Below are 72,089 nucleotides of genomic sequence, written 5' to 3'. Positions count from 1 at the left end.
AACCTGCCACTTTATCTTGGATCCCATGGGCTCTTACTTTCTTGACCAGTCTGCCATGAGGGACCTTATCAAAAGCCTTGCTGAAGTCCATGTAGACCACATCAAATACATTACCCTCAGCAACACTCCTGGTTACCTCCTCGAAAAATTCAATCAAATTTGTCAAACACGACGTTCCCGTAACAAATCCATGCTGACTATCCCTGATTAATCCGTGTCTCTCCAAGTGCAGATACATTCTGTCCCTCAGAATTCTTTCTAGTAACTTCCTCACGACAGAGGTTAGACTGACTGGCCTGTAATTTCCTGGTCTATTCCTTCCTCCCTTTTTTAATAATGGGACAACGTTAGCAGTCCTCCAGTCCTCTGGCACCTCACCTGTGGCCAGAAAGGATTTGAAAATTACTGCCGGGGCCACTGATATCTCTCCCCTTTCCTCCCTCAACAGCCTGGGATATATGTCACCCTGGCCTGTGGATTTATCCACTTTTAAGGCCGCTAAACCCGCTAGTGCCTCCTCTCTCTCTATGTTAATTTCCTCTAAGATTTCACACTCCTCCACCCTGATGTCTATACCTGCGTGGTCCTTTGCCATTGTGAAGACGGACGCAAAGTATTCATTGAGGACTGTACCCACGTCTTCCAGGTCCACACCCAGATTACCTCTATGTTCCCTAATTGGCCCTACTCTTTCCCTAGTTATTCTCTTGCTCTTTATATAGTTAAAAAACCCTTTGGGTTTTCCTTTATTCTACCCACCAATGCTTTCTCATGCACTCTCTTAGCTTTCCTAATTTCCTTTTTAAGTTCCCCTCTGCACTTTTTATACTCCTCTAGGGACTCTGCCGTATTGAGCCCTCGGTATCTGCCATAAGCTTTTCTTTTTTTCACTTAATCCTAACCTTTATGTCCCTTGACATCCAGGGTTCTCCGGACTTGGTCGCCCCCCCTTTGTCTTTACAAGAACTTATTGTCCCTGTACTCTCGCTGTTTCCTCATTGAATGCCTCCCACTGCTCTGACAGAGTTTTATCTGCAAGTAGCTGCTCCCAGTCCACTTGGGCCAAATTTTAGCAAAATTTCATTTCTCATCTTAGTAAAATTAGCCTTTCCCCAGTTTCGAACTTTTATTCCCGGCCCAACCTTATTCTTTTCCAAAACTATCCTAAATCTACATGAGTTATGGTCACTATCTCCAAAATGCTCCCCTGCTGATATGCCTTCCACCTGCCCGGACTCATTTCCACATATTAGGTCCAGAACCGCCCCCTCCCTTGTTGGGCTTTCTACGTACTGGCTAAAAGGTTCTCCTGGATGCAACTTAAGAATTTTACTCCCTCCCTACCTTGCACACTAAAACTATCCCAGTTAATATTTGGGTAGTTAAAATCCCCTACTATTACTGCCTTATTATTCTTACACTTCCCTGAAATTTAATTACATATTGGATCCTCTATCTCTCCCTGACTATAGTACACATCCAACAGCGTGTTTGCCCCTTTTGTGTTTTTTACTTCCACCCATATGGCTTCATTTGATGATCCTTCCAAGATATCATCCCCCCTCACTGCTATAATTGATTCCCTGATCAATACTGCAACCCCCCTCCTCTTCTATCCCCCTCTCTATCTCATCTAAATACCCTATAACTAGGAATGTTGAGCTGCCAATCTGCCCTTTTAGCCAAGTCTCAGTTATAGCTATAATATCATACTCCCATGTGCCTGTCTGTGCCCTCAGCTCGTCTGTCTTATTCCTCAGGCTCCTTGCAATAAAATATATTCCATTTAGCCTTGCTAAATTCACTTCTTTCTTACATAGCCAATGTTTCCTCTGCCTTCAAGACTCACTTGCTAGCATTTTAACTTCTAACGCCATCTCAGCTTCTCTCCCCTCTGAACTACTTTTCAGGATTCCATCTCCCTGCCAATTCAGTTTAAATCCACCCCAACAGCATTAGCAAACCTCCCCGCGAGGATGTTGGCCCTGTTCCTGTTTAGATGTAACCTGTCCAACTTGTACAGGTCCCAATGTCCCAGGAATTTAAAGCCCTCCCTCCTGCACCATCTCTCCAGCCACGCATTCATCTGCTCTACCCTTCTGTTCCTATACTTACTACTACTTGGCACCGGGAGTAATCTGGAGATTACTACCTTTGAATTCCTGCTTTTCAATTTCTTACCTAACTCCCTAAAGCCTGCTTGCAGGACCTCATTGCTCTTTCTTCCTATGTCATTGCTCCCAACATGGACCACAACCTCTGGCTGTTCACCCTCACCCTTCAGAGCGTCCTGCAGCTGTTCCGTGACATCCTTGACCCTGGCACCCGGGAGACAACATACCATCCTGGAGTCACGTCTACGGCCGCAGAAGCGCCTGTCTACTCAACTTGCTAACGAATCCCCTCCCACTATTGCCCTTCCACACCTCTTCCTCCCACCCTGAGCAGCTGGACCACCCACAGTGCCATGGCCTTTGCTCTGGTTGGCCTCCACAGAGGAACCACCACTTTCACCATTTTCCAAGGCCGTAAAAACGGTTTGTGAGCGAGACGCGCTCGGGGATTTTCCTCACTACCTGCCTGGTCCCCTTCTTCTGTCTGGCGGTCACTCAATTCCCTCTCTGCTTGCACTTCCTTAAGCTGCAGGGTGACCGCGTCCTGAAACGTGTTACCCACAAACCTCTCAGACTCGTGATTGTACCATATAGTGCCCTCAGCTGCCACTCAAGCTCCAAAACCCAGAGCTCAAGTTGCTCCAGTTGGAGGCACCTCCTGCACACATGATCATCCAGGCATCCAGAAGCGTCAAGGGTTTCCTACATAGCATAGGGTGTGCAAATCACGGGTCTGAGCTCCCCAGACATATCTTAACTAAATAGAATATGGACCCTTGCTTTTATTTTACCCATACTCCTACCTGAGTATAGCAGCTCTTTTCGAGTACAATCACAGTTCTTGGTTTCCGGGAGTGGGACATGAACCCACAACCCTCTGATTCAAAGGCGAGGGTGCTATGAACTGAGCCATAGACTAGATGCTGGATCCTCTAGATAGGCTAGATCCTCTAGGAGCTGCTGACTGCCAATCCCAGGGTCCTCCTCTCACACTCTCCTTTAGGTGCAGCTGACTGCCTGTCCCAGGGTCCTTCTCTCACACTCATCTCAGTCCTAAATGGTCTACCCTGTACCCTGTGACTGTGACCCCTTGTTCTAGACCCCCCCAGCCAGAGGAAACATCATACCTGCATCCAGTCTGTCCAGCCCTGTCAGAATTTTACACGTTTCAATGAGATCCCCTCTCATTCTTCTAAACTCCAGTGAATACTGGCCTAGTCGGCCCAATCTCTCCTCATACGACAATCCTGCCATCCCAGGAATCAGTCTGGAGAATCTTCGCTGCACTCCCTCTATGGCAGTATATCCTTTCTTAGGTAAGGAGACCAAATCTGCACACAATACTCCAGATGTGGTCTCACTATAAGCTCCCCAAGCTCCCAAGTAATTCAAACAAGGGACAAGGCGTGAGCATATTCCTTTTGTTTGCAGAGTATAGATCCCTGCGTATGAATGTACATTGCTTCTAGCAAGCTAGCCACGGTACAAGATCAACCCAATTCATCTTAAATTGCACCCAATCGCAGAACCATGCCTGACAGTGGACATCTCGGCAACATGCCCCTTTTTTCAGCAATATTAGAAGGGATCCCAGCTAGGGAAAGATCATGGGCGGATGCAAAGGCAAGATGGTTGGATTTTGTGTATGGGCAGGCCTTGAATGATGATCAATAATGGTGGGCAGCTTTTGGAACTTGCAGCATGATCAGCTTGATGGGCTGATCTTATATAAGTCCCGGTCAGCTGAACTGTAAAGACTAAATGACTATAAAGGCTCAGCACTTAACTGTCTCTTGGCCAAAAACAGTGCGGACTAAAACGAACAATGCTACATAGTGTAGTTGGGGGAATCTTTAAATTAGTAAATCATAAAAGATAATAATTTTAGAGCCAGACCTTTCAGCAGTAAAATCAGAGAAAGCTTTTATACACATAGGGGGTCGGAAGCTGGGAACTCTCTTCCGCAAACGGCAATTGATACTAAATCAATTGTAAATTTTGAATCTGATTTTTGTTATCCAAAGGGGATAATGGGGCAAAGGTGTTTAAATGGAGATAGGTTGAAGATCAGCCATCATCTCGTTGAATGTTGGAACAGGCTCTAGAGGCTAAATGGCCCACACGTGTTCCCATTAGATTCCCCTGCGAAAAGTCAGTGAGCCCTTGGAAAAATAATAAGCATAACTTTGTTCAGCTGTGTAGGGAAATTTAAGCCATTTCAGCATTAGGCAGGCTTTCTTACACAAAGGTGAATTGTGAAGTGGTTCATTTTGATTGGGGGCCTTTAATTCCTTGGAAGATAATACACTCAATGGAGTAGAGGAGCAAAAAGATCTCAGAATACCAATGTACAAATCGCAAAACAACACAAATTGATAAGGCCACAATGAGTGTAACAAAATATTGGGGTTCATTTCCAGAACAGAATACAAGAGCAGGGAGATAACGTTAATTGCATATAGAAATTGGTGCACCACACCTTGAGCACTGCTGCATAGTTTTATTTTAGAAAAGTATACTGAAGCATTGGAGAAAGTGCTGAAAAATGGACCAGGATTGTTGCATACCAGAACTGAGAGGATATGCAATTGGCCTAACATCAGTAGTAGTAGCCTAATATCAATAGTAGAGAAAATGCTAAAGTCCATTCTAAAGGATGTGGTAAGAGGACACTTAGAAAAGATCAACGGGATTATGCAAAGTCAACATGGATTTATGATAGGGAAATAAAGTTTGACAAACCTACTGGAGTTTTTTTGAGGATGTAACTAGCAGAGTAGATAAGGGAGAACCAGGGATGTGATGTATTTTGATTTTCAGAAAGCTTTTGATAAAAGGTTAATGTGCAAAACTAAAGCACATGGGATTAGGGGTAATATATTGGCATGAATTGAGAATTGGTTAGCAGACAGGAAAAGGAAAGTAGGAATAAATGGGCCTTTTCATAGTGGCAGGCGGTGACTAGTGGGGTACCACAGGGATCAGTGCTTGGGCCCCAGCTCTTCGCAATATATATCAATGATTTGGATGAGGGAACCAAATGTAATATTTCCAAGTTTGCTGACAACACGAAACTTGGTGGGAATGTGAATGATAAGGAGGATGTTAAAAGGCTTCAAGGTGGTTTAGGCAGGTTGAGTGCATGGGAAAATACATGGCAGATGCAGTATAATATGGATAAGTGTGAAGCCTTGAAGCCTCTTAGCATCCTCCTTACCACTCACTTCCTCCTTACCACTGGTTCTCCCTTATCTATTCTGCTAGTTACATCCTCAAAAAACTTCAGTAGGTTTGTCAAACTTTATTTCCCTTTCATAAATCCATGTCGATTTTGTCTAATCCCATTGATCTTTTCTGTTTCCAGGCGAGCGACACTGCAAAGGAGGAGAAGAGGTGTGCAACCCTTCTGTCCGTGTGTGGGAGTGAGGCATATGCATTCATTCAAAACCTGTTGGTGCCCAGTGCCCCAGGCTCGAAAAGTTTTGATGACTTAGTGAACCTGGTAAAAAATCATTACCAGCCCAAACCACCGGTGACAATGCAACCGTTCAAATGTAACTCAAGAAATAGAGCTGCGGGGGAGACAGTCGCTTGTTATGTGGCAAGTCTGAAGCAATTAACTGAATATTACAAGTTTGGTACATCTATAAATGATATGCTGAGAGAAAGTTTGGTGTGTGGTATAAACGAAAACGCGATTCAAAAGAGATTACTGGCTAAAGCAAATTTAGATTTTCAGAAGGCATTGTAAATCACTCTGGCAATGGAAGGTGCAGTGCCAGACTCAGAAGCCACATGAGAAGCGCAAAATGTGGCTGTCCTTGGGCGGGGAGTCCCAACCAAAAAGAGCGCGAAAGTACAGAGCTTTACTCAAAAGCAGATAGCAGACACCACTAGCAGACAAATCAAAAGAGATAACTTAGCAGAAAAAACATAGAATAATAGTAACAGAGCTGGAAGCAGACAACCCTGTAATGATTCACAGGTTTAAAAAGAAGAAATGTTTCTTCTGCCATCGAAATGGACACCTCATGAGACACTGTAAAGACAAAAGCAAAAACCAATTGAGATCAACAGCATTGAAAAACCTAAAGTAATGGATTCTGATATCTATTCATTATATAATTTAAAGGTAGGATAAACAGAACCTGTGTAACCATAAGAGTGAACGAGAAGCCTATCAGATTGGAGGTGGATACGGGAGCAGCCACTATGGTGATTGGTGAGCTATTAAATACTGGGGAGGTGGTGGCACAGTGGTACTGTCACTGGACTAGTATTCCAGAGACCCAAAGTTGGGGACCTGGATTCAAATCCCACCAGATGGTGAAAGTTGAATCCAATAAAAAATTTGGAATTAAAAGTCTAATGATAACCTTGAAACTATTGTTGTAAAAACCCATCTAGTTCACAAGTGCCCTTTAGGGAAGGAAATCTGCCATCCTTACCTGGTCTGGCCTACATGTGACTGGTTTACTCTTTAAAAAGAAATGCCCTCTGATCATGGCAAGGCAATTAGGGGTGGGTAATAAATGCTGGTCTAGCCTGCGACGCCCACATCCCACGAATGAATTAAAAAACACTTGAATCATGGAGGATGTAAGCTGAATGTGGAAGAAACTAATGCCAAATTTAAAACTTACAGGGGAGAAGACATACAAGCCAAGGGGTATGTAAAGACACAGCACAATACATAGAAACTAGGAGCAGGAGTAGGCCATTCGGCCCTTCGAGCCTGCTCCGCCATTCATTATGATCATGGCTGATCATCCAACTCAATAGCCTGCTCCCGCTTTCTCCCCATACCCTTTGATCCCTTTTGATCCCTTTCACCGCAACAGCTATATCTAACACCTTCTTGAAAGCATACAATGTTTTTGTCTCAACTATTTTCTGTGGTAGTGAATTCCACAGGCTCACCACTGTCTGGGTGAAGAAATTTCTCCTCATCTCAGTCCTAAATGGTCTACCCCATATCCTCAGACTATGACCCCTGGTTCTGGACTCCCCCACCATCGGAAACATCCTTCCTGCATCTACCCTGTCTAGTCCTGTTAGAATTTTATAGGCTTCTATGAGATCCCCCCTCATTCTTCTGAACTCCAGCATATATAATCCTAATCAACTCAATCTCTCCTCATATGTTAGTCCCGCCATCCCAGGAATCAGTCTGGTAAACCTTTGCTGCACTCCCTCTATAGCAAGTACATCCTTCCTCAGATAAGGAGTCCAAAACTGCACACAATATTCCAGATGTGGTCTCACCAAGGTCCTGTACAATTGCAGCAAGACATCCCTGCTCCTGTACTCGAATCCTCTTGCTTTGAAGGCCAACATACCATTTGCCTCCTTTACTGCCCGCAGCACCTGCATGCTTACCTTCAGCCACTGGTGTACGAGGACACCCAGGTCCCGTAGCACATTCCCCTCTCTCAATTTATAGCCATTCAGATAATAATCTGCCTTCCTGTTTTTGCTACCAAAATGGATAACCTCACATTTATCCACATTATACTGCATCTGCCATGCATTTGCCCACTCACTCAGCTTGTCCAAATCACACTGAAGCATCTCTGCATCCTCCTCACAGCTCACCCTCCCACCCAGCTTTGTTTCATCTGCAAATTTGGAGATATTACATTTAATTCCCTCATCTAAATCATTTATATATATTGTGAATAACTGGGGTTCCGGCACCAATCCCTGCAGTACCCCACTAGTCACTGCCTGCCATTCGTAAAAAGACCCGTTTATTCCTACTCTTTGTATCCTGTCTGCCAACCAGTTTTCTATCCATCCCAATACACTACCCCCAATCCCATGCGCTTTAATTTTACACACCAATCTCTTATGTAGGACTTTGTCGAAAGCCTTCTGAAAGTCTAAATAAACCACATCCACTGGCTCCCCCTCATCAACTCTACTAGTTACATCCTCGAAAAATTCCAGTAGATTTGTCAAGCATGATTTCCCTTTCATAAATCCGATTCTGCCACTGTTTTCCACGTGCTCAGCTATTAAATCTTTTATAATGGACTCTAGAATTTTCCCCACTACCAGCGTCAGGCTGACTGGCCTACAATTCCCTGTTTTCTCTCTGCCTCCCTTTTTAAATAGTGGGGTTACATTAGCTACTCTCCAATCTGTAGGAACTGTTCCAGAGTCTATAAAATCTCGGAAGATGATCACCAATGCATCCACTATTTCTAGGGCCACTTCTTTAATTACTCTGGGATGTAGATTATCAGGCCCCGGGGGTTTATCGGCCTTCAATCCCATCAATTTCCCCAACACCATTTCCCTACTAATACTGATTTCTTTCAGTTCCTCCCTCTCACTAAACCCTGTGTTCCCCAACATTTCTGGTATGTTATTAGTGTCCTTCTTTGTGAAGACAGAACCAAAGTATGTATTTAGTTGGTCAGCCATTTCTTTGCTCCCCATTATAAATTCCCCTGTTTCTGACTGTAAGGGACCTACATTTGTCTTCACCAATCTTCTTCTCTTCACATACCTATAGAAACTTTTACAGTCAGATTTTATGTGCCCTGCAAGCTTACTCTCATACTCCATTTTCCCCTTCTTAATCAATCCCTTGGTCCTGCTTTGCTGAATTCTAAACTGCTCCCAATCCTCAGGTCTGTTGTTTTTTCTGGCCAATTTGTATGCCTCTTCCTTGCATCTAATGCTATCTCTAATTTCCCTTGTAAGCCATGGTTTAGCCACCTTTCCTGTTTTACTTCTGCACCATACAGGAATAAACAATTGTTGCAATTCACCCATGAGCTCAAACAGTGAGATTACCCTTGATGGTAGTGGCAGGCGAGGGACTCAGTCTCCTCATATGAAACTGGCTGAAAGAAATTAAATTGGAACAAAATGAAATCTTCCAACTGAGAACTAATGGACTATTACAGCTACTACAAAAATATGCCTCAGTTTTCAAGGAAGAACTTGGAAACATTGAGGGGCTACAAGCAAAAATTCATGTAGATCCAGAGGCAACACCAAGATTCATGAAGGCAAGACCAGTACCTTATGCAATGCAGGATAAGGTAGATGCCGAACTGGACAGATTAGAAAAGCTGGGAGTGATACAACCAGCGCAGTTTTCAGAGTGGGCAGCTCCAATTGTACCTGTTCTCAAACCTGACCAAAGCATTCGAATATGTGGGGACTATAACAGTTAATAATGTGGCAAAATTGGATAGACACCCCATACCTAAAATTGAAGATCTATACACTAAACTGGCAGGTGGAACAGTCTACACAAAGTTAGATGTGAGTCACGCCGACCGACAATTAGAATTAGAGAAGGCAGCCCGAAAATTTGTCATCATAAATACACAGAAGGGATTGTACCAATACACCCGCTTACCTTTTGGCGTAGCTTCTGCTTGCGCCATATTCCAAAGGACCATGGAAAGCCTACGACAGGGGCTGCCCCATGTTGTTGTTTATTTGGATGACGTTCTTGTGACTGGACTCACTGAAAAGGAACATTTGATGAACTTGGAAAAAGCTCTGAAATGCTTTTTGCAGGTTGGTGTGAGATTGAAAAAGGACAAGTGCACATTCCAGGTGAAAGAGTTAACTTTCCTAGGTCACAAGGTAGATTCACAAGGCTTACATCTATTTGAAGGAAAAGAAGGCCTGGCAATCATTTTTGGTGTTAAGCAGTTGCATCAATATGTACATGATCATCATTTTACTATTATAATGGGCCACAAGCCATTATTAGGACTATTCGGTGAAGACAAGGCTATACTTCCTATTGCCTGGACAAGAGTACAAAGATGGCATTGATCTTGGCAGCGTATGAGGATACTTTCATTCATAGACCCAGAAGTCAAATTGCAAATGCAGATGCACTCAGTCATTTACCCTTGCAAGTAAAAGATGAGGATGAATGTAATTTGGGAATTGATTCAAGTCATAAACAAAGAGATTTGGAGTTATATTTACCACCAATCTTAGAAGATGGCAGGACAAGTTGAGAGGGCTGTTGGAAAAGCAATTTTTGCAATCTTTGGCTTTATTAATAGAGGCATACAAAAACAAATAAGTTATGTTTATAAAACATTGATTAGGCCTCAGCTGGAGTTCAATTCTAGGCAGATTTTAGGAAGAATGTCAATGCATTACAGAGGGTGTAAAAGAGATTTACTAGAACAGTACCAGGGATGAGGGACTTCTGTTATGTGGAGACTGGAGAAGCTGGGGTTATCTCCTTAGAGCAGAAAAGGTGAAGAGGAGATTCAATAGGACTGTTCAAAATCATGAATAGCAGAAGGGTCGATAACCAGAGGGCAACGATTCAAGATGGTTGGCGAAAGAACCGGAGGCAACATGATTTATTATTACGCAGTGAGTTCTTGTGATCTGGATTGCGCTGCCAGAAAGATTCAATAGCAACTTTCAAAGGAGAATTGGGTTAGTTGTCATGAACACTTTAATCACAGAAAATGGTTCATCTTCAAGGACTTAGGACATCCTGGAAGAATTTGTGTTTTAAAAGACATTGTCCCTTAAAGGGTTAATGCAGGACTCTGATTGCTATTCCTAGAAAAAGAATGTTTTATAAGAAAGGGTAATTGAGCAGTTGAAAAAAAATCCGTCAACCTCTTGACCCGGGTGAACTGTGTACAAAGGAGGTCACATGGGTTCTATGGCTCTGAAAAAAAACCATGCCTGGAAGACCTTTTTTTAAAAAGTGGGTTTTGGTTTTGCTTTGAGAAGGGAAGGACCAACTGCTTGAGAAGGAAGATAGCAGCCTTTTTGCAGTCCAGAGCCAGTCCACAGCCGGAATAGAATACTCATAGGTGGCAGATGAGTTTCAATGAGGAGAGGCGTGAGGTGATGCATTTTGGTAGGAAGAACATGGACAGACAATATACAATAAGGGGTGAAATTTTGAAGAGGGTGCAGGAGCAGAAAGACCTGGGTGTATATGTGCATAGATCATTGAAGGTGGCAGAACAGGTGGAGAGAGCAGTTAATAAAGCATATAGTATCCTGGGCTTTATTATTAGGGGCATAGAGTACAAAAACAGGGAGGTTATGTTGAACTTATATAAGACACTCGTTAGACCTCAGCTGGAGTATTGTGTACAGTTCTGGGTGCCACATTATAGGAAGGATGTGAACACATTGGAGAGAGTGCAGAATAGGTTTACAAGAAGGGTTCAAGGGTGAGAAACTTCAGCTATGAGGATAGATTGGAGAGGTTGGGTCTGCTCTCCTTGGAGAGAAGAAGGCTAAAAGGAGATTTGATAGAGATGTTCAAAATCATGAGGGGGCTGGACAGAGTAGATAGGGAGAAGCTGTTCCCACTCGTAAAAGGATCAAGAATGAGGGGGCAAAGGTTTAAAATGACTTGCAAAAGAAGCAAGCGTGACATGAGAAAAAACTTTTTCACATGAGTGGTCAGGTCTGAAATGCACTGCCTGGAAGTGTGGTGGAGGCAGGTTCAATCGAGGCATTCAAAAAGACATTAGATGATTATTTGAATAGAAACAATGTACAAGGGTGCAGGGGAAAGGCAGGGCAATGGCACTAGTTCATAATGCTCATCTGGAGAGCAGGTACAGACATGATGGGCCAAACAGCCTCCTTCTGTGCCATTAAGATTCTGTGATTAGCTGATCCTGAGATACTCTACATGCTGGAATAGAGTACCCTCGAGTATTCCTTGAGTCTGCCTGAAAAGCCGTGCCAGAATTATTGATTGTTTTGCCGATCAATGCTGGAAGACAAGCCGCATAACCCGAATGCCATTTCAAGAACTCTACCATCCATCCTTTGCCAGAATTCCTCCATTTCCATTTTGTGTTTGGGGTGTGCACAAGGGGGTGTGCATGCATGGGGTGGGGTGCGCGAATGGGGGGTGCATCCGCGGGGTGGGGTGTGCGAATGGGGGGTGCGTGAGGGGGGGGTGCATGCACAGGGGGATGCACACAGGACATTCACGCACAGAGGGTGCGCGCGCGGGGTGATGTGTACGCGGGTGCACGGGGTGTGTATGCAGGGTGTATCTCTGAAGAGTAATTAGTATAATTTCATTTTCCATACTGTAGGCTGATAAGCTTTGCCTTTCTATTCAACAAGGCTGGTTTTATAATAAACTAAACAGTTTGTTGTTTATTGAAAGAAGCCTGGAAATCTCTTTTATTCTGGGCAACAGTAGTTAGGGTAAATAATTGGCCATTTTGGTGAGTGAATTGAACATTTAGACTAATATTGCGACCTGTGGAGTAGAGGGGCTAGGTCAACTGCGCATTCCTCCCATCCCAGTCGTAACGTAGCAAGTATTTGAAGAGGGAAAAGGTGCAAGATAATAGGGAAAAGAGAAGCAGAGTGGGATAATTGGATAGTTCTATCAAAGAGCTGACATGCATGATGGGCAGAAAAGCCTTCTTCTGCGCTGTATTGTTCTATGATTCTATGAAAGGCAAATTAATGGACATGGAGTTTCATTTCCTTATCATTAGAAAGGTTTGTTGTGTTGGATTTTAGTGTATGCACTGCACTATCATACCTCACTGGACTCAGGCCTATTTGAGACAAAAACAGAAAATGCTGGAAAAACCCAGCAGGTCTGACAGCATCTGTGGAGAGTTGACGTTTCGAGTCCATATAATTCTTCTTCAGATCTACAGAGAAGTAGAAATGTGATGAAATTTATACTGTTTAAGGGGAGGTGGAGCATGTGAAGCTGGATAGAAGGCCAGCGATAGGTGGGGGCAAAGGAGAGATTGACAAAGATGTCATGAACAAAAGGACCAATGTGGTCCAATGGTACTACCTAATGGTAGTGGTAACAGCTAAAAAAGGTGCTGATAGTGGCATAAAGGTAAGAATGTGATAACAGGACAAGGGTAAGCACTCTGAAAAAAACAGCATGAACAAGCAACGCTTAGCCCTTGTGAGGGTGGGGTGGGGGTGGAAAAAAGGGGATTGAAAATGGGATAAAAAGGGGGGATAAAAAGAGGTGGAATAAAACAATGAATAAATGAATGAAAATAAAAATTAATAAAAATAAGTGGATAAAAAATAAAAATGAATTTTTAAAAAAGGGATAAAAAAGGGGTATAGATAGAGGAGCGAGTTCATGGTCTGACGTTGTTGAACTCAATGTTCAGTCCGGAAGGCTGTAAAGCGCCTAATTGGAAGATGAGGTGCTGTTCCTCCAGTTTGCGTTGAGCTTCACTGGAACATTGCAGCAGGCCAAGGACAGACATGTGGGCAAGAGAGCAGGGTAGAGTGTTGAAATGGCAAGCGACAGGGAGGTCTGGGTCATGCTTGCAGACAGACCGAAGGTGTTCCGCAAAGCGGTCACCCAGTCTGCGTTTGGTCTCCCCAATGTAGAGGAGAACATTTTATGAGATTGTGCATTTTAACCCAGCAATAAAAGTTATCAAGATGATGTTTGGGAACAGAGAGGCTGCTACAGGGCTTCACTATTGAACTGGTTCAAGATTCTGAATACACTGTCACGTTGGGCCAAACACTGAAGCAGCCTTTCATCATCCGAGCAGCAGTAAGTGGATACTCACTGGAGCCTAAACTTAGGTCTGCGCTGTGTAGGAAGCATTCCATTTAGATCTAAATTTGGGTTTGTACTGCTGAAAGGGATAAACAGATGCCTGGGACAGGATACTGTATCCAAACGTACAGCAATTTAATAAGTTCCTGCTTTGAACACCCGAGGCAGACAACATGGAGGCAAGAGACCAATGTTGGAACTGAAATAGCCATAATCTCCAAAATGCTAAACACATAACTGCTGAATTATAAGTCTATCGCCACTGCCTCGTTCAACAATACGTCACACAGGTCACTAATGTTCACTCCATGGATTTATCCTTCTGATTTGGACACATGCAACCCTAGAGTTAGCTCAATCAATCACCTGATTGAGTCAACCAATTGGCCAAAAGAGACAAAGGGCTGAACTTTCAATTTTGGGGGGCAGGAAACAGGGGTCAGGATGGTTTCTAACATGCCCCTGGGGAATAAACAATCATTCATTGGGATTTTAACCAGAGCATCCCATTAATTGGCATGGAGGCAGCTCCCCTGTCCAGTTAAGGACCACAGGCAGGCAGACTGTCAAAACTGGAGGTCCAATCAGAGGCCTTCCAGTTTCAGATGAGCTCCCGGCTGCGATGAATAGTAAGGAGGATCTTCAACATGAAGGTGCCCTCTCAGCCACTTCTTAAAAAAAATTTAAATTAAAAAAAAAGAGAAAGCAGCCACAACACCACATGTGGAAGTCGGGCCCCTATCCTTTGACTGTACCTCCACCCAGGCAGGCAGTGGGTGAGGGCCTGTAGGCCTCCCTGGAATGCTGGTACCCAACCTGGTGCTGGGTGTCTGACTCCACTGAGTCGACCTACCCTGTCCCCCCCATTTTCAATGGGAAACTGGAAGCTGACTAGAAAATCCCTTAACTTACCTTTAACGAGGCTCTTAACTGAGCCTATTTGGCTGCCTGCCTCATGGGTGCAGCCCTGAGCACACCACGTCGGTCTCTGTGGTGCAATTGTTTAACACGTTCGGCTGTTAACCGAAAAGTTGGTGGTTCGAGACCACCCAGGAATAAAACTTCCCACAGACAATTGTTAGTTCCTTTTTAATTCACTAAATTGGCCCTAATTCAACACAAGTTGACCGCTTTACTCAGGGGATCGAATAGTTCAGTTGGGGCGGCGGGGATGTGGGGGGTAGAACTAAATCTCAAAGTTGAGGCAGTGGACCGAGAACCTGAACTCTACCTCACCTCAGAGTAGAGCTCTATTTAATCCAACCAACCCACGTTTCCAATATTTATCACATGTATTTTAGTTTCATTATAGACTGTGTATTAAAAATAACAAAGCATAAGTACATATCATTTTTAATATAACCTTAGAAATTCAAATTTGAAAGCAGACAATATATTAAATATCAAACTTGTAATGGTGACATAGTTAGATCTATTACAAATGGGACTGTAGGCAACTTCCATTATAAATTCAATGTAAACTTGTCACAATAGACTTGTGCCCTCCCATCGGTGCAGGCATTGCAGCACCACCACTGGTTTGGAGGGTGTAATTACAGCAAGCTTGCAAAGGGGGTTACCGTTTTAAACGTGCAGTGGTAGCTGGCAACCTTTATCCATAGTGGATTGAGTCACTTTACTTCTCCACCGATGCTGCCAGACCTGCTGAGTTTTTCCAGGTAATTCTGTTTTTGTTTTGGATTTCCAGCATCCGCAGTAGCTTTTTGTTTGTTTTAATCACAGTTATACCTGCCTAACCAAACCAGCATGTTACCAGGACAACAAACCTTCCAACTCTCTGAACACACACAAAGCATATTTTATTTTCTTGCCCATAGTTATCTTTCATTGTAAGGAAGCTCCATCAAAGAAAGGAGGGGAACCAGTAAACAGGTCGGACAAGGGAAAGCTAATAATCACAAATTGGCAAAGCCAGCCACTTATCTTGAATTCGCTCATTCTCATATAGGCACACTGTAAACATCCAATCCTCCTCAAGATCCAAAAGCCTACCATTCCCAATTTACCACTTTCCCCTGCTCTTGTTTCATTTACTCACCTTAATTCTATGAAAATCACAATGTTACAGCACAGAAAGAGACCACTCTGCCCCCTAAAGTTTTTCTCCACATTGTCTAACCCTTGTGGACTTTGGCTAATTATTTATTTACTTACTCTCCTGATCACTCTCCATATCCTTTGATGTTCCTCTTTGTCAAGCAACTCGCTAGTTTTTCTTTGAAAAGAATTGATGGACTCCACCTCAACAGTTACCACCAGCAAAGAATTCTACATTCCAACCAACCTCTATGTAAGGACTCCCTTTAATTCTACCATTGTTTTTAACTGTGCTCTGTCATTACCATCTCTCTCACCACTCTCTCTCTCTCACTATTTACCTTTAAAATGTCAATCTTTGTCAGTTTATCACTTAGCTCTCTCAGCTCCAGTGAAAAGAAGCTCTAACTGCTCAAGTCTCACTTCACAACAGCAATTCCCGATAATGTCTTCATTTCACCTTCTTCATTGCTTTTCATATCCTATTATGTGCCCAAAGTTAACTGGGGCCTAATTAAGACCTTGCATAAGGTTAACATTATCTTCTTGTATCCTATACTTCTAGATACAAAACTAAAAATGTACCTAAAGAAAAGATTACCTAATTGTTTTTTTTCTCTCTCTACTTTTTCTGATGTCCTTTTTTTACTCAACTCTACCATTTCCCTCCTCCACAGCAATACCTGTTGGGGGAGATGGTGGCATTGTGGTAATGTCATTGGACTAGTAACCCAGAGGCCCAGACTAGATTATGTCACTGGACTGGTAATCCAGAGGCCCAGGCTAATGCTCTGGGACATGGGTACAAATCCCACCATGGCAGCTTGTGGAATTTAAATTTAATTAGTAAAATCCAGAATTTAAAAAGCTGGTTTCAGTAAAAGTGACCATGAGACCGTTGTCAATCGTTGTAAAAACCCATCTGGTTCACTAACGTCCTTTAGGGAAGGAAAATTTGTTGTCCTTACCTGGTCTGGCCTGCATGTGACTCCAGACCCATGACTCTGAAATGGCCTAGTAAGCCATACAGCTCAAGGGCAATTAGGGATGGACAACAAATGCTGGCCTTGCCAGCAACATTCACATCCCATGAATTCTTAAAAAACTCTGGCCTATTGTGCAACCCCCATGAACTGTTGCCCATCATTGGCAGAAACCAATCATGGAAGATTTATGTCAGGGTGTTCATAGAGGATAACCATCTCACAAGCAAACAGAAAAATGACCACAAAACTCCAATGAAAAACAAATATATTGATAAATGACATAAAGCACCACTACACCTACCTCCAGGCAGCATTTCACAGGGTCCAGAGAAAAATTTGAGACAAGTTTACTTAAAATCACTAATAAAAACCAGCTGTCTGCTTAAAGTACAAACTAATTTTTAAAAGTCAATAATAGATTGCAGGCGATAAAGATATCCCCCAAACTATTTAGTTTTCCCAAAGGGTAAATTAAAAAGGTAAAAAATGTGGAAAGGGAAAGAAAGAAAGAAAAACCTGCATTTATGTAGCTCCTTTCATAACCTCAGGGTATTCCAAACACTTAAAAACAAATGGATTTATTTTTCAAGTGTTGCAGTGTAGGATAAAGCTAATTTGTGCATAGCAAGCTCCCACAAGCAGCAATGTGCTAATGCCCAGATAATCCATTTTTTTAGTGGTTTTGGTTGAGGACTGTATATTGGCCAGGGTATTGGAGAGAACTCTTCTTTGAAATAGGGCCATGGGGATCTTTTACATCCAACTGAGAGGGCAGACAGGACCTCAGTTTATTGCCTGATCTGAGAAATAGGCCCTCCAACAGTGCAGCACTCTCTCAGTATTGCATCCTGTGCTGATAATCTAGGTGAACTGTTTAGTGCAGAACCGAGAGGATGCTGCACTATCGGAGATGCCATCTTTTCACTGGGACAACAGAAGCCTATTCTACCCTCATGAAGGGTTTTGATGGAGTAGGTAAGAAGAAACTCTCTTCAGCAGCTGAAGGGTTGGGAATCAGACACACATCTAAGGTAATTGGCCAGAAGAACCAGAGACAAGATGAGGAGAATCTTTTTCATATATGCGGTGAGTTGTCATAATCTGGAAGGCACTGCCTGAAAGGGTGGCACAAGCGGACCCAATAATCAGCAGGGGATTGGATGAGTGCTTTGAGGCGGAACATTTGCAGGGCTAAGAGGAAAGAGCAGAGGAGTGGGACTAATTGGATATCTCTTTCAAGGAGCTGGCACGGGCATGATGGGCAGAATGGCCTCTTCCTGCGCTGTACCATTCCATGATTCTTCAATGATCCTAAGAACAGGGGCGTTCTCCCTGGTGTCCTGTCCAATATTTATTTCTCCATCAACATCACAAAAAACAGGTTATTTGGGTCATCATTACCTGGCTCTTTGCAGGACCTGTGAGTGTGCAAGTAATACCCAGAAATCCCTGAATGAACGATTCCCCTCAATACCCTGTGGGAGATGATAAAAAGACAAACATGTTGCACAATTCAGCACCGTTAGAACGAAGAGGGATTTGGAAAGAGATTTGAGCAACATCTTTTTTATGCTAATCCAGAGAACAGGAAGTGATAAATAAGACAATGTGAATAAGGTTGGCGATCGCACTTGAGCTGTAAGAAGGGTAATCGTTTACTACTATATCCTTGTTAATGATGAGTTCTCCACAAGACAAGGCAAAAAGGCCAAGATTAGACTGTGTTCTCCTTTAATATAACAATCCTCCTAGAGTTTGAAATAAACTGCGTCCTTCAATTCCTGATTGCAAATCCTTTGAAGTTGGCTTGTTTGCCTCCTGCTTTTAAAAATTATATTTTTAACAATTCATGTTGCGCTTTTCGAGGTCAATTGATACGGAAAAGCATTTCTGGCACGTGCAAGGTTGATACAGACCACTTCTACATCAGGAACAGCAGGGGATAGATGCAAAAATAAAACTTTCTCTACACTGCCGCATCAATGGGGGTGGGGTGTGGGGGTTGGTTTTTTCGGGGGGGGGGTGGCGGTGGGCGAGTCTCTCCCCGTGCTATTTGTAGAAAAATCATAACTTGTATGAAGCTGGATAGGATCATAGAACGTTTACGGCACAGAAAGAGGCCACTTGGCCCATCGTGTGTGCACTGGATGAAAAGCCTTATCCCACTTTCCAGCATTTGGTCCATAGCCCTGCAGGTTACAGCACTTGAAATGCACATCTGGACACCTTTTAAATGAGTTGAGGGTTTTTGGCTCCACTATCCTTTCAGGCAGTGAGCTCCAGAATCCCACCCTACCCCTACAACCCTCTGGGTGAAAAACCTTTTCCTCATCTCCCCTCCAATCTTCTTTCTACCAATCATTTGAAATCTATGCCCCCTGGTCACTGACCTCTTTGCTGAAGTAAATAGGCTCTTCCCCATCCGCTCTATCCAGGCCCCTCAGAATTTTGTACATCTCAATCAAATCTCCCCTCAGCCTCCTCTGGCCCAAGGAGAACAACCCCAGTCTATCCCATCTTTCCTCATTGCTGCAATTTTCCAGTCCTGGCACCATCCTCGTAATCTCCTCTGTACTCTCTCTAGTGCCATTACACCTTTCTGTAATGAGTTGACCAGAACTGTACATGGTATTCAAGTTGCGGCTTAACTAATGATTTATATAGTTCCTTGCTCTTATATTCTATGCCTCGGCTAATAAGGAAAGGATTCCATATGCTTTCTTAACCACTTTATCAGCCTGTCCTACTACTTTCAGGTATCTGTGGACATTCACTCCAAGGTCTCTCACTTCCTCTACAGCTCTCAGTATCCTCCCATTTATTGTGTAATCCTTTGCCTTGTTTGACTTCCCCAAATTCATCACCTCACACTTCTCTGGGTTGAATTCCATTTGCCACTTTTCTGCCCACCAGATAGTGATGAATCTCCCCACTTCCACTTCGCACCCCCCCCCCCACCAACCCCTGTGTTGCTTAGCTGCAAACACAGTTAATTTCCTGCTCCATTATTAGGATATTTTAGTTCCTTCCACTCTTGATGCCAGATCTGGCTCGAGGCTGTATTCTATTGCTGGAGTGCAGATACTGGCAGCCATCAGAGTCTCACTCTGTTGGCTGCACTCTAACTGAATCAATGTCTCCATGCTTAGGGAACCATGAAAAGGTAGGTCTATGAATTGTATGGGCTCTATTACAGGAACTGCTTTTATGAAAGTAAACATAGGGAACCTATCCCTTTCTTCTCTCCACAACAACACTCAACACTTGGCCTTCCCTAACTTTTAAAGTTAACTAGTGGAGTGCAATGCACTGGAACAGCAAATGTAGGTAATGAAAGTGCCAATAACTTTAAGCAACCTTTGCACTGGGGATTCATTCGTTACATGCTCAGCGCTATTCACAATTCGACTCACTTCAGCTAACAGAGGTACTTTCATTCCATCTGTCCCCCTTTATTTCATTGATACCAACTTGCCCGTCACTTAAAGGCACACCAGGTAGCTGGTGTGAAAATGGAAACCATACTGAGTGAGCAAGCAGTGGTTTTCTGAGTTAGGGGGTCAGAGTAGTGTGGGGAGCTCTACTCCACAGCTTTGAACTTCCATATATCCATAATCAAAGATTAGGAAATTTAATCTGCTCTGAGTCTCTACTAAGGATATTTTATGTAGACACCTGGTGTGGAAAAGGGCTTCATTCCCTAACCCTTGCACTTCTTACCCTGGGACAACATCATTTTTGTTTGTAAGCAGCTCAATATTGTCTCATTGTTAGCACAGGACTTCAGACACTCCGATATGTTCATACTTTGCTCTCAGTGCCAAAACTCTGCACAATTTGTTAGCACAGTGCTTTATCTCTTCAATCACACGTTTTATCCCCATTCTTCAATCATCAGTACTGAATAATGACAGGATTATTCTAATTATCACTGCTGACTTCCACCCACCAGTAAGTCAGACCCACTTCATGAATACTAATAAAGACCACAGGCAATAATCAAACTTTCACCTATTAGCACTTTGAATCTACATATGGAATCACAAAACAAGCATTCACAATGACACCATTCCTCATTGATACCTAAAGGGATGGATCAATGAATCCATTTTAATTGTAAGTTTGACGGGCTACTGAAATGTATGAACTGTGAGCATTCACAGCAGAGTTTATTACAATATTATTCCACCAAATTGTGAAGAGAAGGAACTTTGTGTTTATTTTTCTTCCTCTTTATTTTCAACTCAAGTTTGTCCTCCAGGGAGGGGTTGGGATGGATGCAGCTGTGTTCTTAAAATGCCCTCCTCTTTATTCCCTTATTCTCCTACAAGCGGTGATTTGTGTTAGAATATTAATTCCCCCAGCATGGCTCACATTTCAGTATCTCGTCCATTCCTCATGAGTAAGTGCATGTGCCGATGGAACATCACAGCTGACTCCAACACCTCCCCACCACCCCCCCCTCACCCCCACCACCCAATCCACGCAATCCCATTTTCACCCAATGTTCATCAAGTGCACTTTGACATTGAGGGGGGGTGGTCACGAGATAATGATCAGGAGCATGAAGCTGGTTTATTTTCCTCTTACTTCCCACAGGCCTTGAATGCTCCGGTAGTTACCTGGGCTCAGAGTAGCTAAAACAGCATAGGGCAAAAACTAAACCTGGAAGGTATCCTGATTTCTGTAACTTAGTAACACAACAGATAATGTATTTTAAGCCATCAGAGACCCATGAAAGATACCTTTTATTGTTAGGAGAGATTTCATGACTGATTTTTATCCATAGCCATTTCTCTTTATGTGGGCATCACTGGCAAGGGCAACACATGCCCCCCCACCCCTAATTGCCCTTGAACTGAATGGCTTAGACCATTTCAGAGGGCAGTTAAGAGTCACCCATGTTGCTCTGGGGGGTCTGGAATCAGGTGTAGTCAGACTGGGTAAGGATGGCAGATTTCCATCCCCTAAGGAACACTAGTGAACCAGATGGGTTTTTACAACAATCAATGATAATTTCATGGCCATCATTACTGAGACTAGCTTTCAATTCCAGATTTATTAATTAAATTTTAAATCCACTAGTTGCTGTGGTAGGATTTGAACCCATCCCCCAGAGTATTAGCCTGAGCCTCTGGATTACTACTCTAGTGACAATAGCACTTCACCACTGTTTTCCCCAATAGCCTGGCTAATATACATTACTCAACCAGCACAGTTAAGTGAGGTCAAAGTTCATGATTAGAGAGTTAGCATGTTTGACTATCAATCTTAGTGCCATATTGTGTCCTTCCCTTAACTGTCTTCAAGACAATTAGAAGGTCAGTTAGAGGTGCTCAAAACTATGAGGAGGTTTGCTAAGTTATATCAGAAAAAAACTATTTCCACCAGTGTGTGGATCAGGGACCAGCAGGTGACATCAAAAGAATGGTGAGAGAGGGTAGGCACATTCTCATATAGAAGAAAGTTATATGCAAATTATTGATGCTTCCGATTGGAATTTTTGCTGCAATGTTTTCAGATACCAAGTGCTGGTAACAGTTGTGCTGTTGCCATTGTCACCGCCTCTGAACCCATCTTTTGTTTCTTTCCTTAATTAGCATCACTTTTCACTTTCCTTCACCATGCCTTTCTCATTTAATCACTCCTGACTTCCACCCTAACACAGTCTGACCATTTTGTTCTTTCCCCCCCTCCTCCCTACTTTCCCTCTCTCTTCAATTGCTTAAAAACCATTACACTCATAACTTCTTCCAGTTCTGATGAAAAGTCACTGACCTGCAACAGTAACTCTGTTTCTCCCTCCACAGATGCTGCCTGGCCTGCTGAGTGTTTCTAAAATTTTTATTTCAGATTTTCCAGCCTCCATGTTATTCTTCTTTTGTGTTCGGACTTGGAATACGCCTCCAGCAACAGTTGAGCACATTTAAAGCTTTTAAATAGCTGAATACCTTTTAAACTGATGTGGACAAACGTCTGAAAAATATTTTGTTTAAAGAATATAGGGGAAAGCGCATGGGAATGGAGCTAAGTAGAGAGCTCTTTCAGGGAGTTGGCAAGCACGATGGGCTGAATGGCCTCCATCTGTTATAAAATTCTGTCATTCAATGGCGTCTTGGATAGTATTTACTAAACTTGTTAATGATGCCAATACTGCTGTAGAACCTCATTTTTAAACACACTACCCGTACAATGCTGTTATGTTGCATCTTCACTGCACTAAAATGAAGACTTATGTACTGCCCCTAATCTAACTCGTTCTTTCAGTATTTCAAAGTATTTGGAACTCATCACCTTCCTCAAAAATTAAATTTGCGTTGATACAGAACCTTTCACAATCTCAGGGCTTCCCAAAGCACTTGGGACAAGATAGATGTCATAAAGGAAAAATGCATGAATGGATAAAAGAGACTCTGGCAGTGTGCTGAGAGGAAGGCCTGTTTGCATAGCTTTTGCCAGTTCTTAGCAGCTCACAATGCCATTTTCCTCTGCTCTATCGTTCAATACTGGTATACACGCATTGTTCTTGTCTGTCACAGGCAGGTTGGGAAGAGGAGGAGAGTACTGTAACTATGGTTTCCTTTAATAGCAGATGGCAATGCAGCTGCAGTCAGATCGTTGTGAAAAAGACTGGAAGCTCTTACCAAACTGAAGCCCTCAAACCCTTGAAATCAGCCCAACACTGAATTTAAATTTAATACTTAACTGTGCAGAGGATAGTTTCTTGTGAAGGCTGCAGCTGACATCTATCGACATGCCGAGTGGAGTTACAATCTGTTGCCACGGAGTGCCATGACCCTTCTGACTTCCTATTGTAGCTACAATATTTACGCTGCTGGTCCAGTTAAGTTTCTGGTTACTGGTAACCCCCAGTATGTTGATGGTGGGGGAATCAGCAATGGTAATGCCTTTTAATGTTAAGGGGAGGTGTTTAGACTCTTGTTTTTTTGTAGACGGTCATTCTCTGGCACTTGTGTGACACGAATGCTCACCTGTAGTTACTTAGCATGAAGCCACTCCCACCTTTAAAATGAGCAGGATTTGTTAAGGTGAACTTGCCATGTTGTTGACACAGCCAGCTGTCTTCCAGAAGGCTTTTTGGTCTTTATAGTTATTATCAGAACTTCCATTAGGAAGCATTGCAATGTGAGCTAAAAAGCCAAAGTCTTTGTCATTGTTGCATTAGGGGGTGAGTACAAGAAATGAGCACTTAACATTTTTTTCATTCGATCACAGGATGTGGGCGTCACTGGCAAGGCCAAGATTTATTGCCCATCCCTAATTACCCTTGAGAAGGTGATGGTGATTCACCTTCTTGGACCACTTTGTGGGCACAGCCATAGTGCTGTTGGAGGGAGTTCCACGATTTTGATCCAACGATAGTGAAGGAATGGTGATATAGTTCCAAGTCAGGATGGTGTGTGGCTTGAAGGGGAACTTGCAGGTGGTGGTGTTCCCATCTATCTGCTGCCCTTGTTCACCTAGGTGGTAAAGGTCATGGGTTTGGAACTCACTGTCGATGGGAGATTTGGTGAGTTGCTGTAGTACATCTTGTAGATGGTACACACTGCTGCCACTGTGTGTTGATGGCAGAGGGGGTGGATGTTTAAGGTGGTGGATAGAGTGCCAATCAAGAGAGCTGCTTTTTCCTAGATGATGTTGAGCTTCTTGAGCTGCATTCATTCAGGCAAGCATGAGAGTATTTAATCAAACTCCTGACTTCTGCCTTATGGATGGTGCACAGGTTTTGGGGATTCAGGAGGCGACTTTCTCACTGCAGAATTCCCAGCCTCCAATCTGTTCTTGCAGCCACAATATTTACATGACTGGTCCAGGTAAGTTCCTGATCACTGGTAATCCCCAGGCCAGGGGAATTCAGCAATGTCAATGCTGTTAAATGGGGACTCCCTTGTTGGGAGGTGGTCTTTGTCTGGTATTCATGTGGCATGAATGTTACTTGCTACTTATCACCCCAAGCCAGAATGTTGTCCAGGTCTTGCTGCATGCAGGCAGACTGCTTCATTATGTGAGGTGTTATGAATAGAACTGATTGTGCACTCATCAGCAAATATACTCTCTTCCGACCTTATGATGGAGAGATCATCACTGATGAAGCAGCTGAAAAATAGTTGAGCCTAGAACACCACCCTGGGGAACCTCTGGAGTGACATCCTGAGGCTAAGTTGATTGAAATTCCATAACCACAAACATCTTTGTGCAAAGTTTGACTCCAGCCAATGGAATGTCCTCCCACACCACACCCCCCAACCCTCTCAATTCCCATTGACTTCAACTTTACTAGGGCTCCTTGATGTCACACTGGATGAAATGCTGTTTTGATGTTAGGTCAGTCACTCTCATCTTACCTCTGGAATTCAGCTCCTTTGTCCATATTTGACCAAGGCCAGAATGAGTTCTGGAGCCAAGTGGTCCTGGGGGAACTTATAGCAGAAGTATTACGCTTGCTGATTCCAGGATCCCATCCCATGAGTCTGACTGAATTAGTTTTTGGAGGAGGACACTAATAATGTAGATAAGGGAGTTTCTATGAATGTTATCTACACATACTTCCACAAGGTAGTTGATAAGATTCCACACATTATTAGCAAAAATGGTAAGGTATGGAATTGGAACTGGCTTTTTAACTTGAGCTGTAAATTGGTTGGGAGGTAGGAGAGAACAGAGATAAAGGGTACATTGATGGAATGTGACAAGCGGTGTTCACCAAGGATCTGTTTTAGGGCCTCATCTTTTCAATCATATTTATTAATTAATTAAATGAAGGAGTAGAGAGCTATATATCTAAGTTTGCAGATGACACTGTTTGGAGGGATAGTAAATAATGATGATGGGGGCAGAAAGTTGCAAAGAGAATAGGCAGATAAAGTTCAATGTGGACAAGTATGAGATCATTCGCTTTGGGCCCAGAAAGGTATAGCAAGAAGGCAGACAGGGAAGGTCAGCCTGTAAAGAGAGAGGTGCTAGTTAGAGCAAATTGACTATTCTAGTTCCTAAATATTCTTAAGGTCATGTTCTCAGTTCTGTATTCAGGCCCACACTGTGTCAACGAATGTACAATTACAGTCGGAAACGTAAGAATTGAGAAAAAGAACATCTATATTATTTTGTCAAAATATTTAGAGTCTAGAGGGCCAAATTATGCTAATCAAGGAGCAAGGAACAAATTGAGACAATTGCATCCTCCAAAATGCAACAGTGCATTTCCTAACGCAATGGTGTTGTTATACAATTTTTGGGTCAAAGGTCTGAAAGTCTTACCAGCTGTTCTTTTTGTTCCAAGTAACCCCGCTATGCTATAAGCTAGATTGCAACTGAGAACAAGTGTCATCCACTGCCATTCTATAACTGGAAACTTTGGAATAGCTCAGAGTGTCTCATTTTCTAATTTCATTTCCTGATATGTAGTACCGGTTTCTTCTCAGCACATGGCACAGCTGAGATCAAGATAGTGGCATCAACTCAGAACTGCAAAAATTCCTTATGATACAAATTTAAAGCATTAATGGGTAACTTGAATACAAATTGATTCAGTGACTTTTCAAAGGCTTTTAATGCACTCTACAGATGTTATTTCAGCATTGATTTTTTTTCAATCCAATTGCTTTTCCCCATTACACATTTTGCACTCTAACCCAATTGCTCTCTCAGATCACTAGGATCCATTACATAAAGTTGTTCGTTTTGATCAATAAAGGGATTTTTTCCCCTTAAAGTTATTGCTATTTTATAGTCCCCATCATGCATTTTCCTGGCCAGAGGGCAGTCAGATAATCTGTCATTCTCTAAACTACCACTGACAGGTGCACAAGCCTAGTCCAGAGACCATTTATCTTTAAATGCAGTAAAAATAAGTTGCATTTATATAGCATCTTTCATGACCTCAGGATCTCCCACAGCACTTTACAGCCAGTGGTTACTGTTAATGTAGGAAATCTAGTGCCAATCTGCACACAAGCTCCCATAAACAGCAATGACTAGCTGATCCGCTAGCCTACTGTTGTTGCTGGAAATCTGAAATAACAAAAAACGCTGAATCAAATATCAGAAACTTTAAACATTAACCTTGTTTCTCTCTCTCCAGAGATGCTACCAGGTCCGCTTTGAGATGTTGTGGAGACTTAACTATTGGCCAGGACACCAAATACAATGTCACTGTTCCTCTTCAAATAGTGCCATGAGATCTTTCACACATCTGAACAGAATGAACATTTCATGAACAGCTAATGTGGTTCTGCTATTTAAGAAGGGTTGTAGAGATAAGCCAGGGAACTACAGGCCAGTGAGTCTCACGTCAGTGGTAGGGAAACTATTGGAGAAATTTCTGAAGGAGAGAATCTATCTCCACTTGGACAGGCAAGGTTTGATCAGGAATAGTCAGCATGGCTTTGACAGAGGGAGGTCATGCCTAACAAATTTGATTGAATTTCTTGAGGAGGTGACCAGGTGTGTAGATGAGGGTAGTGCAGTTGATGTAGGTTATATGGATTTCAGCAAAGCCTTTGACAAGGTCCCACATAGGAGACTTATAAAGGCGGCAAATGCACAAGGGATACATGGGAATTTGATAAGGTGGATTCAAAATTGGCTTAGTTGTAGGAGACAGAGGATGATGACAGAAGGATGCTTTAGTGACTGGAAGCCAGTGTCCAGTGGCATACCACAGGGATCTGTGCTCGGTCCCCTATTATTTGTCATTTATATAAACGACATAGATGACTTTGTGGGGGGTAGGATTAGTAAGTTTGCGGATGACACAACGATTGGCTGGGTGGTTAACAGTGAAGTTGAGTGTCTTGGGCTACAGGAAGTTATAGATGGGATGGTCAAATGGGCAGATAAGTGGCAGATGGAATTTAACCCTGAAAAGTGAGGTGATACACTTTGGAAGCGGTAATTTGACAAAGAAGTATTCAATGAACGGCATGGCACTAGGAAGTTCTGAGGAAGAAAGGGACCTTGGCGTGTGTGTCCATAGATCTCTGAAGGCGGAGGGGCATGTTAGTGGGGTGGTGAGAAAGGCATATGGGACACTTGCCTTTATCAATCAAGGCATAGATTACAAAAGGGTCAGTTGAAGGGTCAGTCACAAAGGGGCATAAGTTCAAGGCAAGGGGCAGGAGGTTTAAGGGGGATGGGAGGAAAATCTTTTTTACCCAGAGAGTGGTGATGGTCTTGAATGTGCTGCCTGGGAGGGTGGTGGAGGTGGGTTGCCTCACATCCTTTAAAAAGTACCTGGATAAGCACTTGGCACGTCATAACATTCAAGGCCATGGGCCAAGTGCTGGTGAATGGGATTAGGTAAGTCAGGTGTTTCTCAGGTGTCGGTGCAGACTCGATGGGCCAAATGGCCTCTTCTGCACTGTGATTTGAAAGACAATATGTTAGAGGGAATCCTAATGAAGGCAGATAAGAAAAAGGCACTTTTTAAAAAATGTTAACTGATCCACACAAAAGGTAAAGTTTCCCTCGTTACAGCGTCCCATTGCTTATTCTTCAGATTTTGCTTCCATATCATCCATAAATCCACTCATTTCTGGAGTCCATCATTTTGAAACTTCAAACTATCACCTGTACCCTTACCCAAATCAGATTATTTTGAAGTTATTTTCCAGATCTAACTTTTTGATGCTGTTTACTACCTTTTATCCCTCCACAAGATCAGCTTGCTTTGAAGATTACTCCATTCTTGTGCCCTTGCTCAATCTTCATTCGAACAATTGCATGCTTCTTTTCTGAACTGGTTCCAGGGCTTGAACATTTCCCATGTGTCTCAGTAACCAAACAGTAAAATATTCTGATGGGAACATTATAGTTCGAATTATGACTTTGTCTGAACCCATTGCCTGTTTTAACTATGCCATCTTCCACACCTGTGCTTCCAGTATCTTTTAATATTGTCTACAACAGAGTATTGTGATTGAGAGTATTCAACTGTGTCCATTCCATTTCCCACCCTTCAGCCCTTAACTTTTCGTCTCCCTCCCACAACCCAGATAAAGTCTCCCTTGTCATCACTTTCCACATTCAACAGATCATCCTCTGGTATTTTCAGGATGATGCCCCAAACACAACTTCCCCATCCCTCTCAGTATTCAGAAAGGACCGTTCTCTCCTCAACACCGTGGTCCACTCTATCACCTAGTACACTTCCCATTCAAGTCCAATTAGAGCCAGTCACCCCCTACCTTTTCACCTTCCTTCCCACTGTCCAGCAACCTAAATACTTAAAACAGTGATTTACTTATAGTTCTTTCAACTTAGTACTGTACCTGCTTCACCTCTGGGGAGACTAAATGCTGAATGAGTTATCATTTTGAACAGCTTTGTTTAGTCTGCAAGCATAACCGTGAAACCTGGATGCTTACCATTTTAATTCTCACCCCGCTCCATCACTCACCGTTTTCCACTCTAATCGAGATCTTCCCACCTTTTGCTCTTTCCTCCACCAACCACCCCCCAACCTCTTATTTCATCCTGCCTCTGTATTTGCTTATAAACAGTCAATTCTCTAACTTCATCCAGCTCTGAAGGCTGACTGGATAAATTGCTTCTTACTCTACACATGCTGCCTGCCTGTTGAGTGTTTGCAACATTGGTTTAATTTATAATTTCCAGCATTTTGCTTTTGTCCCTCTGAATTCCATTCTACTATTTAAACTATATAAACCAGCTTTCCATTAGCTTTGTCAGTTTACAGCAACTGGATTCATTCAAAGCCAAGTCTGCCAAGATTCCTACATTTGCAGCTTCCATTCTTTGCTCCAATGTATAGAACACTTGCATCACCCGTTTTTAAAAAAATAAACATGCTGCACTTCACACTTAAACTAAATTTCATCTGCCACTGTTTCATGTACAAAAGGTTTTCTCTAGTATATTCCAGTTCCTGGGTTGCCTTCGCAGAATCAGCAGCCACTGCTGCCGGTTTAGTAGCATCTAGAAACTTCACCGATTTGGATCATGTTTCCAAATTCAAGTTGATGTAAATTGGAAACACATTTTTGAAAATGGGAACAGGTCAGCTTGGTACCAAATCAGTGACCTCCCTCAATCTTCAATTCCCTCATTCTCTTGTCTCATATCTCAGGGCTTTGGGAAATCATACTACTGTACATATGGTGGCTTGTTTTGAACCCCTTTAGCTTATGACTTCCATCTTCTTCATAGAAATTACAGATTTTACTTGGATTTTTTTTTTTTTAAGGTTGCTTATGTCTTCCTGATACTTGGGAGAAAGTAATCATATTATCTTGTGCTCATCTTCAGTTTGAACCCAGCTCACCACTTTCAGTGTTCAATTGTCCTCTGATTGTATTTTGCTAGTGTAGAAAAATTTTACATTTCAGGTCTGTGACTACTTTTCTAGGTCTCTTCTTACTCCTTTGACCATACATTCAGCAGGTTACTTAAGTGAACTAAATGACATTTGAACCAAGAAATCAATTTCCTTGTGATTTTCTACTGCTCTCATGTCCATACTTTAAAATAATCTACATTTATTAGCACCGAGAAGTTTGTTTATTTAGGGAAGAGAGAAAAGAACAATGGTTCAAAATAATCTGGTTTGCAATTCCTACCCCAGAGTCTGTACAAAGGGTGGCGACTATAATACAGAATGTACATGTTGTTGGCTTTGTAGCAAAATCCACACACAAATCTTTTGCTTGTATCACATGCCCACCATAACCTCCAGTTTTACAAGGTCATAATTTAAAAGACTAAAATGTAGTTATTGTTAAACTTACAAATTTAACCAAAGCAGGAAAAGTGAAAAAAGGTGACGCACATTCTTTCTTGGCACAACAAAACAATCATGGTAACATTATTTACAATATTTACAACAGAAGAAATATTATTCCATTTCTGAGAATCTGGCGAACATAGCTTTTCGGACAGCATCTTTATAGGTATCTGCAGTGTTGACACCATAGGAGCTTCCACGTGTTCCAAGTCCAGCTCCTTTCATTCTCAACTGTGCCTGTGGAAAAAGGATCAAAATCACTCTTTTAGTACTGAGTAGCTCAAGATGAATGCAAGTTTATATTCTCTGCCGATACCTGAAAGAATGCAAGAATTTCTTGTATTAAGTACAGAATAGCTACATTTTTAACATTTTAATTATGCTCATGTTACTTAGGTGCTTTCCCAGCAATCAACCAGCCCCCAATGGAAAAGCAGCTGATGTACAGATCTTTGTCTGTACAGCAAGCCAACTAGAATGCACAGCAGAACAGCTGCAGACAAGTGGTGAGAAATGGCCTTGCAAAATATGACTGGCTCACATGCCTTCGCTGTTTTCTCCTCCAATCACATTCAAGATTGGCAGCTAGTCATGTGAAGAATATCCACAAACCTTCATCCTACCAGTTCCCCAACGCTTTCACCTCTGAATCCAAGAAGCTGTAAGACCTCAAGGGTCACTTTGAATGATTGGGATTCTACAACTATGAACTCCCCTCCCACCCTAGAGTGTTTTTTACAAAATTATTTGTGACAAATAAATACCCAGGACTCAAGTGGCTCCTGTGTCCTAGTAGTACATTCTGTTGAAGTTCAAATCCCCACTGGGGAGTATCCAGTAACAGCTGACTGACATACCTCAATTGGAGCAGTAATGCCTTGTTGGTTTCGACCGAGTCCTGAACCTTCTTTCCAACCCATGGCTTGTAACATTCGGCTTCCAATATTATCACTACCAATGCCATCTTTAGTCGGCTGCTCAAAATCACTGCAAAAAGATGGAGACGCTTGTAGGGGAAGAGAACTTCATTCATCTGTTAATACTGCTACTTATTTTGAGAAAGCTATTAAAGTGTCAATAGTCAAGTATCAATGGTCAACTCCTGCTCCTATGTTAATACTGCCTTTTTGAATTTGGCATGAGGGCAGCTCAGGAATCAACTAGTCAACTGTGGGAAGCAGAGCTGATTCCCCACAATCAAGGAAGAATAAAAATACAGAAAAAGGCAGCAGTACAGTTGTGCAGCATGTTAGTGTACCAACACTAAGTGCCACAGCAATTATGATGCAGGTTTGATTCCCATGGCATCACATTCCCCATCCATGATGGAACAGTGGGAACCTCAAAAGTGCAACTGAGATGATCTACAGGGAGGTGGTGCCATATTGTCGCTGAACTAGTAATCCAGAAACCCAGGTTAATGCTCTGGGGACCAGGGTTCGAGTCCTGCCACGGTAATAAAAATCTGGAATTAGAAATCTAATGATGACCATGAAACCATTGTAAAAACCCATCTGGTTCATTAATGCTATCCTCACCTGGTCTGGCCTACATGTGACTCCAGACCAAAACAGCATGTGGGTGACTCTTAACTGCATAAATAATAGAAGTGAGGAGATGGCGGGGTGGGAGAACTGCGTTTCATAACCCCTCAAGATTGAAGGCTGGGAGTGGTATCTCCTGAAATACATGGAGATTTTTTTTGGTCTGGGGACCATAAGATGGGGAGTGGTGGTGGGTTGGGGAAGTCAATTAAAGCCTCTAGAAGTTATCCTCTTCGTCCAGCGGTTTGTAGAAAAGAAGTATTTTGGCCAAATACTAAACCAAGTCACCACCATGTCACTCTGGAATTGATATATTTAACACAGGTGACCTGGAAAGGAAACAATATGACATAATATATAAAGGGAAAAAAACATTTCTTACACAACTTGAGGTGCGAAGAACTTCTTCCTCTTGGGTTCTGGTGGCTCTGGGATTCCATACTTCTCTCTCCTTTCTGCTGCCCTATCTCTGTACTTCATCTATGGAAAAAGTTAAGATTCAGCGACATTAAATTACTTACAAGAGAATACTATAAACTGTGCTTTTCAAGACTGTGACAACAGGTGATCATACCTCTCGTTCAGTCTTCTCTAAAGCTTCAAGTTCTGTATCTGTCATTTTTGCCCTTCTGTGAATCTCCAGATTTTGCTTTTTTTGGTAGGAAGGAAAAAAGAAAACATAAGCAATAATTCGAGCTGATACTTTTGAAATATCTAACACACGCACTCAATTTTTCTTTGAAAGAGCTATTATACCTTGTGCAGTTCAGAGAGTTGCTGATGTCTGATGAGTGTCTCTTTACTGGGAAACTGTCTCCTACACAAAAGGCAGGCCATTTTCTTCCAATCTGTCAGTTTCTCCTCTCCATCCTCAGTCTTTTCCTGTTCTTCTTCAGTATCACTTTCTCCACTGTAAGCTGCCACAAGACCTTGCTGTGGGCTTGCTTTCCTCTGAATTAAACCAGAAGCAAAAAGTTTGTTGATGCACCAAATACAAGAGAGGAAAGTACTGCACAAGATCCTTGTAAATGTAGTTCACAGGCAAAAGTGCTCAAATAATTTACTGCAGTTTAACATCTTCTGTTGTTATTTTATAGTACATAGATATGTTGTAATAAATCAACATTCAATTATCATTCAAATCACTTGCAATTTTATCAGAACGGATTATCACCAATAACCTGCGATGGTTAGTGTCTGACATACCAATCGCCATAACGTGCAAAAAAACCCTCCAATTAATTCAGTGTACATGAAAGGAATCAAGACAATTTGCTTCTCGAAATAGCCCTATTCTGAACCACTCAAGACTGTAATTCAGTCCTAGGCACATCTGATTCCATTTTAAAAACCCTGGCTTCCACTATTGTGATGGCATCCAATCACAAGAGGCTAACTTCAACTGCCCTACTTTAAGATCATGTGCACTTGAATGCATAATGCTTTGCCAGTTAAAAAAACGCATTTGGCTTAATAGAGGTTTCAGAATTAGTGTACTCTAATGAAATTTCTACCCCCTCAGAAAAAAAACCTTAAAATAATCAGCACTGCTACACTTTGATACTGAATACCGGTACTGTTGCCCTACTGGAACAGATATTTTCTTCCATATCCTCACAATGATCAGATTCAACTAATTTCCAATACAGACTACATCTGAAGTTTCACATGAAAACAAAATGTTCACTAAAAACAGATGCTGCAAAAGCTAGGAGCCAATTGCAGCTTTTGGAGCTCAATCCCAACGCTACAAGAAGTCTACATAGTCTAACCTTCAGCATATAGTCCTCATCATCAGCAGACGACCTCCTCAGGACTTCGACTGTTGTTGGTGATCTGTCTGCCAAAGTACCCTGCTGTATATAGGACAACGGAACATTTGTTATAGCAAGTGACATATACTTCTGTTCAAGTTCTACAGAACATTAAGTACACACTTCAAAAGTCAAATAAAGTTCACACCTTTTTCTCAAACAACGCAAAGCCAGCATCTGCCGCTGCAGACTCTTTCCGCTCATCCTCTCTAAGCCCTCCAATGGGCTGGAAGCTGGTTTTGAAATTTTCTTTCTGTTTGTTTAAACTCTTAGCCCACCGTTCCATGTCTTTGGCAATCTGAAAAGGCATTATTAAATTAGCATCTCTCTTCAGCAGCAACACAACAAAAAGCAGCATATTGAACTGAAACATGCATAAAACGGGACAGCAATAGGCAAAAGAATTAGCACGTGAACTCAGCGTGCACTGAACTGACCCATTAAGAGTGCTGGGCAATAGGCTCATATGGCTTCAATTTACTTTTGTTCTCGCACTTCCTCTATCCAACAGAAACTCTCAGTTTCAGCAAAAAGCAATGGGGCAGTGAAAGAAAAATATTGAAGTGCCTGTCAATTTGGTGAATGCATCTGCACCACAAAGTGGATGTGATGTGGACTAATTCTTGTCAATTTTAGGGAAAAGAGATCCAAAGCTGGAGTTCGTCACAATCGGAGATCACTGGCTAATTCAACATTTCATTTTAGGGTGCATGTTCCTGATATGTTCAGGAACTTTATGAGTTAATTCATAAAGATTTAGCCTCCCTTGGATGTTTTTAAACAAGGAAATGCTGAAGCTGCTAAGGCAAAGAGGAAACTGGGATGCTAATGAGCTAGTCATTGGAACAGTTCTCTAGAACAACATGGGACAAGTAAGTCTGTTATCTCATTTCAGATTCAGAAACTCAAGCTCCCGCCACCCCACTTGCTTTAGACACTGAACAAAAGGACCAAGATACACAAGATTGGAGAAAGTTGGTTAAGTCTACTGAGAGAGGAGCAAATCAAGCCCAAGGCAGTTTATCGTTAAAAAAAGAGCAGGCCAAGTCTAAGTCTGATCTGATACCAAAAGCAAATATATTTATCTAGCTCACCAAGACAGGATGACATGGTTCATTTTATTTACTTTTTATTTAAAAGACAGTGGTGGTGATGAGGGCGGGGGGGGGGGGCTAAATTAAAATGCAATTGCCGGAACTGCACTCTCTTGGTCCTAAAATAAATTAGCACATCTAAGTGTTCTTCAGTTTCTATTTCTGAAGATTAGAGATTTGCACGATCACAGCACCCTACCCATGTCACAAGGGGTCCCAATATTACCGACTGCAGATTTAGATACTGGATCTGAAAAGAAAACTTGCTATTGAGAGTAACATGGAATCACCAGTAACATAATTCAGAATATATCCAATGGTAGATTTGAAAAGTTTTAAATATTGTTTTGCACATTAGGGATATCTGCAACTTTTTTTTATACCTGTTGCGCAGTTTTGCTCTTTGGTTTCTCTTTCTTCTCTTTACCATCTTTATTAGCTGCACTAGCAGCAGCATTCTGCTGTGCAGTATATTCCGACGCAGGTAGGTACTTCTGCTTTGCTCCATCCCAGTATAAATATTGTTGAGTTTGTGTATTGTAGTAGTACTGAAACAAGGCAAGAAAAAGTTAGTGCAACTCCAAAATCTATCAGCATCTGGTGCTGCTCTCAAGCACCTTCCAGTGATTGCTTTTGAAACAATAATAGGAGAAATCTGTCATCTAGGACCAGAGAGTGTGAAGCAAGTTAGGGAAGGAGTGATTTTTTTCTGAGAGAAATAATCAAGAAACGACACTGTAGAAAGGTTGAAAGAGATTATATTGTGCTCTATACAGTTTTCTGTTCCTGGGTGTTCCAGCGTAGGTGACATCCAATAAATCACTGATCACAGGCCTTTTATATGCTTTCTTCCCCATTACAGAAGTATTCATAACAAGTAAGGTATTGAAAAGGTAACAGTGCATCACCATTAGACTGAGGGAAGATTATTTTAACCACACTGTCACAAAACATTTTGTATATGATATTTTGAAAGGTCAACCACGGCTCAAGCCCCACTCCAAAGACTTGAGTACATACTCTAGGGTGCACTTTAACAGAGTACTGAAGAAGTGCTGTATTATTGGAGATGTCATTTGGATGAAATGTTTAACTAGGTGGACATAAATCTTAATTATTCCTCTTTGCAGATTGTCTTAAGTTCTCTCAGTATCCTGGAAAACGAGCTATTTCTCAATCAACACCACTAAAGCAGATTATTTGGTTACTTATCTCTGATATTTCTAGGGCCTGTGTGAAAATTGGCTGCTGCATTTGCTTCAAATTACTGCAATGACCACACTGTGAAAGTAGCTGTGTGAAATGCTTTGGGACAACCTGTTTATTCGAAAAGCACTGTTTAAATGAAAATCCTTCCTTTCTTTCGTATGATACAAACATATTAACATTTAACAGTTTCAATGAAGAGAGCTTTTACCTGAGAGTTGGGATCATAGTAAAGTCCACTCTGTTGATCATAGTAAAAGCCAGATGAATCATCGTACTGGTAACTGGAAACGTCAGGTGCCGCTGTAGAACAGGCATAAATACATTTAGGGATGGGATCCATGACACTTCTCAAAAAGTTGTGTAAAAGGGCCTCGACTTACTGGACTTCAGAGTGTCAACTAATTGACAATATCCAAAAGCACATCCAGAATTGCGGAGTTGCGTATGGGCATTGTTATTTAAAAATAAAATACTTTTAATTGTTTACTTACAGAGTTTGGTCTCTGAAGCAGCAGCAACTGGATCTGTAGCCTGTTGACTGGCAGGTGTCGATGGTTGTCCAGCATCTGCCTGCTGAGTACAAAATAAATCTGTAACTTTAGTAAACTTCACATTTCAAGCATTCCTTTAATAGGCACCCAGTTCAAAATATTATTTACAAAACATGTTAACAGATCAAAATGCAACAGGATATTTCAGGGCATTAGGGATCGGGGAATATGGTGAGGCACCTGGGTCCATTTCCAATCCACTCCTTCAGCCCTATATATGACCGTACAAGGGGAAAGGTGATAAAAAATCATTTTCACAAACAATGAGTGAAGAATAAAAATGCTGATAGTCTCAGTGCAGAGATCCAAGAAAGGGACAGAGAATCACTGATTCAAGAACATTTAAGCAATGCACAGAATAGAAAAAGAAACTGGAGATTATGTTAAAGAAAAAGTCTTCCACTCCAACAATCTTTATTTTCTGGAAGGGGATGTAGGAAAAAGAAACAACAACATTTCAAGAAATGTTTACATAAAATGCTTGTTCAGTGTGGGTCATGGGAGAGCAATGTTCTGTACACTGCTCCCTAAAGCTAATTTCTATGTGTTAACAGCAGAACCACTGACCCAAATGCCTGAAGTATTGCAATCAGGATAAGAGGTAAGACAGTTGCAAACACTAGGAGCAATGCATACATATGGCTTTCCCATTACCCAAGCTGGAGAAACATCAGATGTCTTTGATGTCAGAGCCTTTGAAAGGTCCTTTCAAGTTCTTAACATAATGCTAAAGTCTATTTTTACCATGAAGGTGGAACAGCAGAGGCAGGGACAAAGCAAGTTTTTGAAGAAAAACTTCATTTCCCAGCTAAAATGATCTTACCTGAGTACTTTGCTGGTAGCTTTGTGCACCTCTTGAATATACCTGAACCTGTGACACAGGTGTGTTTGTAGAAGTACTAACAGCAGGACCTGCACAAAAAACAAGGTTTTTTCTTAACTTCAAGCTAACATATTACATTGTGTAATGCAGATTAAAACAGATGAAAACATCAGCGTGACATAAAATACTTGAGCTTGTTGAATTAAAAGCAGCATATTTTTGATACTTAAAAAACAGACCTTGATTACATATGCAGTTAACCATTTTAGAACTTTCATCCCGTATCCCATCCAATATTCCTTCTGTTGCTTAGTTTTGATTCATGGAAAGCAAGAACTCATCAAGACTATTGTTCCCATAATTTTCCCTAATAGCTGTCTCACAGATGCTGTGCAGCAACAAAAATAGCAAACTCACTACTGTCACTAACCAAATGCTTTTAATAAACACCCAGGCTGGAACACTGCTTCAACTAGGAATCAGCTACGGAATACATAAATCCCTTAAATTATTTAAGATTTTACAGTGCCACTATGCAGAAGTCAGTCACTAAATCTGAACAGCTTTTTTCTTTTTGAATGTTGGGAAAGCAACAGAAAGGGGGAGCAATTAGAATGTCAAATTTAACTTAATTGACCATACATTTCTGCAGTCAACCTCAACTACACAAAAAACCACACAAACTACTCCCTCCTATTTCTTATGTTCTAAGTGTAGAATTCTGAAACTGGAAAGCCCTTGCCAATCAACTTGCACTATATTCAAATCTTGCACATCTAACCAGTTCAAATGAATCGAATTCCAAACATTTCCAACTATATAGCATTCCAATGGCTCAAAACAGTTCAATGTACAGCACTGCGATGTACCCAGCTTTAAAAGTGCAAGGACTAACCACTGTTTTTGGCCAATATCACTAGCCTCTATGAACCAAACAATTAAAACAGCCAACACAATCCTAAATTTGATTTAGAAACAGGATTATTATAAAAGGATGGCTCAAAACTGAAGTTACTGAAAGTTACTAATCCAGGGTATTATAATTAATATATCTTATGGTGTTCCTGAGCTACCATGCTTTAATAATGTTAAATATACTTTTCATATATGCTGTATACTTCATCTGGTGTTACATAGATCAAAATGCTCTCTACAGACACATACTGCACACTATACACTCTCCAGTTGTTCTCCTGGGGTGTTTTTCTACAGTATAAGTGGACACAGTACAACAATTACAAACATATAAAATTAGGTTTCCCAAAATCCTAGTGACCCTGCTGCTATCAGCAACATAATAGAAAATAAATTACACACACATGCATGTTTGTTGAAGGCAGCTTCAAAAATGTGTAAACACAAACCGGACTGTGTAGCGAGTACATAATGGTATTGGAATGCTTCACTGCTCCATTACCAAACATACCAATATAGTAGCCCAAAGTAACTTTTGTTAAATAGGTTTGTGTTGATATTTAGATAAGTTTCAACAGCTGTAGGTGAACAGAGACTGTCAAGTTGGCTATTTTTAACCTGCAGTTTACAGAAAACCCAAAATCATTATGCATTTCTCAGGACTCAAAATTACCAACACTTGTGTAATTTCTTCTTTGGCTAAACCTGATGTAATGGTTTAGTAAAGGAATAACATTGCACCAACCTCTCAATTCAGTCTTTCATTCTGAAAGAGAACGCTGACCCCTACCTGTGAGAGTAGCTGCTGCCTGGTATGTGACAGGTGGTTGTTGACTGGGGTCCACAGAGCCTTGTTGAAAGTACTGGTATTCCTGCGAGTACTGTGCCGATTGCACACATTTCATAGTTAGTGTGGTGCACATAGAAGAACTCTAATTAAGACTGCACTTTAGAATATTCGTATATAAAATACATACAAGGCGCCATCCTTCGATTCCCAGTGAAATAAAACTTAAAACTACTGTGGTACAGATAGGAATTTGAGTCTTTTTTCCCCTCTTCCCTTCTCCTTTTCATGGAGACCTTTGCCAGCAACATTGCTTGGATGAGAAGTCTGGGCAACAACCTGTTCCCAGGTTTTTGTCAGTGTTGCTCTGTAAATGGCAACAAAGCCCATAAAATCGGCCCTGATGCGACTCCTTAAATCATTGTTCTTTCTTTTTGGCAAGGAAGTGGCTAGTTTTCTCCCAATAACTGCATCATCACCCAGACCCACTTTTGGCAAAACTTATTCTGATTTAACTGTTGAGACTTCTTGAAAATACCGATGTCCAATAACACTATATTGTATACATCATAAAGAACAAATACACAGCCAGTTTCAAGGTCATAGCATGTCCCAGGACTGAGGCCCATCATAAACTACTCAAGCTTTGCTTTTGCAGTTCAGAACATCAGGACCCCGTGGGCTACTCAATTTGTCACATTTTAATTTTCATCAACACTGGGAACAGGCAATGCTGACTGCACACAGAGCAGCATATCCACACACATCACTTCAGTGGCAAATGCTGCCATTTTTGATGCAAGTCAGCTCACTAGAGATGAATTATAATGATCATACTGAAATCTGGAGCATTTTGCATATTATGCATTTCTAAATGAAGGGCACTGAGCACTGTAGTGGGTTGGCACACTTCTTTCATTGTTAAAATCGTATTTCAGAGCGGGATGAAAACATCTCTGTTAGCTGTAAAGTTAAGTAAGGCAAGTCTGGGCAGTATAATCCCCTTCCAGTGGGTATGGGTCCCAAGCACAAAATAACCAAGAAAAACCGGCAGCAAGTTGGAAAGCTGACAAACTCAGCAGCTGGCCCAACTAAACATGATTTGTCAGGACAGGTTAATAACAGCAAGTATCCAAAATGGAAAAATCCCTCACACTAATATGCCTCTGACTCTGAACACAAAGAAAATGCCTATATAAAAATTAAAAAGAAATTTCCTAGGTCAGGGACAGCATATCATCTGCTGCAAAGAACTCACACCTAACAGGGCCCCAGCTCAAGAGTACCTCTAACAGTGTCAGCATAACATGCATTTTTGCAAATGAAGTTGAATTCATGAAGTCTGTTTGTATATAAGCCATGGAGGACATGAATATAATTATTGTAGAACTATACTCCACATATCACTGCTTAAAATCATTCTTTTAGCAGAGAGAAAACTAAGCTTGTATTACATTTTCAGCAAATGTTTCCAAGTTTAGAAAGATGATTATTGGAGGATGACATGCCACATCATCGTGGTTTTTCCTATCATATTCTCATGGAATGGTAGGACATGGGGCAAAGCATCCCCCACCCCACAGCAAGGAATTTCTGACTTAGCCACTGCATTATGAAAAAGGGAGTGTGCACATTTTGGCACATGATAGGGAAGGAAAAAAATTAGTATCACCAAGATCAATTGTATGCACATCTTAGCAGCCAGATAGTGTGTGGCTGGTTGCTTTAAGACGCTGGCAGTAGGTAAACATTATGGCACAGGAAACATTCAAATTCTTGCAGGTTTGTAACAGTGTATCAAATTCAGGAAAGCTTTGATAATGGCAAGCATCCTAATGTACCTGAGTACATAAGAACACATCTCTATACAAACGCTGACTCCAAAAGAAAAGGCCAAGAAAAGCTAAATACAAAGTTTAAAAATTGTTGACCACTATTTTTATGATGTTACCACAGCAGTAGTTAACATTTATATTAATAATTGCTGATACATTTAGCTATCTTTCCATCCAGTTATCCCTCTCCACATTATGGGCTTCGTGCACAATAACGCTGCCAAAAGGGTGCATAGACAACCTGCTTCCAAGTCTACTAACGTCCTCTGTAACTAACCACTTGAATGAGTGATCTTTAGAGACAACCTATCACCAATCCCTCTAATGTAGTATTTCTCCACTCAATTCCTCCCTCCTCAGCCTTACTCAGATGAGGCAAAAAAACTCGAAAGGGTGGGGGTACTGTACATGCTAAGCAAGTGACAAGTGTTTGGAAGAGAACACCCAGATCAAAATCTTAAAGCTCCTTCAGTTACACAGCAAATCACTGCTAACAGGGGCTTGCTTGATTTTGTTTTTGAGCAAAAGGAGGGAGAAAGATTTTTGTAGTGGCCGTCAGAAATACTGGATTATTTCCAGATCCCAGCTTCAAATCCTGTAATTTTACTGATTCATCACAAGTAACCACTTAAAATTTATATGACAGTTAAAAGAATGATTTAGAAGGATTAAATGGACAATTATCTGATTCACATTCCTAGCATTTAAACACAAGCCTTGATTCTGTAGGCAACTTAAACAGAAGGCAGTCAGTTACCGAATTTAAAATAACTTCACTCCCCCCCCAGGGCTAATAATGCAAAATAACTAACCTGAAGAAGGTTTTGATTTCAACTGTTAACATATTAGTGGTCAATCAAAATATCAACTGTGTTCCTGAATGTGTGCTTAATGAGGCACAATTTTAAACAGTCACACTTTTGCAGCATGCGCTAAGTGGTCTATGTTCCCTCTGCCATTTCAGCAAATTTGAGCACCTTACATGACCCTGGAGTAACTGATGTCGCTCTTTCCCTAATTTCTATGGTTGGTACAAAGTTTTATTTTAGGTTGTACTTATTGCCCCTGAATCCATTACCAACCTGTGCATAATGTTGACCATAGCTATCCAGTCCAGACGGTGGGAGGTAATTGTAATCCACTGGATCTGAACCCTGCTGAGCCTTAAAGAAATGTCATAAAATTGGACAAGTCAAAAATAGAAAGTACTTTTAAAGAATTGAGAAAGAAACCGAAAAATACATGTTAACATCAGCCATATTATATATATGTGCACGGATCTGCTCAACATTGGAAAAATAACAAAGCATATCATAGAACAATACATTTACTGGTACTCCTTCCTACCAAGCTTTTGTGTGGCAACACAATCTAGGTATATATTCATATATATCAGACAATCTGGTGTGGGGCAGCTTTATGTATTTTGCAAGTAATGTGATGCTCCAAATTAAACCATCAGAATGTGCAAAACAACTCGAGATGATTTACTCCTCCATTTCACTTTATTGTTGGAAGCAAATCTGCTGAAGGGCATAGGTACTCAAGGCACCATAGTTAATCTAAAATCAGTAAAACATTCATAGATTCAATTTGCAGGTGCTTGGTCACAGATATTGGGCTGTTGCGGTACAAACTGCTGTGGGAAAGCCTTTTATTAATAACAGCCAGTACTTGGTACCAAAATGGAACATAATATTCCCATTTCATGATATATTACTGTATTGTGATATTGTTTGCAGTTTCCATTATGCCCTTAGTAATGAAACTGAAGAAAATTTTAAAAAATCCTTTTGTGTTGCAAAATGTACACTTTTAGCTTTGAGGTTTTACCTGGCTTGATGACCACTGAGCTGCAGCAATGGCTGTACTTGCAACAGTCATGGCACTGATCCGGTTTCCATCACCAAGGAAGAGGTCCCTGAACAGGAACGGAAGTTGAACATTAATGAAATGATCAAGCTACACAGTCATTTTTGATTTTTACCAAAGCCAGAATTGAACAAATCCAGGTTCCATAGCTGATTCAACACGGACAACCCAGTCATCTATCTGAAAATTGTGTGAAGTGTTGGGAGTTTATCCAGCCAAGCTACTTCTGACAGTATGACTAAGTGACCATTAAGATGGAATGTAATGCTGCTTCTGAATGGCACAGGAATGTGTAATACATCAGATTGCTAGGAGGACCTTTCATTTTTCACACGCAGGTTATTCAGTTGCAGTGTTGGGTGATGGCAACAAAGTACTGAACAAACTTCCTGTGAAGAGAGAAAAGACACGAGAAAGAACAAACTCAACTTGTGCCCTTATCCAACCTGCATTTTAACAGAAGGTTTTTCTTTAAAAAGCAAGCACAAGTTATCTATAGGAGTTAAGTGCAGCTCCAATCTGCTGCACATGAAGTGGTAGCACACAAGACTGGGCATAGAATTTTCCAGTGATCTCTCTAAAGGCAAGTCACTGGAAAGCATGAGGCAGAGATCAAGAGGAGGCAGGAGGTAGGGAAGATCAATGTCCATCATTCATTTCACTGCTATTGTTGCATACCTCCAGCACCTTGAATGCAGCTGTAACGTGGTCAATCATTCCAGTAAGTAGCACAAGGCAGAGATAACTTACAGGGTTGGTCTCAAACCCTTTTCTTACTTACTCAGTTTCCTGGATTCTCAAACTGATAACTAGTCCAGAGCAACATTGACAGTTTGAGGACAGGTTTCCACCCCAAAATTTATGTTTAGCTGAGTAAAGACTTGTGAAGTATGGTATCAGTGCCAACCTTAAAACTAAAATCAGTTTAGCTTTAGCGGTTAGTTACTTACTTCCTTGCACTCTTTGCAAAATCAACACCAATAGTTTTGCCATCAATGCTCAGTGGTGGCTGTAAGGACTGCAGTATCTGAAGAAGCTGAGACGCCTCCTGTAAATTGCAGAAGGGGAGGAAGACAGCGAGTGGTCAATTTACTTGCACTAAAGATGCTTTTGATTGAGAGGGTCATCAGATGCAACATCCATGGTTTGAGGGTGTGGTTCGATGGCCAAGATTCCAGTTCACCCACATTTCTTTCTGGTGGATTTACTGGTTTTTACCTTGGCATTCTTTTAAGGTTTAGAAGTTGTTCACTCCTATTTCAGTATTAGTTGATAGCATTTGACAGCTATAATTATACATTTGGTTTTAGTGAGCAGTATTGTTCATAATGAAGCTCGAGTTAAAATAATCTGTGGTTCCTCCAGTTGCTCTGAATAATTTGTGGCTAATTCTAGAAACCTAAAGCAATTGGAAACTACCAGCAGTTCTTATTTGTTCAAAGAAAACACTGTTGCACATTAAGTCAATCCTCACATGGGTATATTAAGAGTGAAAATTTACATTCTCTTGCACACAACACAGAAGGCAGACACGCACTTGTAGTGAATCAATGGCTCAAAGCACTTCACACAAATTAAATGGTGGCCATCATTAATTGGAAGAAGTAATTATTTAAAGCATCCCGAAAAGGATCAACTTAATGAAATGCACACCCAAATCCAGTTATTTAGGATAGGCCTTTTTAGGGAGGGCGAGCAGGGCACAGCAGGAAAATGGGGCTCCAAAAGTAGTAAAGCTGTGATCTCAGCAAAAGAGATTAATTTAGAAGAGAGCAAGCACAAGCTGTCACATTGCTGAAGAACCTGCTTAAATAATTTTACAACAAGGAGCCCTTTATAACGAGCACAAACCGCAGTTTCTGGAATGCAGTGGTTTGACAGTGTCCAAACAAAAGAGTTGCTTGCCTGGACAGACGACATTAAATTTGTCCTTATTCTTGTCCACTTAAGCATTTTTCAAAAAGCCAACTCAACCTTTTTTTGAAAAAGTCACAAAACATGTAGTGTGCATGCTTGCATCCAAAGTATCAACGCCAGTGGTTAGGAGAGCCAGTGCTAAAAACAGGTAAATGTAGGTCATTGGGAAATGTGTATTCAAATATAATGACTGACTTCATGGTACACTGGTTTTTCACCTTCAGATCCAGAGATCGTATTGTTTTTATAGTAATGGAAAGTAAACCTCAGGCTCACAGTGAAAAATCAATTATGCTCAGTCCCTAGTGTGCACAGGCCCAAACATAAAACTGTCAGTTGGTATTAAATTTTTAGGTAATTTTATTCAGACAGGGCATGGGACAGTCGATATGGGAGATGGAAAATGTCACGAATAGTGGTTTACTCCAGATATCTGGTTACACCACTCATTGGGCCAATCTGGGAGCGCTCAGTTCTTCATTTCAGCATTCCTCAATTAGGCAGAAAAACAAAACCAAAATAGTTAACAGAAGACCCAACTCATAAATATCACAAAAGAATGAGATCAGTGGGGTATTGTCTATAATATGCTAAGGCTCAGCATTTGCAGGTTTCTCTGAGTAGATGCCTACTATTCTCTCAGCTCGAGGTGAGCAGTATAAGGAGATGAAGAAACATAAACCTCAAAACCACATGGCTTATCACTAATGTATCAAGTAAATGATTAATGATCAAAACTCACCACAATAGAAGCAAGCTGCACAAAAGCAAAGCCCCTGTTCAGTTGGGTCTGCTTATCCTTAATCAGCCGAATATTGGAAAGAGATAATGCAGCATATGGAGAAAGAGCACTTAAGATGGACTCCACCGAGGTGTGGGAGCTAATGTTTCTTAAAATGACAGCTGTTTAAAGGAAATAAAGATTTATATAAATTGGCAAGAAATTAACAGAGCATTCACTACATATCCAGCATATCTACACAGTTATTTATGGTCAAATTAACCTCAGAAATCTGCATGTCAATGTTGACTACAGTGTCTCACTGTCTTCTAATAGCCTAGTTGTCCAATGAGCAGCTCACAGCAGAGCGGGGAGAGGAGGGGGCGAGAGGCCAAGGGGGCCAGAAAGCGTAAGGATGGGGTTGGGGGGGAGAGATGGGGAAAAGTAAGGGGCGAAGCTAATGGGTTTTTCTATCCCATCACTACTCAGGAACCTCTGCTGTGAGCGCCTGTGAAGTGTGGACAGTTTGAAATTGTGCCAAAATAACCTGTCAAGATTCATCAGATAAATTAATCGGATCTATTTGCATCTAACAAATTTACTGTCACAGGACCAAGGAATCAAACATATTCAAGAGTAAAGGGCTCTAGAGAAAATGACCAAGAAAAATATCTCATCCTATCTGCCTCTGTCCAACCAAACAAAATAAAAAGTGGCCACTCCACTAAATAAAATCATATTTCAGCTGTTTCAACAAATTGCATAATGGGGATACTCAATTTGAATGAAAACAGAACAAGAAAACCTGATGTCACAAGAGGAAGATATATACTGAGGCAACAGAATGTGCTCTTCTAGAGTTCTAAGGGATTTGGCCGATTGGGTTTTACTCAATATCGAGCCAGAGTGTACTTGACATTACATGCTGCAGTGGAAAAGTATCCCATTGCCATAACTGAAAACTTTCAATTTCACAAATCCAAAAATGTGAAATAAAGCATTTGTTCATTGATTTTCTTTTAAATTTTGCAACACTTGCTCAGCCCTGTATTGCCATATTGCAATCCCATTCCCTTGTAATACATGGCAGATACAGTACTTAATGTGACAGGTACATCTTGTCCCATTTCCAAACTGCAAATTCAACTCAGCATTTCCTTGATGTGAAGTTAGTTCTTATGCAAGATGTGAACTGAAAGTAAATATAGTAATTCAACTTGCTTCAAAAACAATGTAGGTTATAATTAGGTGTGCTGTGCACCAATGTTCCCTTTAAGCTGCACAGCAACCAGAAAGTTCCCATGCAGGCCATTCACAAGTCAGCTCTGTTAAATTACCGCTCCTGAGAGACCACACAAAATCATTTAAAAGGATCATGCACAAACTAGCTGTTTGGTGAGTATCTCGTAAGCGGTTATGGTCTGTTCCAGACCTATGGTCTAAAAAAGTATACAAACTGGTGGTAAAGTTAATAAAATATATAAAAAAGGAAATTATATTATTCACTTATTTAAGTAATTAATTAAAACACATTAAGGATGGCAGGACAGGTGATGTGTCAAGGCCGCAGCATGTGGGATTTCTTGGATGCCAGTATGATCAAGGCTAAACAGGTCTGCAGTAAGTGTTTGCAGCTCGAAGAGCTTTGGCTCAGAGTCACTGAGCTGCAGACACTGCGACACATCAGGGAGGGGAAAAGTTAGCTGGATGCTTTGTACCAAGGGGCAATCACACAACTTAGGATAGGGTCTTCTGATTTGGTCAGTGGTCAGGAACAGGAGGGTGTGACACCAAGTGAGGCAGGTAAGGGGGCTCAGAGGGCAGGAGCCTCAGCCTTTGCAATAGGTCAATAGGTTAGAGATTCTCTCAGCTTGTTTGGATGAGCGTGGAGGCTGCAGGATGGATGAGCAAACTGACCATGGCACCTTGGTAGAAGAAGAAGCCATTCAAGTAAGGATGGAGGGAGGTTGGCAGCTGTGGGGGGGGAGGGGGGAATATAGTGGTAGGAGGGGACAGAATGGTGAGGGGGATCGACACTGTTCTTTGCAGCGAAGAGCGAGAGTCCAGACGGCTGTGCTGCCTGCCTAGTGCCAGGGTTCAGGACATCTGCTCAGGGCTAGAGAGGTACTTGCAGTGGGAGAGGATCCAGCTGTAGTGGTCCATGTACGTACCAACATCTTAGGCGGAAGTAGGAAAGAGGTTCTGCATAGAGAGTATGAGGAGCTAGGCACTAAATTAAGCAGAATCTCAAAGGTTATAATCTCTGAAAAAATTCAGGGTAATCAGGCACAGTCAACATGGTTTTGCGAAAGGGAAAAATCATGTTTAACCAAATGATTGGAGTTCTCCAAGTAGTAACATATGGGTAAAGGGGAGCCGGTGGATGTACTATATTTAGATTTCCAGAAAGCATTTGATAAGGTGCCACATCAAAGGTTATTGCGAAAAATAAAAGCCCATGGTGTATGAGGTAACATACTGGCATGGACAGAAGATTGACTAGCTAACAGGAAACAGAAGATAGGCATAAATGGGTCTTTTTCTGGTTGGGTAGATGTAACAAGTGGTGTGCCACAGGGATCAGTGCTGGGGCCTCAAATTTTTACAATTTATAATAATGACTTGGATGAAGGGACCAAAGGTATGGTTGCTAAATTTGCTGATGGCACAAAGATAGGTAGGATAGTAAGATGTCAAGAGGACACAAGGAGGCTACAGAGGTTAAGTGAACGGGCAAAGGCCAGGCAAATTAAATATTACGTGGGAAAGTGTGAAATTGTCCATTTTGGCAGGGAAAAAAAACATTATCTAAATGGTGAGAGACTGTAGATCTGAGATGCAGAGGGAACTAGGGGTCCCAGCGCATGAATCGCAAAATGCTAGTATACAGATACAGCAAGTAATTAGGAAAGCTAATAGAATGTTATCATTTATTGCAAGGGGAATTGAATACAAAAGTAGGGAGGTTATGCTTCATTTACACAGAGCATTGGTGAGACCTCATCTGGAGTAATGTGTACAGTATTAGTCTCCTCATTTAAGGATAGATGTAAATGTGCAGGGACCAACTCAGAGAAGGTTTATTAAACTAATACCTGGATTTGGCGGGTTATCTTATGAGGAAAGGTTGGACAGGCTAGACTTGTATCTGCTGGAGTTTAGATGAGTAAGAGGTGATTTGATTGAAACATAAGATTCTGAGGGATCTTGACAGGATCGATGTGAAGAGGGTGTTTCTTCTTGTGGGAGAATCTACTACTCGGGGCCCACTGTTTAAAAATAAAGGGTCGCCCATTTAGGACAAAGATGAGGAGAATTTTTTTCTGAGAGGGTTAAGGGACTTTGGAACTCTATTCCTCAAAAGGCTGTGGAAGCAGAGTCTTTTTTAAGGCAGAGGCTGATAGATTCTTGATAAGCAAGGGGGTGAAAGGTTATTGGGGCTCGGCAAGAATATGGAGTTACGCTTACAATCAGGTCAGCCATGATATTATCAAATGGCAGAGCAGGCAAGAAGGGCCGAGTGCTCCTAATTCGTATGTTCACATCACTTCTGCACTCTATTCACGTGCAGAAATGGGTTAACGGTCCCTTCCATAGTTGCTGCCATGACTTGCCGAGTAAGTTTAAATTACATGATGAGTCAGGCACTGAGGAAGACCAATATCACAAAAACATCCTACAAAGTTAGTTATTAAATATTTTATTCATTGTTTTACATACTCATGTCCCGAATGCCGACAGAGTAGCCTGATCCTAGTGAATAAGTAAGGCACCTGTCACATTAGACACTTAGGTGCCTATTTTGCACAACAGAAATGGTTGCTGTGCCCATGAATTTCTAAGTCAGTGGCTTTGGTTTTCCCACCATTACAACTCATCCTAAACAGAGTGCACTGCAACATCTTGCACTGCAAGATGGATAATGAATAAGTGGAATGAATACAGGCTGTAATCATGGAAGGAAAGAACAAATCTCTAAGATTTAAAAGTGTCTAAATATCGTTCTAAGGTTTAACTTTATCAGTGGAAAATCACGATTTAAGTAGTATATGATTTAATTCTGGAAAGTTATTGGAAAACTAAATTGCAATGGTTACCAAGCAATTCTGCAGCTAACATACATCATAAAATACAATGTCGTGCAACAGAAATTTTTTGAAAAGATCATAGCAAATAAACAGGCAGGAAATGCTCAGAAAGCCATTTTTAACTTACTATCACTGTAGTAATCAAGCGACTGCTGAACTTCGACTGAGGCAGGGTGCTGATCCTGTTCAGACTCTGAGTAAAAGAAAAACAGATACTAAGTTTCATCATAAAATAAGATGTGTTTACTGAAAATTATGCAACAGTACAAAATGTACTGTCTGTTTTATGCAACAATCCTTTAAGTGAAGAAATTTCTCCATCTCAGTCCTAAGTGGCTGACCCTTTATCCTGAGGCTATGCTCCATAGCTCTAGACTCTCCAGCCAGAGAAACAGCCTCTCAGCATCTACCCCGTAAAGTCCTCATATAATCCTGTATGTTTCAATGGGATCACTTCTCATATTTCTAAATTCCAGAGAACATAGGCCCATTCTACTCAATCTCTCTTCATTGGGAATCCCTCTCAACCTAGGAATTAATCGCCAACCTTCATTGCACCCATGCTAAGGTAAGTATCTCCTTCAAATTTCTAGTCAGCAGTGCCCACCATTAATATTAGATGAGCAACTCTACAGCGTCAAATGCAACCCTCCATTAAGGTTTAATTTTAAAGTTACCTTGACACAACAGAAAATACTTCACAATGAGGCGGCCACTGAACTAAACCAGTGTTGGCTGCAGTCACCCCCCCCTTCCCACATCAACTGGAGTGAGGTTTCCAAGCATATTTTTCCTGGAGTTTACAAGTAAAGGGGCATAAGATCAGAACTCAGGTGACACATATGCAAAGTCATTCTGCTCACATTCAGCTATCAAAGTTAGTTTGTTTTTAAAAAATGTGGAATAATTAGTTAATAAATATTGCTTAGCCAGAATGAAATGAGGTCATGGACTGATCTTAACATTTTGCATCCTAGTTCTAATTTTATTATCCCAGCTGATGTTACAACAGGACAAATCAGATCCCAGGGTGGAACCCCGGTTAATAAATCATAATTTTTATTTTTTGTTTAGAAACATGGAGGGCAGCTACTGAATAGAGTCACAGGAGTCAGTTGATGAACTTTTGAAAGAATAAAACATTTAATAAACAAGGTGAACTATATTACAAAATGCCTTTACCCATAACTATACCTTGACAGATATAAAAAAAGAGATTCATAAGGATAACAGATTTTGTAACTTATCTTATACTCTAATGCTCACAGAAAGTACAAAATCCATGAGAACCAATAGGCGACCTGTGGTCAGGCACACCACACTCCGAAACCAAGTGACAGGTGCCACCCCAAACAGATGCTATGGATCTCTCAACAACTCCCCCCAGACACTAGTTACACCGTGAGCCAACCAGTCTCACTGAACTCCTCCTTTCACACGAGGGTCACCAATCTCCACACTCACTTTCGAATCTTCTCCCAAACAACACTCTCTCTCGGACACTATCCACAAGGGTCCACCTCCAGGGCTTTGAACTCTCCTTCCGATGTTCCTCTCCCCTGGATCGCCACATTCAAGCTCGCCTTCCATGCTCTCTCTCTCTCAGATACTCAGCCATGTCAACAGAACATCACTGCTTCACATGCTCATAGTAAGGAGTCACCAACCTTTGGCTGTCTCCTCCGATCTTCTGGCTTCTCGCAAGCCCACTTTGCCTTGAGTCTGCTTCTGCAGCTTTCTCTCATTAATTCAGAGCCTTTCCCTTTGCTCCTTGCTTTCACTTGCACTGAATAGGACCTGCTCCTGATTTCCGTTCTTGTTTTTTGACTTAACTGCCTTCCTGGCACTTTTCCCCCCTCACTTCTTGGTTTCTGGGACTTTGTTGGGGCCTGCTCCCTGCAGCTCCCTTCCTGCCTGCTCTGGCAATTTTTGTGGAATGATGCTACCAACTGAACTCAAACTGCTTTTCTGTTTCTCTGTGGGCCTCTTGTTGCAAGACAACAGCCCAATGTTCCCTACTTTGTTTTAACTTCCCTAAACCACTTCAAGGGTTGTAAAGCCTCAATAAAATGCAGGTATACAAACAAAATGCAGGCAACATTCTCCCAGAGAAAAACTCTAAATGAAACTAGACCCAGGTTTCACCCTTTTAACCCACAAATAAAACATAAATTAAACGTAAACTTTCAGTTTTAGCTTTTAAGCTATAGCATAGTCCTAGCATACACAACTTACTTAAACTATCTCTAGCTCCTTATAAAATTAACTGAAGCATTGAGGTGGGGAGAAGAGGGTCAATGAGGAGAGCATTAAATCTAAAATAATGAGGATGCTGATTAGAGCTTCAGCAACAGTGGAGATAATGTACAGGTACAAGCATTCAATATTTAAGAAGCTTAAAGAAGCAGTCTCGACAATGGATCAGATGTGGAAATCCAGCGGGGTGGAAGAAGTTACAGTCAGAAACAAAGATTCTGGGAGCAACCATAAGGAATGGCTTTGGTTTTAAAATTGAGCAAAAGGAAATTCAACTCATCCAGAAATTAGTTGGTGTTATCACCACATATGTGGAAAGCTGGTTCATGTCACCAAGGGATTACATAGAATTACATGCAACACAGAAACAAGCCGTCCAGCTAAAGCAGCATTTAAACTTGATTGAAACATCAGGTCTTGAGGTGTCTTGACAAGGTGGATTTGGAGAGGATGTTTCCTCATAGGAGAATCTAGAACTAGGGGCCACTGTTTAAAAATAAGGGGTCGCCCATTTAAGACAGAGTTGAGGAGAATTTTTTGCTCTCAGTGAGTAGCCAGTCTTTGGAACTCTTCCTCAAAAGGCAGTGAGAGCAGAGTCTTTGAATATTTTTAAGGCAGAGGTAGATAGATTCTTGATAACCAAAGGGTTATCAGTCATGATCTTGATAAATGGCAGAGCAGGTTTGAGGCTGAGTGGCCTGCTCCTGCTCTTAATTTGTATGTTCATATGCTTCACTTGAGTCTCCTCGCATCCTTCCTCATCTGTCAGCATAACCTCTTTTCCTTTTTGCCTCATATGCATCTCTAGCTCCCCCTGAAATGCATCTCATCTCCTCAACTGCTCCCCATGGTAACAACTTCCATATTCTCAACACTCTCTGGGTAAAGGAGTTTCTTCTGAATTCCATATTGCATTTCTCAGTGACCATCTTATATTGATGGCCTCTAGTTTTGCACTTCCCCACAAATGGAAACACACTGACTACTCTTATCAAAACCTTTTGAAATTTTAAAAGGCCTCTATTGGGTCACTCCAAAGCCTGTTTTCCAAGAGAAAATGAGGCACACAGCCCACTCATCCTTTCCTGATAGTTATAACCACCTCTCAGTTCTGGTATAATTCTTGAAAATCTTTTTTGCATCCTCTCCAGTGCCTCTACATCACATTTCTAACATGGCAGCCTGAACTGTAGAAAGTACTTCAATTGTACTCTAACCAAGGTTTGATTCAGGTGGAGTATAATTTCTCTACTTTTCAATTCTATCCCTCCAGTAATAAACTCTACTGCTTGGTTTGCTTTAGTTATGGCCATGGTGAACTGTGTCTCGACCTCCAATGATTAGTACTCTCACTCATCTACCCCTTTTAGATTCTCATTTTCTAAGTAATATGTCACCTAATTTATCTTACCAAAATGTAAGATTTCACAATTATCTGCATTGGAGTTCATTTGCCAATTATGTGCACATTCCATAAGTTCATTATGGCCTCTTGTTTGTTGCAGTCCTGGATGTTGACTATCCCTTGCAATTTAGTGCAGTTCAAATTTGAGATGCGTTTTTGATTCCAAAGCATAATCATTGATATCAATTGTGAACAGTGGTCCCAGCAATAATCCACTCTAAATAGCTGCCCTTTACTGTACCTTTCTGTTTTGTCAGTCAGGCCTACTCTACCACTTGGTCCCCTAATTTTGCAAGCTCTGGCTTTATTCATTTCTCTAATGTCTTATCCTTTTGGAAATCAAAATATATCACATCTATTACATTTTCCTTATCTATCCCTGTTACATCTACACAGAATTCAATGAGATTAGTCAAGCAAGACTTGCCCTTTAGAAATCCACAGATTATTCATTATTGTATTTTTGGTTTCTAGATGTTTTTTCTATTTTCTCATTTTGTTGGGATTTCATTATTTTTCCTACTACTGATGTTAAGATGACTGGTCTATAGCTTCCTGGATATGTGCTCTCTCAAACAAAGGAATAAAATACAAATAATGAAGAGGTGATTAAGGAAAGACTCCTGTACCACAATGAAGGTGACTTCAGACAACTCCAATTCAATGTTGAGGTCCTTTAAATGGAATTAAAACTAGAACTTGGCAGTGAACCATGCAGATGGCACAATCCAATTCAGTGTACTGCCAATTCTGGATAAACGCTGAAGCTCAGTGCATCAGTTCATAGCTACTTACCAGATTTCGAAGCCCCACATTTGAAACATTTTTCTCGCCTCTTGAAGTTATATATGCCGCACTGTATTTGTAAATTTACAGAATTTACAAACATCAGAAACTGATTTATACATGAAATTCAACAGTCTATAATTTTAAACTAATATAGAAAGTATAAAGTTACACTCCAATATGCAATATGAAACATGCAGTAAATATTTTATAATGATAATTTATATTTTTAAGGTGCTATGAATTAACAACTACTTCATATTTTCTCTTTACAAATAGCTATGAAAATATTTATTGAGATTAGACAAAGTATTTTTGGTTCTAATGCAGTAAAATGGCAGTAGTTAACACATGGAAATTTAATTCACTAAAAATTGTATATTTAATAACTAAGTGTTCAAAAGGTAATCCTGTAGATGTAACATTACCCACCCTCCAAAAGAATCATGGCATCTTATAATATATTAATATTTTAAAAAGGCATTCAAATAGATCCCCAGCACAGTAATATATATATATAAATATATATATAGCCACCCTTGGCAATCAAAATACCTTGCCACAAAGCCAATCTTCATAAGCCTTTGGTCGTGGATTGCTGTAGTGCATGGTGACATACTTCCCTTGTATAGTCAGATATTTCTGTAAAAAATGAATGATCATTTAGTACTGTTTCAAGACAAAAGTATCAATATTCCCATGGCAGTGCACGTGTAGAAAGGGAGTTATTTCTCCCAAATTAGTGTGTGAATGCACATATATGCATTTATGTATGTATTGGGAAAGGGAGCTCAGGGGACTAGGTTACCTACACTTAGCCCATCCTTATTAGTCTTCAATAAGATGGAAGCAGGCCAAGTCACAAAAGGTCCAGTAAGAAGAGCATTATCATAAGCAATCTGGAGTGAAACACGCTCTATTGTGTTAATGCTTGCAGAAAAAAATTAAAATTATGTTTTAAAATTATGGAGATATTTATTTTAAGTCATGCTTTGCCTTAACAAAATGAAAGCTATCCTTTTCCTTTTAAAGCATATCAAGTGCTAACCTTAGCAGAATCTGCTGCATCATTTAATGGAGACTTTCTGACCCATTGCACAAGTTGAACAAAGTTCAAGTAGCATTGTGAAGGTGCTGCAAAATCTCTCGACGTATCTGTCGCTACCTTGATCTGGCCCAGGTACTTTGTCCTACTTACTAGCGATCTCTATTGCATCTTCTTAGAAATCAACATGCACTCTCTTATTTTTGGAAAGCCATCTGTACTTTCAAGCTTATGAATTCATTGTGGAAAACAAAATTTGGATTGCATGTTTTGCTTTTGGCAGTACAACAGAAGGAAAACAAACCCTACATTTAGTAAAAGTTTGTTGCTACTACTGAAAGCCGATGTTACTGGATAGAAACACCACAAGCGTAGAATTATTACAAATTAGATGTGCAAAAGGTTTACAAATTTTATATTAAAACACAAGTTGTGAACTGTGGACTTGGTTTACAATGCACTTTCAGGATCTGTTCAAGTCATCTAATCAGAATCAGGAACAGCATGTACTCATCAGCTGCTACTGCTGAGCTAGTCCTATCAGATAATCCAAGAACCAAGTGGATAAGATGCTTATCCACAAGCTAGCTCACCACTGCAAGACAAGTGCAAAAAGCACTATTGCTGATAAAATTTCATGCCATCAAAAGTCCTATGCCCTCCAATTTCAATTCAAACTTGCATGCCTATATATTTTCAAAACTCAATCGCATTTCCTGCTGGCCAAACAGTGGACCTCAATATAAAATTACATGAAAACAAGTTGCAATTTCTGAAATCTGTCAAGGCATCAAGTCAACAGTACTTTCATAAAGAATCAGAATTTAAGTATAAGGTAGCTGGTTATATTTTGGAGTAGAAATGCAATTGTTCAATATGTTACATCATAGCATACCATAATTCAGGCATAGTATAAATTGTACATTGTAATAATGAGAGCTTTATTGAGCAGCTTGAGTTATGGGCAATCTGAGGACTGTTTCTAAAGGGTAAATATTTTACTTTAGAGGCATCATAACAAATCTCTGCCTCAAGCTGCTCTAGTAAAACTTGTTCTTTTTAAAACCATAGACTTTTTAAAGTATTTTTCAGATTAGACATGCGAGAAGTTACACCACCTACAAAATTTCTGGGGCAATCCCCAATATTCCTACGCGCTCAAACTTCAAGGGAAGGTCCGATAATTCTTATTAAAAACTTAGAAATATGGAAAAAGACTGAAGTAAAGTGGGTTAGCACACTGCCTTCTCACCTCTGATCAATTCATTCTCTCTCCAGAGACTGTCATAACCTTAATGAACTGTCTAAGTTGTATCAACCCAGTTCCCTAGCAAAAAACTGTCACTAGGATGTAATTTCCAGACTTTGGGTGATGATCACTTCTCCATCTCCAAATGAAAGAACAGGGAGTGGGCTTATTGTCAAACCTCTTTCAGTACTGTTCTCCTGCACACCATATATAACATAAGTTGATATAAAAGAGTGGAAGTGACTAACTTCAATTTTATGGGAAATTCAATTAGATAAATGAATAGCGTAAAAAAAATTGTGCATGCGTATAGTGAAACCCGACCAGCAAAAGATGCTGCAAACATCCAAAATATCAAGCACCCTACTGAACCAGAACTTGGATGCCTTCCTGTATCACCTATCAATGGCACTTCAGGCTAGGTTTCTTCAAACTTGCAGTTCATCAATATATTCCATTGAGGTGACACTTGGTGCTTGAATCAAGAGAAGCTGATCCCTTTTCTTGGCTAAATGCCAGCAGCCAGTTCAGGAATACCACCCCACCTGAACAGAGCAGCTGTCCAAAGTCTGGTGATACAAAGCAAACCCACCAGGCAAGAATACAGAATGCAAACACAGCAGTATGCTATCACATTTGGCACCTTCTGGAATCATCTTCAGACTACCCATATTCCAAGCTGCTCAATAAAGCTCTCACTGTTACAATATTCCAGGCACAGTGTAAATTGTATATTATGACATAACATAACAAACATTTTTATTAACTACTCGTCAAGAGGAATTATTTTAACTCCCACCCATCACAGTGCCACAGTTAGACATTGGTTATCTCTAAACCAATCCCCATATGTGCCTTAATCCCAATTTAGTATCTCCTACTGTACTGCACTTCTTACAACATCGATCCCTGTATCGTTCAACTGTTCCTAAATTATGGAAAATTTGGTGCTGCGAACTCGTAAACAATTAGTAAAGGATCCAGACTGCCAAAACACACTCATGTCAAGATTCTTACAGGTGTTAGAAGAGTCTTTCACCCAAAAACGTAGGGCCAAATTTAAATCCAAGTCACAGATGTGAATGGACAGTGTTTGCTATCCCGTTTCATAAGGATACTTGTTAAAATACAAAGTCGGTTGCAATGAAAATTTTCAAGTCAATCCAAAACTGATCTCAGACACATCATAGTGACCGATTTCAAAACAGGTGAGTGAGACCTGAGAGCAGATCACTCAGCTGCCTCCAACAATGGTATAATTTGCATTTTTGAAAGGAGCAAAAACTGGTGAAGAAAGGGTCTAAAATAACTCATTTTTTATCACTTACTACTAAACCTTGTTCCTGACCTTCTAATGCTCAGCAGCAACTTGCTTCATATTTATGTTTTTTTGGCTGCTTGTGACCTTGAGTGTATCATAAAAATTAACTTGTATTTTAATAAAAAAGCCTTTGACACACTGTCATTGTTCTGTATAAAGCACAAATACATAGATCTGATAACAAGCACAAAACGTAGAAAGAAATTTAGAAGTAGCTAAATACAAAGTAGCATATTTCCCTTTAAGGAAAATTGTTTTGCTTCAGCTTTTGTTATGCTTTACCAGGAAGGTCCTAGGATCCGTTTGGCTAGGAGGTGTCTTACCACATTAGTGTACTAACACCTCACATCAGGATATGGGTTTGTGCTAGCTGTTCTTCATAGTGTGCAAACATCATGTCATGCCCAACAACCAAGGAACACTATATTAAGTTGAAAGGTAAGTCAATCCATGCTGCTGCAGCACACCTTTCATCAAATAGGCCTAGAGCACCAGATGGCTTTGCTCCTATCTTGTGGAAAAATTGGCCTCTTCTCAGCTATTAGAAGGCTAACTGAATGCTAGACTGGACATTTATGTTAGGGTCATTCCAAAAAGGTAATACTGAATTAAACGAACAGTTTCTTCAGCATGAAGAAAATAGCTTTGTATGCATCCACAAAAGGCCAATGATAAATTTACGTTTAGTTTATGCCCTATCCCCTTATTTTCACCACTGTCTTTGCCACCCCATGTAACTTGAATCATTGCTCTAGTGGCAGTTTATACTTATTTATAAAAGAACTGTGCTTGCAATCAGTGCTATGGAGCTTGCAATTTATACAGAAAAACAAAAACTAATTCTCTTGTTTTGGAAAAAAGCCCTCGTGTCTCATTACATCAGTTTTCAATACAGACAATTTGATCCTTTTTATTTTTTTCTCCAAGAAATCTAGACTTGTGATGAAGCAACCTGATTGGCTTCCATCCATCTTGTTGCGTCCTGCAAGTGATTAAACTCCACGAAGGCGAAACCACGGCTTTGACCTAGAGACAGCATTCAGATATAGACGGGATTGTGTTAGTCAATGGGTTTTAAAGCAGCCATTCTCAGATGAATCTCTCAAGTCACCTTCCTGCTTCAAAGCGTCTCCATTTACAATTTTGTGAAGCAGTGTTTCTCTGTGATCTCATTTTTTTCCTTTTCTTTGCCATGGCAAGGAATTGAACAGTGCAAAAGGTCAATGTCTGGGAGTAACAATACTTCTACAAAAAGAACGGAAAAAGTTGCAAGGAAAAAGGCATCTTTCATGCAGACCACGACAAATTGACCTTATAAACAACAAATTCTGTGGTACCCACCTGAAACCCAGTTTTCATTGGCATTACATTTTCTGTAAGTCACTTCAGCTGTTAACACCACCACCACCACCCCTGTGCATAGCATGAAGGGAGTGCAGTGGAGACCAATGTGCAATATTGAAGTAAAGGAAAGAGAAAAGCAGAAAAATAAAAATACAAGAAAAAAATGGGAACTGATATTTCGGGAAAGGCAATGCAACTTTTCTGACCCCAGCCCTTAAACAATGGGGCCTCTTTTTAATCCTGCGTTATAAGCCGTTGCAATTTACAAAATGAGAAAGATATGCAGTGACTACTATTGTCACTGCATAAATAACATGGAAGTTACAACTTTCTATTAATTTTACTTTTCAGGTTCCTCAGCCATGGCAAATTCTTGCTTTCTAATTCTGAACTCTCAGCCTCTGGGTAAATGTCTTTTTTTTTGCTTTGGGGGAGGGAGGGGAGAAACCTGGAGTAGGAACAGAAATCTCACCTGACATTTTGCTCCTCATTAGTCGCACATCTCTTGGCTGAACTCCATCATAAGGCTCTAAAACAGTTCGAATCTACAAAGGATATGGTACTTAGTTAACTAACTCAAATGCTGGATCAAATGTATGAACTACACTGCTCAGAAACATTAACAGTTCTATCTGAACTTAACGGAGGAGATACAGACTGCTAGTGCTCTAATACACAGAGGATACAGCTTTTGCTCATGTTGTTCCATGGGCTCACATCATCAGTCATATGATAAACATAATAAAGGCACCTCAGGAGGAAAGTAAAAAGTAGGGTTGGAATTTTATTTTTTGAAGCACAGACAAATGTTTATGATTTTGTTTAAAGCAAAAAACTCAGGCAGATGGATATTACAATTGTCCATTATGACTTGGCTGAACACTTGTGCCACATTTAAATACAGCAAACTTCAATGAAACAAAGCGGCAATTTGATGTTTTCCTGACTGCAGTAATACCCACTTCAACCCTAGAACACCTTTGGTCTGTCCGCAAGCATGATCCAGACCTCCCCGTTGCTTGCCATTTCAACACTCCATCCTGCTCTCATGCCCACATGTCCATCCTTGGCCTGCTGCATTGCACCAGTGAAGCTCAACGCAAACTGGAGAAACAGCACCTCATCTTCCAACTAGGCACTTTACAGCCTTCCGGACTGAATATTGAGTTCAACAATTTTAGATCATGAACTCTCTCCTCCATCCCCACCCACTTTCCGATCCACCCCCACTTTTTTTTCCAATAATTTATATAGATTTTTCTTTCCCCACCTATTTCCATTATTTTTAAATGTATTTCCATCCATTGTTTTATCTCCACCTTTTAGCCTATTTCAATTTCTTCACCACCCCCACTAGGGCTATCTGTACCTTGCTTGTCCTGCTTTCTACCCTTAATTAGGACATTCCTTAGATAATATCACCACCTTCAACACCTCTTTGTCCTTTTGTCTATGACATCTTTTGGCTATCTCCACCTATCACTGGCCCTCTATCCAGCTCTACTTGTCCCACCACCCCTTAAACCAGCTTATATTTCACCTCTCTTCTATTTTTACTTAGTTCTGTTGAAGAGTCATACGGACTCGAAACGTTAACTGTGTTCCTCTCCGCAGATGCTGCCAGACCTGCTGAGTTTTTCCAGGTATTTTTATTTTTATTTCTTCTTCTGACCTTGCTAGATTGTGTTAACTAACACCCCAATTCCCTTCTGCAGCTCCACCCTTCAACTGATTTTTTTCTTAAACCAGCCACAATCAAACAACTCCCAATTAATATTCCACTTCTCCAAATTGTCCTCAAAAACATAACTGATTGTAACACATACAAAATTATGAACCCAAATAACATTGTTTGCACACCAAAACAATACTGTCTTTAGTTCCCAGTCTTCGGAACTCAAACCTACAGTGCTAATACTCAAATATTGAGTAGATAACTAAACAATAGATCATACATTTGTGCTGCAACATGCTATGATTTACAAACTGCTGCAGTATTATTAAAGAACAAATTTGTATTTGTCTTTAATGGTCACAGCACATCCTAAAATAGTTCACTGCCAATGAAGTACTTCCCATAAACCTCAATGAAAATGTCTATCTGGTGTTATTGGTTGAGGGATAAATATTGGCTAAGGCAATATTATCCAGCTCTACTTGTCCCACCACCCCTTAAACCAGCTTATATTTCACCTCTCTTCTATTTTTACTTAGTTCTGTTGAAAAGTCATACGGACTCGAAACGTTAACTGTGTTCCTCTCCGCAGATGCTGCCAGACCTGCTGAGTTTTTCCAGGTATTTTTATTTCTTCTTCTGACCTTGCTAGATTGTGTTAACTAACACCCCAATTCCCTTCTGCAGCTCCACCCTTCAACTGTTAACTTGAAAAGATATATAGCAGTGCTACCTACTGGAACTCCAAGGGACTACAGACACAAATTAAAATGTTTCATTCTTGATCCAATTTTATCTAATGAATCTGTGGTTGCAGAACAGAGTTCCCACTTCCCCAGGCAACCACATTTTCAGGAAGTCAACATGGAATCCCAAAAATAGTTAAGTTACCAAGGACTTCCAACACAACAGAAAATTCACAGCTCTTAATTCTTGAGAAAATAGACAACATTGCTTCTTTTTCTTATTTGAAATAGCTAACAATGTAGGCACATCACTTTTTCTAGTATCAGACAGTTAGAAAATAAGTTTAACAAAAGTAATATAACTGCAAGAGGTGAAAACAGCCAGGGATCACTTTATTGGTGATGCCAGCTCAAAAATGCTTGCATTTGGCCCTTGAATGAAGACAGTTTTTGGGTTGACTGGAATCAGTTGCTTTTGAGCATCTGCAGCAGAATATTCCCTCCCTCAGTATACATTCCAAACACCGCTCACACAATCAGAAAGGCTACCACGCCTGCGAAAACACAAAATATGACTACAAGCCATGCAATATCTTTTACTAGAGCAGCATAGTTGAAAAGAAAAGCTACCACAGCACTTCTGCTTCCTTCTAATTCTTTCAACCTGCTGCCCAGCTATACTTTCTATTCTTTCTGGCGCCTTTTGTTTCTAAGGAGAATCATCACAACCATTAAAGTATCAACCGTAGAGAATAAAACCTACATCATCCTCTGTCGTAGATGAGGGAAGTCCTCGTAACATAATAGTTTTGCTTTCTTTTTCATTGTTCAGGTCATTCCGGTCTGGATCCTTATAGTCGCCATCCGAATGGTAACCACCATCTGACCTGTCACTGCTTCTTCTCTCCTGGTGTCTCTGAAAGGAAAGAAAATTTGAACCGAGGACATGAGCATAACAGAATTAAAGGAAACCTCAGAGCAAAGATTTTAAAATTTCGGCAAGCGAGAAATTGACTCGGCATACAAAAGCAAAAATAGTAGATGCTGGAAATATTTTTTTTTTAAATGTAATTGACCTGAAACGTTAACTCTACTTCTCTGTCTACAGATGCTGCCTGACCTGCTGAGTATTTCCAGCATTTTCTGTTTTTATTTAACTGAGAAGACATATTGGGAATTCAAGTGCACACTGCCAAGTAAGCAAACTTGGATTTGATCGGCCCTATCTGGCCATTGTTGAGGAGCCATGTACCTTCCTGCTAAGAAAAAAATCAGATGTGGACGTGATTACTGGATTATCATCATTCACCTCCCAGAGGCTGATCAAAAAGGACACTTTTCAGGGGACAAACTTCTCACCCCTTGAGCAGCAAAGGCCCTGAAGGTGTATGATCATTATATCACATTTTTTAAAAACAAGTTAAACCAAGCAATATTCAAACTTTGTCTGTAAAGTAATGCTCCTATTTCACTAACTGGCTGATGCACTTAATGCTGAACTAAGTCATCCAGAAAACAGGTGAGATTCACCCATATTTAAAGGATATGTTGAGTTAAGCTTATCACTAAGGTTTTAATACTAAAGCCACTTGTTAATGTTGTAAAACAAATTATGGGAAGAGGGCAAAAATGGACCTTGAGTTCTCCTTTCCCATCTGTAGAGAAGCTGATTGCTCATCAGGTTTTGAAATCACAGACCCACATTCATTGGAATTTATTCAATTTTGGATACCTGAGTAGATACTAGGACAGATGGACGACATGAGGAGAAAATAAAGTCAGATTCAGTGTGCAGCACAGTAGTCGACAGATGGATAACTGATTTTAATTATTCTTTATTTGGTTTCTTTAAATGGGTCTCACTTTTAACACATTCATGTGCACCAGATGAAAATTAATACCCCCTTTGCCTTGCATGCACCACCACTCCTTCTGTCATTTAATCACTTCTGCCCTCCAATCAAGATCCTTTCCTTTTGTTCTTTCCCTTGTCTCACTTTTCCCTAATTCTGCAATAGGTTAAAAGCTGTTCATTTCCAATACCTTCCAGTTATGATGAAAAATCATTCACATGAAACATCGACTTTGTTTTGCTCTCCATAGATGCTGTCTTACCAGCAGCCATGGTATTTTGCTTTAGAAGTAGTGTACTTTGCTTTGCTTACCAGGTAATTACAGACGGGTCAGTTCAACATTAGCCATGAGGACTGATTATTGTTCAGAGCCTGGGGCTAAGCACTTAGACAAGCAGGAGTCAAACAAAGAGCTAGCATGGATTTGTGTTGGGCTAGTTATGCCTGACCAATCTAGTTTAACTTTTTGAGAGGTCACTAGCATGATGGATAGGGGAAAGTGCAGACAACTGGGTGTCACAACTTTGTAATGTGTTTTACTAATTGGTTGGAAGATAGGAAACAGATCAGGAATAGCTAATTGAAGGGATCTAGTAGTATTTCCCCAAAAATTAGTATTGATATAGCTTGTCACCATTTATATTAATGACCTAGATGAAGACTTCTATATTCAAGTCAGCAGAAAAAGGTAGGAGGTGCAGCAAGTTGCATGGATGAGAACAGAAAGGTACAAAGAACATAAACTAAGTGGCTAGGCAAAACAATGGCCAATGAGCTTTAAAGATAACTGCTTCTGTCCACAGATGTTGCACAATGACCTCACCATAATTTACTCAGAACAGATCTATCAGTCACAAAATGTCAAATTCCAATAAATTTTCACTTACACCAATTTCAGAGTTCTCAGAGTTACGATGTTCTTGATGTCGACGATTACGACGATCATCACTAGAACTTCTGTGATCATAGTCCCGATCAGTGCCCCTCGAGCTCCGGTCCCTCCGCTCTCTCAGTTCAACTCGGTCCTTGATCTGATCGGATCCATACCTGCCATTCCGTTCAGTTCTACTTACTCTGCAAAAACAGAGAAAGCCATGAGATAAAAGCATATACATGCTTATGTTGGAAATCCACGGCAAACTCAAGTGAAAACTGGACACAGGAAAAATCAGACAAAGGTAAAACTGCAAATGGCATACTTAAAACATATGTACACATAGCCCAACTAGCTGATGTAATTTGTAAAGTCTATAGGTAATTGAGCTATACAAACCAGAAGTCCAAAGCTCATTGCCCAACCACTTGAGTTAGTTGATCTAGGCTACCAGTAAGGGTGCTAAAATTGGCCTCAGACTCCTTGGTCTGGAGGTTAGAGGGGGGAATAAAAATGAGATACAACCAGAACTCCGCTTCTGATCGCTATCTAGTTATTTTTAGTCATTATCTGGTCATCCTGGTTAGAATTGCACATAAAGAAACACCAGGCTAGACTGTAATGCCCCCCAGGGAAAAATACCCAACTGCTCTATGGATGACACTTACAGTATGACCACCTAAGTGAAATATTAGGGGAAACCTTGGAACTGTACCCCAAGCAAGAATTAATACTTTTGGAAGAGGATGGGAATAAACTTTTCTAACTAATAAATAGGTGACATACACATGCATCGGTTTTAAATATATACTATGGTGCTGGGCACATTAAGTCAAGGCACGCAATGCACAGCTGCACTATTCTACTCTTGAATTAGTTATTTGCTCCAAGTCTGCATGGTACTAAGTATTGCTTTCTTGAAACCGATGTGCTTCTTCTTAAGCGTGATCTATATACGTCAGCTGTATCATTTGTGCGGTGTGACATCCAGACCTGAAGACTAGTTGATCTCATATGGTGATGTACAAAGAACCAATAAAGGACAGCCACTAGCTATTACAAAATGTGGAGACTTAAGCCCAGTATGTTGAAGACATTGTCATCATTCTCCCATCTTAAATGTGTTAATGCTTCACAAGAACTCAACACCTTGTAGAATGCAAAATGACTGACACATGATCCAAAGTCAGTCCACACAAAAGAAAGTCTAGACTGAACACTTAGCTAGAAAGACTGCTATACCAAAGAAACTGTGAAGGTCACAAGCTCAAATAGCCTTCTAAATATACTTGCAGGCTTAACTGAGGAAGCTATTGCACAGTATTGTGAGCTTTGCATTAGCCAAGTTAATCAGTTGGGAAAATATTATGCATCTGTGTGGTTAAACTTTTCTTCACAAAACTAGATGTACAATTACAATTACATCAAACCACGAAAGTTACAAGGACTAAAACAGCAAATGGCTACCAATGCTCTCAAATATATGGGCACCTAACACAAGACACCATATTGCAACGAAAAACCTGAGGAAATCTAGGGGATGCCACAACTGCCATTTTTCAATGATATACAGGTGTCCTCACCATGGACTCACTGTACAAGACAAGTCTGCGCTCCCAACCATTGCCGCAATGCATGCTGCCTCATTAGCAGAATGGGAACATACAGCTCACTAAGAAACATCATCAGCTTTACCAGAATAAATGAGACTGCACGGCTTTACACCGCCAGACACCTCTGGTGTAAACACAACTGTCTTATGTGTCAAGTATTATGCTTTATAGCCAATCACGCATCTAGGAGGTCAGGAACATGTCTATATTTACAGTCGAGGGTGTCACACATCTACTGAATTCCTGCTCATTTTATGCTGATCTACCAGAACCCAAATTCCACAATACTGACCCTCAGACTACTGAATAACTAGAGCATCTATGATATCTGCCTAAAGCCCTTGACACTTGAAAGTTTACTTCCCTGTTTTGTTTTTATTTTGAACTTTTTTCAATTTTTATTATACCACTTATGCATTCACAAATAAACCTACTGCAATTTGGGAAGCAGGATTGCTTGGAGTTTGAGTACAGACCAAGAAACTGAAAGATACAAAATCCAAAGCACTACACTACCACCACTTGCAGGAGTATGTAAATACATTCGCATGGGAAACATCCATCATAAATGTGGATATAAGAGCCTATAATGGAGAAAGATGACAAAATGTTTTGTAGACAAAGTGCAAATGTATATTTATCCAAAACAGCATACTAACTATTGGTTACAATCATCAGAGCCACACAATATGACTAGTAACTTGCAAAAAAAAACTATTGAAACTTGTAACTGTATTCATGACTTGTTTTTGCTTTCTTCACCCCCCCGACCCCAAGGAGACAAAGTAAGATATGACTCCTGGATTTCCAACCTTCAGTTTTACTTGTCAAACCGCTGTATGGTGTCAATACCATGACAAGCACCTCAAAGCCTGAAGGCCCTAATCCGACTAACAAAAAACAGTTACTTTTAAAACAAAATTCACACATTTCAAGGTGCAGAATTTGTGCTGGGAGTTGGAACACATCTCTATTTGAAGCCCAGTGCCAAGGTTAAATGCTTCCAAGGCTCATTCCCACCAACCATGCAACATTGTTTAACCCCAAACCTCAAGAACAACTTCCAATGCAATGCTTCATTTCCCCATAAACGAGCAAGTGGTTTCAGGATACTGACCTCTTATTGGAACCCATCCTTCAAAAGGACTCACTCGTGAGAACAACTTCAAAACGATGACCTATGTTTATAATCTGGTTAAAAAAAATACAGCAAATCAGCATTGACATACAAAGTTAAAGTAAGCTGAACATAAAAAACACTATTACTTTATAACACAACCATAAACTCCTTTTACTCTGGGAAGCTACTGCAATTCATTTTGCCTTCCAGTGTTTTCTGTACAGCTACTGCGCTTTAAACTTCCAGGCCCTGGGAAGACTGGCCACCCAAATCCAGGGAACAGTATTTCTGCAGCATCTAGGAATCAAGCTTCCCTAGGTTATCCAATTATGTGTGTGCAGAGGATGAGTAAACGTTCATCCTCAACTGATGGAAAAGGGCTGCCCTCAAGGGACTAAATCTACCAAGAGTGACTAATCCTTCGAATCCTCCAGACCCAGAAAATTCAAGCAGCTGAAGCCCAACGTAAGGAATTTATGGGCATAGGGATACAAATAATAAACAACCTCTCTAAAGCTTTGAGAGCCAGGAAATGAGAGCTTGCAGGCTAAAATCATGCCTGCAGGCCATGTGTTGGACATTCCTAGACTAAAATACAAATTTCCGTGCATCAAACCTGCTTGCCATTCCACAGTTCAAGGTTTGATCTGCTCAACACAAATTCAGACAAGACGTTTCACTAGCAAATCCTTTCATGAGACAGGTGATCATCAATGTGGAAAGGCTGATGAAGCAGCTACATAGATTTTGTCTGTGTTAACAATCAGTTCATGATCACAAACTTTTATAGATCTTATAGAAGATCTAATCCAAAAAATGGTACACTATTTAGGTAAACAACCTCCAGGTCAGGTTAGCCTATGCCACAATAAAGATGTCAACTGGAGATCTGCCACACCCAACAGCCATAAACCTTGTTTCTGGTAGAAGTGAACAGCTTGCATTTCTGTGCAACTTTAACATAGAAGAAGAAAATAAACTGCAGTTATAATGTAATTTTCATGACCGTAGTACACCCTGAAATGTTTCACTGACAATAAATTATCTTTGATAAGTCACGGTTGCAATGCAACAGTTAATTTACATACAGGTCCCAGAAACAGTAACAAGGTGTACAAGCAGGTTAGTGGCTGAGGGATAAATGTTAACCAGTGCAACTTAAGAACTCCTATCTACTATGTTCTTTGAATAGCAATATGTATTCTTTGGTGCTTATCAATACTGATGTTTTGAAAACAAGATTTCCACACTGTCAGCAAATGCAACTTCTCACCTGGTAGGTAAGTATGGTTGCAATCCAGAGATTAGGATAAAAGATTAGGACTTCACAGATAGTAAAAAATCATAGGCAGCTATGCAGTCTATTCTGTTACCAAATATTTTCAGACAAAATGAGGTGTGAAGGAGTAATGTAGAGGCTAAACTGCAAATAGACATACGATAGCTTCTTAAACAAGAATGGTGTTTGGTCCAGAATACATTTTTCATCTCAAGGGGCTCAAAGCAGACATGATGAACTTTAGCTGCATATAACAAAATAATTCTTTGGATAATTATAATAGATCCAAATTGTCTTTCACATAGCATTTCAACCCTTTCCAAAATATTTATAAACAACTCTCACTTTAAACCTTCTGAACAAGTTGTGGATGATTAAAAGTTCCACAAAGGCCCATGTACCATGTGTCAAGACATCTTTGAACAAGTTATGACAGAATAATTTAGGTGTACCTAAATGATTAAATGACCCGCAATGATTAAATAAGTGTACTTTGTGGGGTACTGAGTCAGAAACCAGGACAGTCTAGACATTATTTCTGACCCATGGTGTTTTAACTTTAACAGAAGATCCATAGATGGGCATGATGTTTTTAGGTAATCCCGCTCGCACACTGGACCAAACAGGCTGAAGTAGTCACATTCACAATTCTTTCCAGGGAAGTTTTCTTCAGCACAGAGTTTGCATAACTGCAGGCAGGGGCTAAGTAGCTTCAGAATCACATACACATCTTTCTTTATATACTTTTATTGCAGATCAACAAACTATCAAACCCATTAAACCTGATTAAATTATAAAAGGTGTCACATACAAAAGGCTTCAAACTGCTTAAATTTCAACACTATTACACCACCCACCCCATCCCCCACTATATCAACTGTTTTTGACCATCTGGCCCCCTTATTAGGGTGGCTGCGGCTATACCATTAAACTTGCCTTCATATCAAGGAAACATAATATTCTTAATGCTTCAGAGGCACCTTCTATCCTGCCTCACAGGAGATAACAATCTTCCATTGTGTGCTTACTGTAGTCCAATAAAGGGCCCTGGTCTTGATACCTAGCACATGCAACACCTCTCTGCTTTTGTGCGCCTAGCATCCACGCTCAGTGTGCTGCTTGGGATCCATTAACCCTTTCCTAGTCTAAATACCTAATGCTACCTAACTTCCCTAGTAGTATAACCTGTACATTTCTTGTTCCAATAGGGGGAGACAAATCTTTTTGCAACAAATGGAAAGAAGCATTAAGGCAATCAGAGGGAAACAAAGAACATATGAACCTTCAAGGCAGTGAGGGGCAACCCACTGCGGTGATGAAAGATGATCAAAAATATAAAAAAACTAGGACTCTACTTCCCAGTATCCCACTAATGCACAATGATTTTGTCTTAACCCAAACTGTAATCAGAAATGTCAACACTCATTCTGAATAGCTCCATACTTCAGCATGAGTCATGAACCTTCTGTCAGATTGGTTCAGTCAGTAACATTAACATTTGAGGAGGTTCTTGGGTTAACCCCCACTCTCACTGCGGTAATACCCAGGGCAAAAGTGGTTGAGACCACTTTTCTTAATCTAGATTAATGACCTAGACTAGGGTATGGAGGGCACAATTTCAAAATTTGCAGATGAAATAAAACTTGGAAGTATTGTGAACTGTGAGGGCCAAGGGGGAAAAGGACAGGGGATTGGAACTAACTGAATTGCTCTTCCAGACACAGCAGGCAAAATGACTTCTTTCTGTGCTGTAACCACTCTATGATAGGCACCATTGTTAAGAGGTGCCATCGTTCAGGTGACACATTAAACAAATATATTTCAAGTGAACGTAAACTTTTCAAAGAGGAATAACATGGTTCCGGCCAACTTTCCTCCAGTACCAACAGCCACAAAAAAGATCAACTGTACTGAATTTCATTTGCTACTCGTGGGACCTTACTTTACACAAATTGTTTGCTACCGTTACATACATAAAAAATAGTACTTCAAAAGTATTCAATTGATAATAAAGCATAATGGCACTTCAAAACTATACTTTCATACAATGCTAACTCATTAGATCGAAAGTCTGCTCACCCATCGTCCTTGTGATCACAGACTTGCATTGGCTCATGGCCTAATGGTTGTATTTTTAAAATCTGATACTCCTGTTCAAATCACACCCCGCCCCCCTGCTTTTCTATCTCTAACTTGCTCCAGCCTTACAACCCGCCGAGAACTCTGCATTCCTTCAACCCGGCCCTCTACTATATTACAACAGTAACTACATATTTTTTTAACCTGGCTGTACAGTACTTTGGAGTACCCTGAGGCTATGAAAGACGTTATAAATTCAGGTTCTTTCACCCGTCAACAACAAAATGTATTAAAATTGTGCCTTTAACCTAGTCAGGCATCCAAAGTAGCTTCAAAGGCATGTTATTAAACAAAATCTGAGGCTGAGGCACGTAGAGATATTAGGGCAGATGACCAAAAGCTTGCTCAAAGAGCTCTAAGGAGAATCTTAATGAGAAAAGAAAAGCAGAGAAGTTTAGGGAAAGCATTCTAGGCCTTAAGGAATTTGGTTGTTGACCTGAAAAATGAAGTGTTTCACTCTCTGCAGATGCTGCTGGGCCATGTTGAGTATTCCCAGGTTTTCTAGTTTAATTTCAGAGTTTAGGGCCTTGGCAGCTGAAGGCATGGCCACCAATGAAGCAGCATTTAAAGTCAGGAATGCTCAAGGGGCAAGAATTGGAGGAGTCTAGATCTCTCAGAGGGTTGCGGGGCTGAAGATTACACAGGTAGAGCAAGGTGAGGCTATGGAGGGATTTGAAAACAAGGATATGATGAACAGTTGAAATAGAAATCCTAAATCCCTCTCATTTTTGTAGTGCTAAACCTACTTCTTTGATCCCCCACTCCAATGTTTCTTTCTCTCTACGACAGTGTCAGTTTTTGTCTTGATTATACTCTTGGGTTATTTTTTTTTAAATATTGTAGCCAAATTGACGGTTAAAGAAAAACAGCAAACTAGACACCTCAATTCAGCATAAAAGGAAATTTTTGAAAGATGATCATTCAATCTAAAGGGGAAGAAAAGTTTTTTTTTAAACCAAAACAAGATGGCCAGAAAATACAAATGAAAATCTAAAACGGGTTAATCTGAAACTGTTTTAAATAACTAACGCGGCGAATCCTAATGCCGAATAAACGAGCATGGGTGCTTCCCACTACAAACTTACAGATATATTTGGCTCCTTCAGCATGAAAAACAATAACGCTAATGGAAAACAAACTCGCAGAGAGAGCTCATCCCGCTCCCTGCAGGCCTTACCCAAATGTACAGTTCGAGCTGATAAAACTTTCCGAACCTCAGCCGCCCAACTCCCCACTGAGTTCGGACACTTTGAGGAATCGTTGTCGTTCGCCTGAAAATCCGCCCCCGTCGCCCTTTCTTGTTCCGCACCCGCAGAAATCTAGCGCCCAATCCCGCTAAGTCTGGCTTCGCCTCCCGTCAACGGCCCCCAACCGCCATTACATACACCCACACAGAGATAGGCAATAGAAGATGGCGCCAGGCAGCAGAATGACCCAACATGCACCGCGACAGAACGCGCCCTCTTGATTGGTTAAAATCACGATCCCTTTGCATTCTGGGAATTGTAGTTTCCCCCCCCCCCTCCCGCGCCTTGTTTTTATTAAAATAAAATGGCTCAGGAAGCAACAGCACCAACCGGCGACTACAATTATATATAGCGCCTTTTAACATAGTCAAACCCAAGGAACTATTCTTTATTGTACTGTCCGAAATTTCATTTTTTTTCTTCTAAGCTGTTTTATTCTTGAACTTACTACTTTTGTATATTTAATCTATGAATATATTAAAGGGTCCCTGTACTTGTGTCTCCATTCTCCATTTCATGTCATAAGGTTCTGGGTTCAATTCCTGCTCTAGGGCTTCAGCGC

The 72,089-nt window shown here is 40.7% G+C and overlaps 1 protein-coding gene across 6 annotated transcripts; it reads right to left on the bottom strand.

The window, feature by feature from the left end:
• Positions 1-30,219: 30,219 nt before the first annotated feature.
• Positions 30,220-71,696, bottom strand: LOC144681547 (RNA-binding protein 5-like). Of its 6 annotated transcripts, none has more exons than XM_078543205.1 (25): positions 71,458-71,696; positions 66,860-66,933; positions 64,143-64,329; positions 62,166-62,318; positions 59,514-59,586; positions 58,650-58,723; positions 54,638-54,724; positions 54,092-54,152; positions 49,763-49,828; positions 45,569-45,729; positions 43,860-43,957; positions 42,871-42,958; positions 42,120-42,200; positions 39,206-39,296; positions 37,501-37,589; positions 36,618-36,699; positions 36,335-36,426; positions 35,301-35,465; positions 33,972-34,121; positions 33,782-33,865; positions 32,766-32,960; positions 32,584-32,658; positions 32,392-32,489; positions 31,323-31,452; positions 30,220-30,702 (listed from the first exon to the last, which is right to left on the bottom strand). In XM_078543205.1, exons 2-25 carry the CDS (start codon positions 66,874-66,876, stop codon positions 30,577-30,579), a joined length of 2,523 nt encoding a protein of 840 aa, XP_078399331.1. In that variant the 5' UTR covers positions 66,877-66,933; positions 71,458-71,696; the 3' UTR covers positions 30,220-30,576. The 6 variants fall into 6 exon arrangements, with proteins under 6 accessions (XP_078399331.1, XP_078399334.1, XP_078399333.1 ...); XM_078543208.1 differs by having other exon boundaries at positions 33,782-33,862; XM_078543207.1 differs by having other exon boundaries at positions 36,618-36,696.
• Between the last annotated feature and the right edge of the window lie 393 nt (positions 71,697-72,089).

The sequence above is a fragment of the Cetorhinus maximus genome, chromosome 6 (genome assembly GCF_964194155.1).
Source record: "Cetorhinus maximus chromosome 6, sCetMax3.hap1.1, whole genome shotgun sequence".
Taxonomy (NCBI): domain Eukaryota; kingdom Metazoa; phylum Chordata; class Chondrichthyes; order Lamniformes; family Cetorhinidae; genus Cetorhinus; species Cetorhinus maximus.
Note: the sequence above shows the minus strand (reverse complement) of the source record. Positions and strands in the feature narration are given on the sequence as shown.

Coding starts and splice junctions, on each gene's coding strand:
- LOC144681547 (XM_078543205.1), bottom strand. Junction 49,829..54,091: donor ATGTGGGGCTTCGAAATCTG/GTAAGTAGCTAT, acceptor TCTTTTACTCAG/AGTCTGAACAGGATCAGCAC. Junction 31,453..32,391: donor TTCTTCGCACCTCAAGTTGT/GTAAGAAATGTT, acceptor ATCTTTTTGCAG/TGATTTTGAGCAGCCGACTA.